Genomic DNA, 72,089 nt, shown 5'->3' with positions numbered 1-72,089 from the left:
AATTTCATAATAAATCCAAATACTACGGATTAGGTGATAAAAAGAGAATAATCTTACATCTTCATCATGAATGTGATACCTAAATCAAAAGAATTAGATCACCTAACACTGTTAATGGTGTATTCTAGTAAATTAAATTAGTATTCGTAGTAACTTGTACAGTATTCCTAGAACTCTCATTGAGTATAAAATAGAAATTAGCTAACACTTGGCACATTATGAGGCTGCTGCAATGAGTTCTTGGAGTAATATACTAATTAAGTACGTAATATTGATTAATTGAGTATATTATACATACTATCTTCATTTAAAAATGGTATGTAACATTACTTTGTCGTGCAATTATAAAAAGTTAATACATACATGCCGATCAAGAAACTTGATTTGAACAAAATCATACAAAGTACTCCGTAGTTGACTATGTTTACTCCTATACTAAAAATGTCACTAATACGATAATACCAGTATGAATTTATAAACAATACGTGTTTTAAAAGTTTGATCATTTAAAAGAAAAATAGCATCATTATTTCATACTCCAATCCGTATTATATAACGGAGGTAGTAGTAAATTTATAAACCCGTCTCGCCTTTAAATACTGAAATGGATAGATAGATAGATAAAAATACAAAAATTGAATCTGGATCATAAAATTGTTTGATAGTTGTGGATAGACAGAAATGTGAGTTAGTAGGAGTTAAGAGCAGCCCATGTTATAGTGATTGCATCAGAAAGATAAAACTGATAAAGTAAAGAGGATAATACATATTTGTACCAAGTAACATGAATAAAAGGTTAGAATCAAAGTATAAGTATTTTTTTCCCTGAGCCTTGGGATTTTGTAGAATCCTGGAGATAAGGAACCATGTGGCTTATTTCCTAATGCAAAAACCAACTTTATTTTTATTCTATTTTTTTTTTTTATAATTTTTATTCTGTTTTATTCATTTTATCTATTAATAATTCATTTTTAAAAATTTTATTCTATGATATTCTAGTCCGTATTTTATTATATTATCTCTGTTACAGTGTTACGCTAGCTAGTGTCATAAAATTTGGTAGTTTTCTGAAAGTATGTATTTCAGTTTCATAAATAATCATTCCTCCAATAATAGGTTACAAAATCGTAGCTGGCTCTTAATTATTTTTGTTTCTGTAAAGGTTTAACTTTCAGCTAATAAATAATGTGGTTATGCAAATAACAGCTGATATTTTAACCGTTACTAAGATTTAGGGTAATATAATTTTTAAGTTACGCTTTTTATGGATATGTTGCAAGTTGTGAGTAAATGAATATTATTAGGTGAACCTATTTTTTTGAAGGAGATTTTATATTTACCAACTTTAATTTGAGTGCTAGACGCCTACACCATTAGGATTAGCAATAATAATAAAAAATTGTATAACGTTATTAAGAACTTTATATAGGGTAGATGACTAGATGATTGTAAAGGAGTAAAAGAAAGTAGATGGTGCATGGTGGTGGTAGACCAATTGTTGAGGTTGGAAAGGGTAGGAAAACTCTAAAATTAATTGAGATTATATTTGATTTATCATCGCTTACATTTACAATCTACTATAAATTATGTTAATGAATTATTGAGAATGAATTTAAGGAAATTTGATTATTTAAGCAAAGTTACATCCCTCCTCAATGTGTTGTGTTTAATTAATAATGCAACAGTTTCATCCAAAACGTGTGTTTTTCTGTATAAATGTCCAAAATCACTTAATAAATAATCAATACCACCCCAATTCATAATTATTGAAATTTTGTGATATTTTCATCATCACAATTTATTATCACTAACTAAACATATCATCATAAAGTCTTAAAAATGAACGTAAATCTCTTATATATTCTCGTTCAACCACCAATCGGAGCCCAAGCGCTAGTGTCCCACCACCGGTCCAATACTTCCACCACGTCCCTTCTCTTTATATTGTCGTTTTACCTTTTTTTTTTTTTTTTGAACGGATATTGTCGTTTTACCTTATTGGTGGCTTCGTAGCTTGTTATTTACCCCCATTTATTGACAAAATGTCAAAATTAGGTTATCACCCTTAGAACAAAAAAGCAGTGCACTTGACAAGAAAAAGAGGAGAGAAAGCTCCTTTAATTTGTTATTATTCCTCCTTTGCTATGATGACATTGATTAGGTCATATATATACTTTATATTATATCACCAAAAGAAATGAAGAAAAAATGTAGGTCGATCGATTACCTTTTTATGTAACTTTAATTTGCAAATTGTTCATGTGGGGTGTTTAGTTGCGAATGATTAGACCGTCTACTTTACTACTCTCTAGATCAACACATCTTTACTAATCTTGTATAGTGGAGTTTTAGAGAGTCCATCACAATCAATACTTGTCTCTTGCAACAGAAATAAAAATACGATTTATAAAACAGTAAACAATTTTTTAAACGGCAGAGGATTTATTGAAATTTATATGGAGTATTATTGAATTATTATTATTATTATTATTATTTATATTATTGAAAATGTTCATTATGTTCTCATACGGTCACGCCTACTCATGCAACTCTTTATGATTCCTTTGTTGCCACTCTTAAGGGTCTGTTTACATTTATTGAACTGAGCTGATCTGAACTAAACTAAACTAAACTAAATTAAAGTGAACTGAACCAATTGGAGCTGAACTGAACTGAACTTAATATTTTTTTATGAAAGAAGAAAATTAGGATCGAACTGAACTGACCTAAACTAAACTGAATTGAACTGAAATTAAGCTGAAGTGAACAAACCCTTAATTCTCAACACTGATCCAAAGTCGAACTGAACTTTAAAAATCAAGTTTAAATCGGAATAAATTTATTTTTTTTTATAATTTTTGGGTCTATAAATAAATAAATAATCTTCCGATTTAAGATTAGTTTTTAAATAAGACGATATAGAATAAGGTCACATATTTGTGAAGATTCACGAAAGTGGTGATTATAAGACGGTATTACACAAATATTATTACCAATTTAATTGTTTCAAAATTTTAAGCTTGTGCACAACACTGTTGGTAAGTTGTGACGCATCAGTCAAGTGTGAGTGTTAGTTTTTGCTAGAAGTAGGCTTTTTCTACCAAAGAAAGAAATAAAGGCAAGAAAAAAAAGAAAATACTCGTATTTGGATTCTTTGATCAGAAGGGGTTGAGTTGGCTAGGCCTAATTTGCAACACATAAAATTAGTTACTTATACGGAATTGTAATTTTAAAGTCCCTTGCATATTTTTTCTTCCTTACTTTATCGACCACAATTAAAAACATATGATCGCAAATTATATATAATATAATATATAAACATATTTTATTGATTAATTTGCGGAGTTGACTTTTATATAAATGAAAACGACTAAGTATTTACCCAATTCTATACTCGTATATGTATACATCCGATGTATACAAGAGTATTATGTTTGGGTTGTTAGAGAGCGATAGGGCAAATGATTACATGATTAGACAATCTACTTAATTAATTAACATTATTAATTTAGTGATTTAGGCAGCATCATCATATTGGGGGGAGACATCAATTGGAGTAGAGTAGAGTGGCGCCTTCACAGTCGTTGAAATATGCCCATGCTGGTCAATAATAATATAATTATACGAACATGAACGAACAAAACTACATGACGCTTTATTTATAAAATTCATTTTAGTTTAAGGCTTGTTTTTATAAGATGCATTATCACCATTAATTATGTACATTCAAAGTCAAGATTGTGATGATATTAGGACAATTAGGTGCTTACTGTCTCCAATGTTATTGATATAGGACAGCTTGCCTTTTATTTTTATTTTTTATCGGGACACCTTGCCTTATTTTTAAATAAAATATTAAGTCGGATTGTCATTTAAAACCAAGATTCAAAAAGGTGATAATATTTTGAGGGAATAGTTTATATAAAACAATTTCGTGATTAACCTTAGTATTTTAACTTCTCTGAGATGGACTATAATATTACCTACTTCTTTAACGTGTATAATTTGAATTGAAAAAATGGTAAGAGGAGAAAAAAGAATAGGGGAGAGAAAGAGTGAAAGACAATGGAAAGAAAGAAGAAGAAAGAATTGAGATGCCTTGAATCTTCCTCACTATTTCGAAATCATTAAATGTTGCATATAAGTCTTTATCTCATTCCTTTTTTAGTGGGTGATTTGATAAAATATCTCCCTATACTAATAATACATTAATACTACATAAGTCATGGAACAAGTCGGCCAACATCATATGCTACTAAGAATATTATTTAGAAATTAATTTAATATCATAATAAGTTAAAACAAGTCGGCCAATAGTTTTTGGGAAATTGGCAAAAAAAAACTTTATTTTTACCCATGTGTGTAAAATAATCCCAACTATTTTATAAAATTACAAAAAGTAGTCTATTCATAATATGTACTAGATCAATTTCTTGGTAATGATATTACTTTGTGACGATAGAAGGGTCCACTTAAGCTACTCATGATAATATCTTCTTGATTAGTTTAGGGGTTTAGCTAAGTCTGTTTTAAGTTTATTTTATTTTTTTAGGATATTCATCGACTACATCCGGATCCGATCCGAGTTGCACACCTGGTTTAAGGTGGGTGAATCTTCCCAACAAGAGTTTCTGCATACGATAAGGCTCGAATCCGAGGCGTTTAGCTAAGCAACATCAAGTTGATTTTGATATTCACTTGTTTTTTGGGTTGGAAAAATAAGATCAGCCCTGCTTGGAGATGAATTTACTAACTATCGATCATTCGATTTCCTGTGCCTTGGATGTACATCTTCATTAGCGAAAAGGATCCTAGGGACCGAAAGTTGTCCACAGCACCATTCCCTATCTGAAGCTCATATGACAGCTTCAAGCTCGGCTTGATGGCTTCTATGCTGGTTGCCACCTCTTTGAACAAGGGTCAGCCTGCGCAAGTCGTTCTTCTGCATGATCTAAACATAATTTGCACCACTAGGGTGCTTGAGACTGTCTACTTCAAATGAAGCTGTTGAGTAAAAGATATCAGGCTTATCGCATCAGGAACATGTTTGTGGCTTGGGCTTGGCCTTGGCCTAATGATTAAGTTGGTGAATGCTTAGGAAAAATGAATAATAGTGAAAGAATAATGAAAGCCCAAATGATGAATCAGACAATCAATTACAAGATTTCATAGAACTATGACAGTCAAAAAATCTACAAATTTCTGTAGTGATGCACAGAAAAAATGCACTACTCAGAAAGTGATATACTTGCTCGATGAAGAAGAAACAATACTCGGAGTACCAAGATATTAGTATCTAATGTTTTTGGCAACCTCAAAGAAATGAGCGACATTCTCTTCCGGTGTACCTACAACAATCCCATGACCAAGATTTAAAATGTGCTTTCTGTTCCCGGCTTTTTTCACTGTATCCATTATCCGACTTGTTATAAATTCTTTTGAGCCAAAAAGCACACCGGGATCCACATTGCCTTGCACTGCAATATCAGATCCCAACCGCCTCCTACCTTCTGCCATGTCGACTGTCCAATCCAAGCTCACAACATCAACGCCTGTTAGGGGAAGCCGCTCTAGCAACCCACCAGAGCCACTAGCATAAAGTATGATAGGCAGATTTGGATGGGTCAGTTTCACAGAATCAACTATCTGCTTCAAGTATGGTAAACTGAACTCTTCAAAGTCTACTGGGCTGAGTTCAGTTGCCCAAGAATCAAAGATCTGAACAGCTTGTGCACCATGATCAGCTTGATACTTGACATACTTTGCCATAGATGTTGCAAACTTTTGAAGGAGAGCATGCAAAACCTATAGCAGCAACATTTAATGGTCAGGCAAAACAGAGATTTTATGCCTCCTGCACACTTAAACAGCAAGCTAATTTGGAAAGCATATTACCTTAGGCTGAGAAAAAGCCAGTCTCTTAATTTTGCTGAAGTGTTTTGATGAACCACCTTCAACACAATACGATGCCAGAGTAAAAGGAGCCCCAACAAAGCCGAGAACAGCAGCCTCGTTGCCCACCTGAGGAAGAGCACTTACAAATAAATATGCTGAAAATGGTAGATACATATTGATGGCGTGTAATTAGAATGCCAAGTTACGTCACATTTATTCAAAACAAAACATTCGTTCAACAAGTCTGCCGATACTTAAAAAGAAAATCACTAAGTCAGAAATTAATTGTGACTTCAATTTAGCTTCCTGAATCTCTAGCCTATTTGCCCACTACTAACTATTCCCTTCATTCAATGGGCTAGAAAATGCAGCTTGCTCAATGAGGTCAATAGTCAATACATGTTTCATTTTGCTTGATTCACAATTTCACAACTACATCCAAGCCATAATGGTTTCTGAATCTCAGCTGCCAGGAGGGTGGAGTTGATCAGAGATGTGAACTGTGAAGAGATCGAGAGAGGTACGTTGTCCATAAAGGTTTACTACTAAGTACTACTCTGTCCGGATATTGATAGTTCAAATTAAGGTATCATAGTGAGTGATTTCCAAACAGAAAGCAATGATGATGAGTATAGATGGGACAGAGTATGGCACTATAGTATCACATCGTTGACAGCCAAAGGTGCACTCACAAACAAAGGAGATAGATGCCAGGAGTCTGACACTAGCATACAATTTGCACTTACAAGTTTAATGAAAGATAGTTAAAACTGCCAAACGGAAAATGGGACATCTTAGAGAGGAGCAGAGGACAATAACTACAACATACCTTTTATATGACTAAAGGCAGCTAAAGCCCCTTCCCTAATGCTCAAAGAAAATACAAAAAAGCATGTATGCTACTCATTTCACAGCAGTTCCATCCGCAAAATTACAGACAATATTCTAAATATTTTGGCTTCCTTGTGTCTACAAAAAGGTTATATCATCATGAGTTGCCATATGCCCATTAGCCCATACGAAGGGTTTACTAGAGTACTAGACTACAATGCTTATGGTTAGAGCGTAAATGATATGCGATTAACTATATAATGAACATAGGAGCAGTGAGGAACATGCAATACCTCCTTCCGCAAGATGGTTAAGGCTTCCCCAACATACGGAACTGACTCCTCAGGAATAAACTCTCTAACTACATCAACATCTTGCTGAGTGCTAAGAGGATCGAATATGACTGGACCCTTTCCTTTCACAATGTCAAAAGGTATATTCATTCCTGCTAGTGGGGTCAAAATGTCTGAAAACAATATAACCTGCCAACACAGAACAATAGTCATCAGTAATTCAGTATACAAGCAAAAGCACATCAGGTACATACTGTCCAGACAAAGGTCTTAGAAAGTGGCAGAGATGTCTGTCTGTAGAAGTTGGACACTAATATTAGCAGGAACTTACTCCATCAGGCTTGAAAACTTTCCATGGTTGCAAGGATATTTCTACAACTAGATCAACATTTTCTGATCTTTCACGAAATGAAGGATGCTTCTCACATATAGCTTGGTAGCTCTGAAAACACAAAATAAGAAAACTGGTCATATATTAATTATACATCAGATTATTCAGCAAAACAGTCCAAATCACATAGCATGAGGAGCTTAAGAAAACATAATTCAATCCTAGTAAATAGATTCTCTTCTGATGATAGTTCTTTTTAGGCCATACAACCTTTAAATTACCTAGGGCCTGTTGTGATTTACTGAGCTGAGCTGAGCTAAGCTGAGCTGAATTGAATATTTTATGAGAGAAGAAAATTAGGAACTGAATTGAAGTGAAAATAAGCTGAAGAGAACAGGCCCCTAGTATACAATTTTAAATAACAAGATATTACTTTCCAGAAGAGCCTAAAACCACTTATGAGGAACATAGCCTAGAACTTTTTGTTCAGTAAAAAAAGGGTGAAGAGAACAGCCAAAATTGAAGAGTTGGAAGAAAAAACCTAGTTTTTAATGACATGGTTGACACATGACAGTGATATACAAAGTACTACATAACCCAAAGCAATCACAATGTCAGTATATTTGCCTGAAATCCATATTTTATTTACGGAGTATATTTTACAGCAGTAAGACATTTTTTCAATTGAGGATTATACAGAAAACAATGATCTGAAGCCACCATATTTTTTACAGTTTCCTACTCCTAACTGAAGGCTCAACTGCCATTGACCTTCCTAAGAGGTGGATCTTATCATGCTTGAGATCACTAAAAAGATATCAAAATTAGTGGCTTCTCCTACCTATCTGTTACACCTTATCAATTTTACATCGCTGACATCACTAACTTAAATCAATATCTATTCCTCTTAACTTTCACACCATGTCGTTTATAGATGAATGACATGTTAGCATTATGTAGTATACATGTTACCTACAAGTATTACAAACTTAAGACAGCATTAGACTATTAGAGGTTTGCATCATCTGCTCAAGTAGGATGTCAAATTTATAATACACTCAGATGTCGAAATTATATGATTGTGATGCTAGGAATCATGAATCCCATGATAACTTCTTTCGAATGCATATGCACAACTATATAAACAAATTTTCAGGCATTAAACTCTGATGTAGCTACATTCCCGCGATCCAAACAATTGGATACCTAACTAATAAGAATTTTGACAGCACAAGAAAGATGATGATCCAGATTCAATAAAACAAAAAGACATCCAACAAAATAAAGGCATGGTAATAAACCTGCCTTCATGTATCTCCCAGCTTGCCTCATCAACCAAACTGGGGGCCTTTCAACATCCAACCCTTTCACAGCATTTAGCAACAAGGGTTCAGCTGTAATTACCCCCTTTGATTCGGCTACCAAACCTAAACAGCACAATAACAACGACAACAACAATAATGTCAAAGCCTTAATCTCAATATGACAGTCCGCTGCACGAACCAAGAATCTATCTCTAGTGTCCATCAACAAAGATCCACTAAACCTAAATATATACAATATCACTAAACAATGAACAACCAAATCATGCCAAAATTCAGTAAATTACCCACTGTAAACTAGAAGCGTAATTCAGCAAATGTAAATACTACGTATACAAACTCACAGATTCTAAAATCCACAAAAGGAAAAAAAAAATTGATCTTTTACTGAAATTTGGAAGCATAATTAACCCAAATGAGAAATCAACAATCACCCAAAATCCCAAAAAGTCAAAATTTCCGATTTAACAACAAAAAATTAATACCCATATAAAAATTTGCCTGAATTATATCAAATGTAATCAATTGAAGCATGATATTTAAGGAAATTACCTCCAGCAGAGCATTGAATCGAAGAGGGTTTGGAAATTGATGAAGATTGAAGTCTTGATTGGGAGATTGAATGAGCAGAGAAGGAAGATACAGAACAGCTGCCACCATATATGCACGACATTTTAGAATTCTGGAATGAATAATTTAGCAATAAAATTCCAGAATTTTTCTGGGCGTGAAGCTTCAGTTCATCACAATTATGTTGGGAAATCTCCCTCTTGTTGGTTTGAAGGGAAAATCAATCCGGAAAGATAAGGTAAAACAAATAGCTGGATTGTTACCATATCGGTATAGATAATGAATAGTTACATCAAGCTTTTTGGCTTGAATCCATAAGTGGAAGATCCAGACCCGTTAAGAAATATGGGTCGGGTTTAGCTATGAAATCTAACACGTGGGGGTAGGAGTGAACACGGGTCTGGTTTGGTGCGGTTTGAGTCCAAACCAAACCAAACCATAAAATACAATTTGGTCAATTTTTTAAACCAAATCACACCATATTAGTATTGAAACCGGACCAAACCAAACCATACGGTACCATTTACGAACACAAAGTTTTTCAGCATTTAATCCTTATTAATTGAGTATCAACATTGATATTGTAAGGTTATGACTTAATTAATTGAATGTTAAAATTATTGAGATTACAATCTCATACAAAGTAGTATTTTTTATGTGCACGAATCTCATACTTAAACCACGTCTTAAATAATTGGATGTTGAAATTGAAATTATCGTGGTTAAAGTTATTTATTCTCCTTTAATGAGCAATAGTTAATGTAAGTATGTAACAAATTGGTGCAAGTTACTGTATTTCTCTCACAATGAGCATCAAAGTTGTTGTATCTTAGATTTTGAGTTAAATCTGGTGTTATCATAGCTATAAATTCAGTTCAATGGTACAAAAGCAATAGAACTTGGATCTGCCAATGTTAGTACTATAATGATGCTATGATTCTTAACAGCAAATCTCATCTTATCCAATTACAAGGTTTTTCATTGGATGTCACAATTACTCTTTATCAAACTACCCTACACCCCATCACACAAACAACACATATCAGTAACCCCACTCAAAGTCTCTTAACTAATTCTAGATGTCCACAAATTGACAAAATAAAATTTCAACCTTCACTGAAAAATTAAAACTTGAAAACTTTGTCCCTAAATGGATCAGCTAGTAGGTTATGGTAAGTCAATTTTAAAATCGAATCGATTTCGTGTTAATCTTCGTCATAAAAAATTTAGCTAGTTAATCAGAGTTTTAGGCCAAAGAATCGTGTTAAAAATCCTTAATTTTTTATCTTGTCAAGTCTGCTTGAAGTGATTTCCCCAATCCTCATTTAAAACCAGATCTCAAGCGAGAAAATGCTAAATTCTTGTATCAAATTTTGAAGCTGGCCGAGAACAGAACAATAGATTATGGAACATCGCATTTAAACGAGACTACATTGCTAAAACTTGTAATGTACATTGAACAACAAAGTATATACATGCATTCTACAACATACAAGACTTGAATGAGAGAAGGATGGGAAGAGACTATGCTTCTTAAAAGACTACAGAAGATTTAACAGAATGAGACAGGTGAATTCTCAAAAAATGGTATCAGTAGTAAGCTTCCTTTTTGGAGGACTTTTCTCTATAATCTGTTTCTGTAAATCCATGAAATCCGAACCCTTGTGTGCAAATAATCTCCGCAGATTTATGACCGAGAGCTCACTGAAGTTGGCTACTGCAAGATCAGCCTGCACCAAGTCATACCTGCAAACACCAATGTTAGTCACTGAATTCATTCTCCAAGCAAGTACATCTAACTCCAACTCTCCAATAAACCTTCCCATGCCTGTGTTGGACACGTATTTACCACTTTAAAGGGATATGGTAACTCAGATACTCATAGTCTGATTTATGTGAGGAGTCCAAGTAACATAGTAGTCCATAACGGCATGGCCTCCAAATCAATAATTTATGACTAATACATAGTGGAGATTTATGCAAAATGCCGAGAAGTGTCAATTACTTATGTTCATTTGAAGACTAGACAGTAGACACCCACAGCTGAATAATCATAGAACTACTACTCTGACCAAATTTAGTGTATACGTTCTATAGAATCTTTCATGATACTTACGCAGGGTGAGCACCAATAAGAGCTACAGCCATCATCGTACAGTTATGAGCAGCTGTCACACCTCTTGGGTCATCCTCAAAGACGACACATTTCGAAGGTTTCCTATCCAACTGCAAGAAAAATTATTAGCAGGATGAATCAACAGACACTGAATATATAGCAATTGCAGAAAAAGAAATTTCATTGTGCAATTGGCTAAACTAATCATAAACTTGTATCTTGTCATAAAATTACTTATGAAAGGAAGTGCTAGTAAAAGTTGAAAAATCTCAAAAGATAAAATAATTCATTCAATGAGAGCAAATAAGTTGTATTCAGTCCTGTAGACTGGGTATCTATGAGCTAGAAGTAGAGAAAAACCAGGTAATTGTATGGTAACCTCACCACAATAAAGGTCAAGATTTCAATTGCAGTCATCAACAAGATTTGAAAAAGTAAAGCAGACAGGATTTCAACAGAGTTCCTCTGTACAGAGAGTTCCTACCTTTACAGCCGCAGAGAGAAATCTATGGGCCATTGCCTCCATGCCATCTTCTTCACTCACTATGGCCTGCAAGGTGAAAATAGATCAGTTGGAAGACAACTTCCATAAACAAGCGCAACGGCAGAAGGTCCAGAATATTATATGAGAGAAATACAACTCATCACTGGGACAAGTTCAATACGCACTCCCAAAATTTCAACTTTATCCCAGCAGGCCTCACTTGGAAGGATGAGTAACACTACTACCTTCATTTTTCTCGTTCTTCTTGCCCTGTGCTCCCCTCTCGTTGAAGAAAATACAGTAAGAAGACTAAGAACCATCACCACTCACCACACTGTTGCTTTTCATTATTACAGTACAATAATCACTGACACAAACAAAATCAACCAAGTACCTGAAAGTATTTCTTGATTCCCATCCTATCTAGAGCTTCAACCATGATTCTTCTGTCAAGATTTGAAACAATTGCACAAGGTATACGAGCTGTTGACACTGCCTCCAGCCATTCTTCAACACCTTCCAAAGGTCTATCAAGCTGAGAAGATGGTAAAAAAAAAATGAATATCTAGATTAGAGAAAAATTCCTCCTCACCACCCCCCCTTCCCCCTCAAAAAAAAACCCTCACCTTGAGAAGATTCTCATAATACAAATGTGAAAGTCGCATCTTTAGCAAATCTACATCAGTTTCTGATTTCTCCCACTGTAAAACCTGAAAGGTTTGAGAAGGTTAGTGTTTTATGCATCAGTTGGACTCTGAGCATTCTCCAAAAAAAACATAGAAATAACTTGTATCTTCTCCTCCTAACTCAGGTAAGTAAACAAATGGCACGAGTGTGGTTTGAACATTGACAAGACAGCACGATAGTATCTTTATACAAAATTAAGTTTCCTTTAGTCTAAGCTTGTCTTTAAAGAGTGTTGCAAAATAAGCATTTAATATGTCATACACAACAAAAAAAACAATCAAGCAGTACTAAATAAAGGCCAAAGAACTGAAAGGAGTACATAAACAAAACACCACAGGAGACTGAGACGTGCATGTGTGTATGAGGAAGACTCGTGTTTCAAAATGTTGTGACAACCTCAGTTTTGAGATGTTTCAAAGAATGGAACTTTTAAATTTTCAGGGAGGTATTTTTTTTCCAATTCCCAAAAATCAGAACATGGAAATGCCTGTCTATACATATCAATTAATCAATGACAAAACCAGTAGGATCCTCCAAGGTCAACTAGAAGATTGACATGCTGTCTGCAAAAAGTCAAAAGACAGAACTAGTCACCCACTCACTCATAAACAAGTTAATTAGCTTTATTTTGAAATTAATTGTCAGGCAAGTTTTCTGGTCATATCCTATCTCCTTTCAAAGGGAAAAAAATGTTCCACAAAAATAAGCATAACTTTGTCACTGGCTTTTCTTATTCAGTAATTAACTTGAAATTAATAATCTTTGGACATTTGATAATTGATAAACAATATCATGCTCCATATAAGTGCATAATAATCACCATTTATATAGAAATTTTCAACTGTAAACCTCAGAGACTCAGACCTTATTAAGCACATGATCAGGACCTGAGTAAAGCATCAGCTTTTGAGTACCAGCATCCTCGGGAATTACCTTTCCTGCAAAGAAGAAAAACACAGAAAAAGAGACCAATAAGAATAGCACCAAATAAATGTAAGATCAGTGATAGAATTTATTTTCTTTCTCTACTTAAAGAATCTATTTTCTTTCTCTATTTTCTTTCTCTACTTAAACTCTTCAATAACTAATTGAATAAAAAATAACATTATGATATTTTTAATTCCTATGGAATCAATCTCCATAATAGGTGAAGCATAGATATACATTGTATTAAAACAAATCAGGCATTTTTTTTTTTTTTTTTAACCATGTATAATATTCAGCCCTCAGAAATTCTAGATTAACATCAAGCATACAAGTAACTGAAGTAAGGATTAGTCACATGAGATAATACATACCCTCTTCAGAGGCAAGCTGTTTCCAAGCATTCAACTTCAATGCTCGAGTATCTGCCTGTAACATAATGAATACACTTTAGTTTGGCAAAAAAATTGAATCAAGTTAGAATGTGATATGAAATTGTATCAACCACAATGTTATGAAATCGCAGAAAGGGGCAAATCAAGTGGGAAGAAGAAAGGAGATAAGATTTTACGGAGTAGATAATACAAGCATTTGAGAGGCTTGTTCTCTCCCAAAGTGTAAGACAAAATTAACAGAAACACTCAACCAAATTCTTCCTGATTTTTCTCTAACTGATCTCCTCTTTATATGGAATTTCTCTGCACTAGATAATACAAGCATTTGAGAGGGTAGTTCTCTGCCAAAGTGTAAACAAAAAATTAACAGAAACACTCAATAAAATTCTTCCTGAATTTTCTCTCACTGATCCCTTTATATATAATTTCTCCATGTAATTAATTGACTTCCTTTCTATTGAAGCTAATGCTAACAGTATACTTCATATTATGCATTGGTGCATTGCCTTCATTGCTCTTCCCCAGTACGGCAGTCTACTACGCATAACTTCATCCCAAGATGAATAGCCATATAGGTAGTGCTATAATTGAAATTAAATTTATCAGATATCTATTTGAAACTGAAAGTCTAAGAGCAACTAGGTCACTACATGTTTCAAGAAAGTTTTTCCTAAATTGGAACATATAGAAGGCAACAGAATGTTTCAGAGGCAATAGATTATCTCGGAAGTACAAAAGTAGACAACAATGAGATCCTTTTTCAAAAAAATATAGCTTAGAGGGTGGGATGAGCATGAAATAAATAAATAAATAAAATAAAGTAGAATTTCTATTTAAAAAAAAAAAAAAAAACTTCATACGAAACAATAAGAGAGTATGGAGCTATATTACACTGCGTTAATTGTCAAGGCAAGCTTTCTAGCCATATCTTATCTCCTTTCACAGGTAAATAAAATGTTCCACAAGAATAAGCAAATATCAATCACATTTTTCGTTCCTAAACTAAATTCCGCCTTTTTGTTGGATAAAGGAAGATTTGCAAGCATAACTTGTGAACAAAAGTGATTAACACAAAAAACAAACTAATGAAAAGGGAATATACCACAACATTGTCCCAAGAAAAAATAAGTCCAAAAGCTTCATCGGGTTTCATGGCATATCGTATTCTTTGAAGAAATCCCTCTTGCAACTTGTCATTCAAAAAATCCTAACAACAATGGAAATAACATGAGCAATACATGATGCCATAGAAAAGAAAATTCGACAAAATCGAGTTTCACCGACGAACAAAAAAACTTAGTATTACACATATTAAAGAAGAAATTGTGTTTTCTTACCACATCAACTTTTAAGGGTCCATCAGGCCTGAATGTCTCAAAACCCTCTCCATATTCAGCTCCAATAGCCTGAATATCCAAAATTATTGCTTCAATTTTACACAAATTACATAATTCATACGAAGTATATGCACACATACTTACAAATCACGGGAATATAAAACAATTTAAAAATAATTAAAGTAACCCAATCAAATAGCAAAAAATACATTAAATTTCATAAACCCAGAAACCCCTTTTGAGATTTTTTACACTAAAGACTCAATAAACGTCAAATTTTCCAAATTCAATCAAAACCCACTTATAATTATAAACTAATTTCTCAAATTTAACTGAAAATTTAACATTCAACCAATATATTAACATCAAACCAAAAAAAAAAAAAAAAAAAAAAAAAAAAAAAGCATACCTCTTCCTTAAAATATTTTCCTGGGAGAAAAGGGAGCTCATTAGGATCAAAATTACAAGCGTTTCTAATCAACAGACGCTGCTTATTTGGGTTCTGACGCCTTAATCTCTGTTTTTCAAAAACAACAATGAAATTAAGCAATTTAAAGAAGATTAAATCATAGAAAAAAAAAAAGCAATAATTAAAAAAAATAAAATAAAATAATAGTTATAATATTACCGGTAATTTGAAGTTGGTGAGAAATTGGGAGTCAGAAAGAGCAGAAGAAGAGGGTCTCTGGGGAAGTAAAGCAGAACCTCTGATAATATTGGAGCACTCCATTTTTTTTAGCTACTCTATCAATTTCTGGAGTTTAAAGTTGTTTATTATTTTTTTATTTTTATTTTTTTAACAAATTTTTGACCTTTCCAGGATTTTAATTTTATTTTACTATAAAGATTTTATTTAATGGATATGGTGAGGACTAACGAGTCATTAAAAAACTTGGGCTATCTTGGACCTAATGTAATAATTATTGGACCTATTTACATTTTTTTTTGTATGGTCTTGTGGAGTATTGGCTAACCTAGCAACTAGCCAACTACTATGTTGACGGTGTTGCAAGTCATATGATCTCGAGTACTTTGTATTATGCTCTCGAACAGACTGTAATCGCCGCCGAGAAGAAACATGCTGTTCCGGATGACTGGAAGCCTCTGAGGTCAGCTGAACAGGCTGACAATCGGCGGAAGATGTTGAATATGATTTATAGCAGCGTGTGAATGTTTTATGTGTACCTACTTTGCCGGTTGACTTAATGTGTAATTGATATCATCTTATGTGTTATTATCATGTGGTAATACTCTATTAGTAGAAAAATATTTATTTATGAGACATGATGTGTTATAAATTGCCAATTAATTAACTTATATAATGGACATCAACATTCACATGCCTCATTTTAGTGTGATTGGTGCTCTTTGTGCTCTCGTAGTAATGATATAATTTGTGTGATGTAACTACTTCACTTCAGGCCCTCTTTTTGTTTAAATCTTTTTCATTCCCTTTGGTGGGAGATGCCATAAAAATGTTAGGTCAGCACAAAGTAATGCAATTTGGGACCAAGTGATTAAAATAGAGTAGTCTATAGAGTATAGACTCTAGACACCAAAATGACTTTAAAAGACCTTTCTAAAGAAATACCTAATGAAAATAATATTATGTTTGAGCTAGAGGTGTTGATTCGGATGTCTGGGTTGGATCAGGTCTAATTTCAAACTTGAGTGATACTAAATCTTTGTGTTCATGTGAGTAAAAATCTAAATAGAAAATTTTTCAGATCTATTTCGGATCAGATTTTAACCTTAAGTTCAAGCCACTAAATGTGTCTAAAAAAAAGTTTTTCTATTTATCCTAAACTACAATAAATTTTGGCAACCATTTGTACTAACAAGAAAAGGCTGGCCAATGTATATGCATAATGTTAGTTTTCAGCGAATGTCAAGTGTCAATCAATTTGGTAAAGTCTTGGGGTTCGAGTGCGAAATTTGAAATCAAATCCTATCTACATCATTACCCTATATGGCTTATTCTACTCTCAAAAAATTAAAATGCATGCTTTTATAATCGAAGTTGAGAAATAAATGACAAGGCAGTGTTGCTAATCAATAAACACCAACACACAACTAATAAAAATCTAAAGTACTCTCTTGTACAAAATGGAGTACTTAGCAAAACTTTACAGTGCTTGTAGCAAAATCCACCCACAAAATGGCCCAATTACTACTACTAATTACTAATTAGTACTCGTACTAAAGCATAGATGAAAAGCCAGGGAAACATATTAACAGCAAACCCTGTACATAACTTCCTAGAATATACAATAGCCAATAAGACTTGCCTTGGTGAAAGCAGGCTAGCCACCCCATAACAAAGAGCATAAGCTTCTCTTCATTTCGAATAAGCCGATCCTACATTGATCTAGAAATATATATTGTCGAAGCAGAAACAACTTAGTGCATTAGGGCACCTTTTGCAACTCCACACGTTAAAAGGTTCTTCTTCGTCTTCTGAGCAATAATCGTCGTAGTTGACATAGCCACCATTCTGCTAATGTCAAAGGGAACAGAAGATGTAAGAACAGAAACAGATGTACTTCAAAATTATGTGGTTTAAGTAGAGAAAATTGTATACCTTATTGCATTTTGCTGAATCTGCTTCATCATCACCTTCCTGCATAAATCATTATGTTTTTAATCAGAAAAGTATATACTGTTGTTAAGATTAGTACTCAGTCTGCAGAAAAGTTTCAGGGACGTAAGGATGAATCATGAATCGCAGCAATCTTAAGTGGTGCTAAAACTCTCTTTAAGTTGTTATACTCAATGCTTTCATGTTTCTGTTACAAACATTCGACGATTTCAGAAGGTTACAGAAGCCAGAATGTCAGGCTCAGACAACTTGAAGATTACAAGAATCAGATTTTGTACATATTTTAGTCTGTCTTCATATATTCACCTCAATAAACGTGAAAAATAACATTGATTGAGACCAAAGATCTATGCTAAATTCTTATAAGTTTACACGAACAAGAACGAGTTTTGAGTGAGACCATCTCACGCTTATTTATTACAAAGTATGTGACATTTAAAGACATCGCCTAAAAAAGTAACCAGTCACACTTAAAATTAAATTATTCACCATTAGAACGCCTCATACAAGATTTTATCGACTAGTGAAACCAATTGCCTCCATCTTTACCTCAGATGGAAAGGTTCACTTGACATCACTAGCAAAAAGCTCTTCTTTCAGCCAAATTGTGGTTCAAATTACACACAGCATATTATCTAGCTTAAAGAATATACTCTAGAATCTTCATTTTCCATACATTGCATTACAACAATTCATACAAAAATAGGTCCTACAAAAATGTTACTCTTTAGTCCAAGAATCATCCTACCCTCCTTATCTATCATGTTGTAAATGCTCTTTCTCACAAACCTCAAACCCACAATCCACTCTCGCTCGCCGCCTAATTAGGCCTCATGTTCTTCTACTTAATACACAAATCAATAGCTTAGAAAACTTACTTGAGACAGTTGAATTTCTTCTTGATGTATGACATTCAAATAAGCATTTTCCACTTTTCGAGACTCGCATACATACGGCCATTGCTCCTATACAATCAAATTAGGAAACATCTTAATTAACAGCCTAATATTTCACAATACAATTACTAACTAAAAACACTAAATCATCTGATAATCACATTTTCATTTTTAGAAATTCACATTATTAATTACTTCTTATACCTTAGTTGACATCTTCTTCCATTTCTCAAAAGCTTCTCGATTAATCTCAATCAAGGGTCGACCCTTGCAAGATTTTGCATAACTTTCCCTGAAAATACCCAAAGTTAAAATTTAAGTCTGTACTCCATTCGTCCGAAATTAATAGTCGCGTTTGTAACATAACTTAAATTAGTAACGTGACAACTAAATTGAGACGAATAGAATTAGTAATTACATGAAGAAGACAAAAGGTGATCCGGGTTGCTGAGAAATGTTGTTCGTTTTGGGAATTATTAAAGGCTTGGGATTTTCTTTCAATTTCTTTTTCACATTCTTCTTTACATTGCACTCATGCATGTCCATCAATGCTACTGGCACTGAACCTCCACAATCATCACTACAAAAATTAAAAATTTAAAAATAAAAAATTATAAACACAAAAAATGACTTAAAAAATAAAAATTAGAAATTTTTTTTAAAAAATAAAGGACTTCAGGGAACACAATTACCAATTCATGAAGGCGCTACCGTCGGCGGCGCGGCGAGGAGGGCGAACCCTTTTGCGAGATCTAAGAGGGTTTGGCATTGGAGCTGTAAAACAGAGAAGTTATGGAGTTGAGATTTGAGAATTGTTTGTATTTATTTTATTTATTCAATGAATATTGAAATGGTTAATTTTGTTTTTAAAAGAGTTAAAATATCTCAAGACTGAAGACTGGCAAATAAAATTGAGGGAGCCCCGGCAATTTTAAAATTTTAAAATTTCCCGGCAAAAGGGGTTTTAAAGATGCGCCAAAAGGGTGATTATAAAAAATAAAAAATGCTTATTTCATGGAAAATCGTGAAATAAAAATGGAAATGGAAAGCATGTAGGTTTTATGCGCGCACGTGTGGTCAGGTGAATGGGGTAAATTACTAACAGTATATATTTGGGTTTTAAATTTAACTTTAGGTTTTGGGCCGTTTTAATTTTATAGCTGGACCATTTTGGACTGAAATTATAATGGAGTAATTTATAGCTTGGACATGCAATTTATTAGCTGGTCTGGCATTCATTCAAACATCATACTTCTTCGGTTCTTCCATTAATGGTTAATTGCAACAAAGGAATATTTTATATCTTACAAATAATACCCCTTTGTTGCAATTAACCATTACCGGAGGAAGTAACTTGTTTCTATTAGTCTTGGAAAATCGTTTATATTTCTCTTTGTGAAATCTTCAATAAATGTGAGTTTTTATTTGATCAATATAATGAATCTGGAGTATATTTAACGGTATTTTTTGTCACATTTTTAGATGATCAATTTAGAGTTATTGATATTAGTGTATTGCTATTGAATTTGAGGTGATGAATCTGATTTGTATTTCAATTTTGCAACAATTTTGTTTTTAAATTTTGAACTTTCTCATTTCTTTACATAAAAAATGAGCATTTTTTTTAAAAGATTCACTCATAATACCTTTTCAAAGGTCAGTTATGTTTAAATTATTCAATAGTCACCACTTCAATTAAGTGACATAAGAAGAATAATAACGATTGAGCGATTAAAAAGAGTATTCAAGTTTTCTTTGGATTATAAAATCATGTCATATCTTTAATCATGAGATATTGAAACGCAACACAGCTAATTCTTAACAAAATAAACAGCTGACATTTGACTCGAGCAAAGGTTATACAGGCATAAATAACACAAGGCTGATATCAATTTTCACTCCAGATACAAGTACAAATCAGATATAGCAACCCCTTTACATACATAAGCATATAAGTAGCATGAACAAACACCACACAACCAATAAGGAACACAGTACAAACACAAGCTGATAAAGAATATGTCATTCAGAACAAGAAATACAACAACAATAATGTTGATCTATTCATCATCCCCTCGCCAAAAATTCAAACTCTGAATCTTATTTTTACTCTGCTTAGACATTGGAAGTGAAATATGCACAAACCCAAGAGCCTTTCTCTTGGAGAAGAAATTCTTCCCTTCATTACCATCTTTCTCTCTTCTCTTAGGAGGCGGTGTTGATTCACCTCTATGTCGTCGCAACATTTGATTCAATGACACCCTTTGCCTCCCTCCCCCGCCCCCTCCCCTGCCCTCACCAACACTTTCTTCCTGCCTGCCAACCTCTAAATCATCCCTCAGAACAAGTTTCCTGCTCAAAATGTCTCCTATTGAAGTCGTAGCAGGCCTAGCAGCCTGCTTACATTGATCATTTATATTTCTGGAATACTCGTAATCATTTGAATTGAGTAGCCTAGAATCCCTTCGAGGGCGTGCAGGTAAAGAGTTTCTGAATCCCATCTTACTTAGTCTCTCCTCAGATGCTTCTTCAATCCTTCTGAAGGCATCTATCTGTTCCCTTCTTTTAAACAGGTTTTCAGCTTTTTGAGCCTTGTCAGTTAATGCAGAATACTCTTCAACTGACAGACTTATTCTCTCTTGCTGATTATTGTAACTATCAAATGATATGCTTTCATTGCTCGATAAAGCCCTGATCTCAGCTAAAGCAAGAGATTCAGCCGCCTTAGCAGCATCCTCGAGTTTCTTGGCTACAACCCACCTCATTTCTATCACTTTAAGGCTTGTTTTCGTCTGCTCTACATCTGACATTGCCTTCAGAACTTCTGATCTTGCTGCTTCAGCTGTCTTCATAAATTGCTCGGCCTCATAATTCAACTCTCGTAGCTCTCTTGATATTGCTAACGGATTAAATGATCCACCCATATTATCCACCTCATTCTTGACCTTCATTTCCTGTCTTGCTTCATTGACAGTACGCGAATTTTGCAATACCACTGAGGCCTTTTCTTTCTCCATTTTCTTACTGAGAGCCTCAACAGAAGCGCGAAGTTCAGCAAGATCATTGGTGTTCTGATAAAGATTGTTTTTCGCTTGCTTTAATTCCATCATAATTAGTCCAGCAGCAGTTGATGGAAACAAGTTCAATTGCTCTTCATTCTTGACTGTTGGCTGTTCAGTGAAATCAACAGGATACTTGTTCACATACTCGTGATTCGGGGTGGATACTTGCCTTTCAAAACCCGAGCATGAGTTTGATGTGCATTGAACATGAGTTTCATCTTTTGGCACTTTCAACTTTAGCTCTTCTACAAGTCTTTTGGTTAACTCAAGTTCTTTCAAGATTTCATGTGTTTCTTGTTCTTTTCTTTGAAGATCTTTCAACATTGTTGCTGCTCTTTCATCAAGTTTATGCTGTCAATCAGAATATACTAATAAGAAGTGATTACAAGAAACTGAAAAAACATGCTCCATTTGACATGAAAATTTAGGTAGTCATGAATATACTTAAGGATAGCTTAATTATGTCCTAAATATATGTGATAACATTTTTGTTGTTATTAATTAAGAGTTTCATTAAGAGTTTCATACAAATGTTACTATGCAAGATAAATGACTAACTAAAATGTTAAAACCCCTTAAATTGGATGATTTTGCCAAATATTGTAACTTCTAAAGCCAAATAATTTGTCGAGTAGATGATGATCCTAATCTCCCCTTTATATCTAACCTTTATAAAATAAAAAATTTTGTCATCACGAGTTTCAAAAAAAAAAGTTTTTAAAAAAAAAAGGAAAAACATTGTTGAAATCTTCTAGTGAGAATCTAAGTGGGAAAAGTTACAAAAAAATGTCTCAATTATCAAATAACCAAATATTGCTTTATGTTATGTCTTCTTTTTTTTTCTTTTTGTTTTTTTTTTTCTTAAAGTTTCATAATAGTCTTACCAACCTCAAATTTGTGCTTGTTCCTTTTGTTTTTGGTCCATTTAAGCTTTATTACAAAAAATACAGTGTATTCCACTATAAGGATAACACGGATTCATTCTCTTTTGTTTTTTAGTCTTTTCACAAAATTGAATTTCTTCCTCCTCATCATTACCAGCCAAATTGACTTTAGACTTTAGTTATTCCACTCTTTATACTATACGATTTATTATTACACTGACGATATTAATATGTAATTTGAATTAATAATATGACAACTTAACTCGGATGGACTTTATTCCGAAAAAAAGACAATGGCTAGTGGTGTTATGTGATCCTCACATAGTGATAGTCCTCACTATGCAAGTATGAGTTATCCCTTCAAGTACTTACTGAACTCTAATTAATCAGGTAATTCTTACATAGTGTATCCTCATTGTTATTAACTTATTATCCCTTAATTAAAAGTTCACTTAAATAATTAAAATACGATTGAACATATCATTTTTAATCAGAGTTTTTTTTGTACATGCTCATCATAGCAAGGTTTTATATCATCTATATAATGCATCTAGGTACATTTATATGTACATACACTTTCTCACGTTATGTATTTTCCTACTCACATACTCTACTATAAGCATTAGAGCTTTTTTTTTTTTTTTTTGAATAAATAAGCATTAGAGCTTTTTTATGCGAAAAGGTGCACCTTATTCCTAGATAAATATATAAATTCTTATCAAGGTTTTAAGGTCATCATGAATGTGTCGTAAATTACCGAAAAAAGTCTTGGGATTACCTTAAAAAAAATTAAAAAAAAAAAAATTCGGATCAATACAACTAGATTGGTCCTTTATATTTGTCTTGACATCATAAATATTGCCTTAGCAAAATCTTCACCCAACAACTAATCAAAATGTATAAAAATAGTAAAAAATATCAACTTAAATGCAATTTAACTATAGAGTGTTTTCTTGCTTCCAAAAACTATAGAGATGTAATAGTAGAAACTGTCAAGATTTTAGAATATACTCCGTACCAAACTAGGATAAGGACAAAAGATAATATCCCCAGTCCAAAATATCTGTCCACATTGACTTTCAACAACATAAATTATTAGAGATTTAGAGCTCAGATCTTACTTCTAACTACTATTTAAAATTTCTCTTGATTTCATCACAAACATTATAATTAACTAATTAAGGGGTGTAATTAGCAAGTAAAAATAATAAATCTACTTAATTAGATATAAAAAAAAATTAAAAAAAAAAAAGAGGACAAAAAAAAGAACATAAACAAATAGCTAAGTAGCGCAGCTAGCTATTGCCTATTGGTAATGTGGTACGTATGGTAAAAGTTCAGTAAAATTTAGATCGAGTAAGAAACATAAAAATAAAATAATAGTCACGTTAAAAGTGTAACTTGATCTAATGATAAAAAGCAAACTTACAGAATTGTCATCAGTTGTAGCATTAGCAGCATCAACGGCAAGTAAAGGTTGGGGGATCCAAAACCCACGACCCCCGAACCGAATTACGGCTTCTTCAACGGACATGAAAGGCGGGGATGTATCCACCACAACCCGTGGACTCGACCCTCCTAGGTCATGCAGCGTGTACGACTCTTGGTCAGATTCGTAATCCAACGTTTGTGTTGCTGAGTCTACTGCATTTACCACCATTTTAACCTCCAAAACAAAAATATTTTCCTAGAGTAAATTTGAGAGAATGATTTAGCAAAAAAAGATGTAAAAAATGGTGGGAATTTAAAGAGAGTTTACACGTAGTAAAGTTTGTACTAGAGATGATCAAATGAATGAAGAGAGAGTGATTGTAGGGGAAATAAAAGGGGAATTATGAATTATATTGATGTGTGTGTGGTCATCATGATTGTTAGCGAAAGGTGATTTTTTGCGTTAAATGGGTCGGGTCCCCACTGACCCACTTTCAACCTCCTTTGTGTTTAAACAAAGAAATTTGTTATGTTATGGAATGGTATGGAACTATCAAAGTGGGTATTTTGGGAGCATGGACTCCTATTTTGGTGGCGTACACATTTAATGCCTACAATCACACCGCTAATTAATCTAATTTGATACGGAGTACCATTTGTGTTACATTTGGGTGTATAACTTTACGTTTATTGGTCTAACCCTCCAAGGGGAGAGGGGGGGATTATGTGCAAATCTTCTGCATTTAATTAATTAAGTTGACTGGGTCAATTAATAAGTAGCTCGATCTCTCCTTAATCCTTATTAGTTATAAATAATTACTTCCTACTTTGTATTAGGAGTACTCATTATGTTCAACAGATAATTAATCAAAGGTGCAGTCTTACTCAAATTGAGAAATTTAAGATCAGAGCAAGATAATAGATTAATAGTACTAAAACTAAAGTAGATTAACATTATGCTTGAAGAGATTAACATTATATTGCCCTAAAAAAAACATTATATCAAGATATACTGAATTTCAAAAAAGTACTTTACTTTTTAAGTATTATATTTAATAATTGCTAATACGTACTCATAGTTTGAACAATTAGGGAGAATCAAAATGTACGTAGGTGGAGATAGAAATACCTTTAATTATATGCTACATTTTATGCCAAAATAAAAGACAATCAAAATTCAAAAAGAATGCAAGTTGAACTTCCCCAAAAGAAAGATAAAATGGTGTGTGACTTAAAGTTTTTAATTTTAAAGCTCATTCTAGGAAAAAAAATAAAAAATCATTCTAATTTTGTTTTTCGGTAATGCATGCGGCCCTTAAGCATTTAAATCCTTCCTTTTTTTAGTATTAAGTTGAAAATTTATCGACAATTTACAAGTAAATCGGTGTAATAAATGTTTATTTATTGTCTATTCTTTTCACTTTTAGCTTTTTATATGCAGCACTAATCTTGTACGCGAACATACCTAGGGGGTGTACTCAAGAGATACGAGTATCTTATTTACACTGGTTTACTAGAACTCATAAGTAGCATCCGGATGGAGGTTCTCCTCCTCTTGTTGAACCATAAATCACCTTGAAGCATCTCCAATTGAAGACAAGCTAAAGAATACACATTTTTTGCAAAGGCAATATTTTTCCTTTAGTTTTAGAAAGGGTAATAAAGGACTAAAGGTTAGTTGCGTAACATTATCTTTATTGAGTTTAAATGATGGGGGCCGGAGCAAAAGCACAGTAAATAGGGGACCTCTAAAAGCGCGAGATAACCCTCTAATACATGCGTGATTTGTGGAACAAAGATTTTTTTTTTTTTTTTTTTTTTTTTTTTCTCCATATTCTTCACTTGCATTTAAAGTTTGTATTCAAACAAATGGAAAAAAATAAAAATAAAAGGTTGTGCTTTTATAACATGCATGCCAATAAGGCAATCAGCCTTGCCACCCACCCTTTGGTAAAGTAATGTTTTAGCCGTAACTTGGTGCAATATCATCTTATCTCGATCTATAGACTATATGTATAGTGAATTAGTGATTAGTGAGTCAACCTATGTCTATAGATATACTAGAACTTTAGAAGATAATGAAGTATACTGTAATTGTAATTGTAATTGTAATTGAAATAACACGGAATACTCATTTCATCCTTAAAATATTATCCCATTGTATTTTATGGGTCAAAACTTTAAAAGTTTTGATCTTGAATCTTCTCAATTATAATAAGTCATTATATAATCATGTGGACCTTAGCTTATTAAATTCATTTCAGTGCCTACTTTTAGAATTTCAAACTTTTAAATACATATGACCAGGAGTTAGAGAGTTTTGTCTTGTAAAACATTCTTAGAGGCTGTAAAAAGTCAAATAAAACAATCTTTAAGGGACAAATGGAGTACTTCGTAATTTATAAACACGACATCTTTAAGGACCTTGACTCGATGGTGATCATATTATTAGGTGGAACAGAGACATGGAGTAAAACAAATACCATTGCAATCAACATAATAGCATACATACATACGCAGTGGCGGATCCACGTTGACGCCCGGGGGGCACGTGCTACCCCCACGAAGGAAAAAAAAAAACTGGAAAAGCGTCCCTTATATCTGTATATATATTATAATTTGTAATAATGTTAAATGACTCTAGCATTGCTTCAGTGGTTAGGGAGTTGGATGAGTGAACAATATTTGTTTAAGAAGTTCAGGGTTCGAGACCCCATAGCATCATTTTTTTTTGCTTTAAACCCAATTGAATTTTCATTTATAATTTTTTTTTTCATTTTCACACTTTTTATAAACAGTCTTTGTTAATATGAAATACTCTCTCTGTTATATTCTTCTCATTTTCATTACATAATATTTATTGCATTTATTTGGCCATTATTAAATGTTATTTATAATCGTATGAAAATTTACACTGAAATAAATATAAAAAATCATACTCCAACTGTGTTTAAATAAATGAAACTTTTTGACTTTTTATATAATTTATCTAATTCAGTTTAGCTAATATTTTGTGATTTATACATAACAATAAATAAATTCATGTGGGTACTTGTTGGAATCGTCAAATTTATTACTTTAATATTCAATTATTATAAGATTAATTATTAAAGATATTTTCATTCAAAGTTTTACGTTAGCATATGTGCACAAGGAAAAATTTATACCAAAGTTTTCGTTATAAATTCATATGTAACTTTGACAAAATAAAAAATAAACAGGTAGAAAGTTTATAATATTATAATCGATATCCACAATATAATTGAACTTTTTTTTTTTTGACGAGACACAATATAATTGAACTTGTCAATATAAATGTCTAAATTTGATTGTTAATTATTATACGACTACATAACGCATTATATCCATGTTTGGCTGATTATATATTATGATACGTTACAACAATGTTATACTTTATTATTATTATTATTATTATTATTATTATTATTATTGTCTAGTGCTACCCCTATTTCAGATTCCTGGATCCGCCACTGTACATACGTCCATCATGCACCGGTACCCCATAACTATCGAGTCCTGATACATTACTCTAAATTAAACCAATAAACCAGCCAATAAACTTTAAAAGCACCAAACATTGCACCGTACCATTTCAATTAAAAGGATTAGTGATTGTGAAATATACCCTTCTTCGTGGAACCTAGTGAAAAATGAATAATAATGATAGCAATGCATGAAATGATGATAATGGTGGTTGAAAATGAAAAGATATGAAATCATGTGAATTTTTAGTTATGCGGTAACATCAGCAATTATGCTTCTTAGACATTGGAAATGAGTGCATGTAATGTCATTTAGGTGTATTTTCCTCACTTAACTTTATTTTTATGGTAGTTAAGACATTCGATCCAACTAATTACTACTCTGTACCTCCGTCTCTAGTTATTTGCCCCATATTATAGACATTTTTATTGAGTGCAATTAATGAGGGAGAAAAGTGATGAAACTAATAAATTTTGTAAGGGTAAAGTTTTTACCTGTATAGACATTTTTGGTATGTGACAATCTTTGGAGAGCGCCCTTAAAAAAGGCAAACAAATAGAGATAGCGGGAATAATTACTAGAATCTCCTATTCGATTTTTCGGGATTAGAGGGAATATTAAAATCCCTAAGTTATAAATTGGCAATCATAGAGAGTCTATGTATGAAGTAAAGAAAGAAAAAAAAAATGAAGGTAATTTGTACATTAGCAGAGATTAGCTCATGTACATTTGTAGAGCTATTAATTCCGGTAAAACGGATCGGGTTTGGGTCGGGTCAGTTCAATTCGGATTAATTCCATAACCTATGCGGGTCGGGTTTGGGTTGGGTCATGCTTAAGTCGGGTTATGTCGGGTCATACTTCTTATCGGGTTTGGGTCGGGTTTAGGTCAGGTTAATAACAGATCGGGTTACATTCGGGTTGGGTGAACAATAGGTCGAGTTTAATTCGGGTTTTCACTGGTTAAAACGGGTTAGGGTAATTCTCGAGTTCAAGTCGGGTTCGGTTCAAATCAATAATTTTCTGGTTAGAATCAGGTCGGGTCATTCTCGGGTTTGGTTCGGGTTCGGTTCAAGTCAACAATTTTCGGGTTATAATCAGGTCAGGTCATTCTCGGGTTCAAGTCGAGTTCGGTTCAAGTCAATAATTTGCGGGTTATAATCAGGTTGGGTCATTTCCAAGTCAGGTCATTCTCGAATTCAAGTCGGGTTATGTTCAAGTCAATAATTTACAGGTTACAATCAGGTCAGGTCATTTCCAGGCCAAGTCAGGTCATATTCGGGTTCAACTAACTATAAATAGATAATTATCATTTTTATCAAGCTAATTATTTCCTTTGACTTTAATATATATGACAGTATACTAGGGAGCTATAGTCTATAATTCAGGAAGATAATTATCTCCTTTGACCATACAACAAATATATATTATATTTAACTCTTAAATTTGAGGATGATGCTTCTTTCTTTTGCTGGCGTGGACCGACTTGGTCTCCCTAGACAAAATGCTTTGATCAACAATAATAAGGTGGTCTAAATTGCATTTAAGGTGATTTGAAATCGGGTCAGGAACAATTTGGGTTGAATTTAGGTCGGGTCAATAACAATTCGTGTTAATTTCGAGTCAAGTTAGTAACAGATCGGGTTGAAATTTTGGGTCGGGTAAGTAATAAGTCTAATAAAATTTGGATCGGGTCAATAACAAGTCGGGTTTAATTTGGGTTAGGTCAATAACAAGTCGGGTTGGGTTTGTAACAGGTTAGGTTAAATTCGGGTCGGGTTAGGAACGGGTCGGGTTGAATTCAGGTCAAGTTAGTAATAAGTTGGGTTTTGACGGGTTAAAACGGGTTTGGGTCAATTTCAGATCAAGTCGGGTTCAGTGCAAGTTAATTAAATTGGTCATTGTAAACCAGTAAATCGGTGCAAGTTGTAAACCGAAAAATTGGTCGTTTAAAGGCAAATTGGATGATTCCACCAACCCAATTTGACACCCGGAGGGTATTAGGGACCATGATTAACATTCCGACAACTTTTATTCCGAGCGAAAAGAAGTCAAAAAATTCCAAAATTGAAGACTAATGTCCACACTTTTTGGGAAATTTTGAGGTTTTAGGGCCCGGTGTCGCAAAGTCTTGAAATTTTAGGGAATACATCTGGGGGGTGATATAATGTCGTTTGGAACCATATTTGATAATTATATGTTGTCATAAATGTTCGTGGTAGGCTTGAGTTAATGAAATCGGTGCAAGTTAGTTGTAAACCGGTAAATTGGTCGTTTAAAGAAAAATTGGATGGTTCCACCCACCTAATTAGAATCTCATAAGGTATTAGGGACCATGGTAAACATTTCAGATTTTTTTTTTTTTACAGACGAAAAAAGTCAAAAAATGCCAAAATTTAAGAGTAATATCAACTCTTTTTGAGAAATTTTGGAGATTTCGAGGTCTGGTGTCGAAAATCTATCCTTTAAATTTTAGGGAATACATCTCGGGTCATATAATATTGTTTTGAAGCATATATGACCAATATATGTTGTCATAAATGTTCGTGGTAGGCTTAAATTAGTGAAATCGGTGCATGTTGTAAACCGGTAAATTGGTCGTTTAAAGGCAAATTGGATGGTTCCACCCAGAGAATTGAAATCCCAAAGGGTATTAGGGACCATGGTAAACATTTCAGTAATTTTTATTTACGGGCAAAAAAAAGTCAAAAAATTCAAAATTTGAAGGCTAATATCCACGCTTTTTGAGAAATTTTGGAGGTTTCGAGCCCCGGTGTCGAAAAGGCTTGAAATTCTAGTGGATATATCTTGGGGACATATAATGCCGTTTGGGACCATACATGATCATTATTTGTAATCATAAATGTTCGTGGTAGGCTTGAGTTAATGAATCGGTGCAAATTATAAACCGTTAAATTGGTCGTTTAAAGGCAAATTGGATAGTTCCACCCACCAAAATGGACTTCCGGAGGGTATTTGAAACCATGGTAAACATTTCGACAATTTTTATGAGCAGGCGAAAAAAAGTAAAAAAATTCAAAAAATGAAGGCTAATATCCACGGTTTTTGAGAAATTTTGGAGTTTTCGTGACCCGTTGTCGAAATGTCTTGAAATTCTAGGAAATACATTTCAGGGTCATATAATTTTGTTTGGAACCATATATGATCATTATTTGTCGTCATAAATGTTCGTGGTAGGCTTGATTTAATGAAATCGGTGCAAGTTGTAAACCGGTAAATTGGTCGTTTGATGGCAAATTGGATGGTTCCACCTACCCAATTGGACTCCCGTGGGTTATTAGGGACCATGGTAAACATTTCGGCAATTTTTATTTCCGTGCGAAAAAAAAGCAAAAAATTCCAAAATTGAAGGCTAATATCCCATGCTTTTTAAAAAAATTCGAAAGTTTCGGGGCCCGGGATCGGAAAGTAATGAGATTTTAGGGGATACGTCTCGGGGTCATATAATGCCATTTGGAACCATAAATGATCATTATATGTTTTCATAAATGTTCGTGGTAGACTTGAATTAATGAAATCGGTGTAGTTGTAAACTGGTAAATTCGCCATTTAAAGGAAAATTGGATGGTTTCAACCACCTAATCAGAATCTTGGAGGGTATTAGAGACCATGGGAAACATTTCGGCAATTTTTATTTACAAACAAAGAAAAGTCAAAAAATGCAAAATAAGGGTAATATCACCTCTTTTTGAGAAATTTTTGAGGTTTCGAGGTCCGGTGTCGAAAATTGATATTTGAAATTTTAGGGAATACATCTCAGAAATCATATAATGGTGTTTGGAACCATATATCACCATTATATGTTGTCATAAATGTTCGTGGTAGACTGGTAGTCTTGAGTTAATGAAATCGGTGCAAGTTGTAAACCACTAAATTGGTTGTTTAAAAGCAAATTGGATGGTTCCATCCAGCCAATTGAACTCCCGTAGGGTATTAGGGACCATGGTAAACATTTCAGCAATTTTTATTTACGGGCGAAAAAAAAGTTAAAAAAAATCCAAAATTAAAGGCTAATATCCACACTTTTTGAGAAATTTTGGAGGTTTCGAGGCCCAGTGTCAAAAAGTTTTGAAATTCAAAGAGATATATCTCGGGGTCATATAATGCCGTTTGGGACCGTACATGATCATTTATTTGTTGCCATAAATGTTCGTGGTAGGCTTGAGTAAATGAAATCAGTGCAAGATGTAAACCGGTAAATTGGTCGTTTAAACGCAATTTGGATGGTTCCACCCACCCAATTGGACTTCCGGAGGATATTAGGGACCATGGTAAACATTTCGGCAATTTTTATATTCGGGCGAAAATAAGTAAAAAAATTCCAAAATTGAAGGCTAATATCCACTTTTTTTGAGAAATTGGCCCAGTGTCGAAAAACATTAAGATTTTAGGGGATACATCTCGGGGTCATATAATGCCGTTTGGAACCATATATGATCATTATATGTTTTCATAAATGTTCGTGGTAGGCTTGAGTGAATGAAATCAGTGCAAGTTTTAAATTGGTCGTTTAAAGGCAAATGTGAATGTTCTACCCAACCAATTGGACTCCCAAAGGGTTTTAGAGACCATGGTAAACATTTTGACAATTTTTATTTTCGGGTGAAAAAAAAATCAAAAAATTCCAAAATTGAAGGCTAATATCCACGAGTTTTGAGAAATTTTAGAGGTTTCGACCACATTTGTACAAATGTACAATTTACTTAACCGGGCCACATTATAGGGCCAACAACAATGGAAATATGATTTGGAAATGCACAATAATAAGAGTCCAATTCAATGTATATTGGGGCCTTAAATAGCACAGCTCGATTTCTTACATTTGATAAGAGTCCAATTCAATGTGTTTTGGGCCTCAAATAGCACAACTCGATTGCCTAACCTCCTTAATAATAAAAATAAAATTAGAAATGGTGATTAGTGTCGTTAGTATTTTTTTTGAAAAAAATTCCTAATTTTTTTTGAAAAAAATTCCTAATTTTTTTTTAAAAAAATAAATAAAGAATAAAGATAGTGATTGGTGAGGAAGTGAAGAGGATAGAAGAGCTCAACAAAAAAGCATGTGATTGGTCTTTGACTACATTAAAAAGCATAAAACCAATCAACAATTAGAGAAAATTATGTACTTTTAGAGCCAAATTATATACGGAGTAGAGTGTGTTCAAACACCAAGAATCTATTATTCTTCATTTAGTATACTGCCCTAAGTTGGTAAACCACTGTTTTTTAGTACATTATATATTCATGCTTCAACTGATTTTAATTAATCATAATAGTACATATTTTTATATGAGAGTTTGTGTGTGGAGGTGGAGCGTAAGACAGTAATAATATTATAATGTAAAAGTAAATATTTGTCAAATCTTAGTATAATAATACGGAATATAAAAGTAGAACAGTGGCATATGAAATCTACAGTTTCGTATATGTTATAGTATAAAGACTATAAACTAGCTTAGGCCTTGTGCCATGCACGGTAATAAAAGTGTAGTTTTTTTATAAAAAAATAATTATATATAACAAATAAAAGTGATTCTTTAAGGCAGTGTTTGGAAACAATAATTTAATTTCAAATTCTATATTTCAATTCTGGAAATTTAAATCCTTGCTTTCAATTCCAAATTACTTGTTTGGGAAAACAATAATTTTAAATCTAGAATTTCAAATTATCCATTGTGTTTGGCAATACTTTAGAATTTTAATAACAAATTAATTAATTTTACTAATAACTAGTGTATAAAAATCCTCAATTTTTCAATAATCAAAACAATAACCTTCATCATCATCAATTCCGAAGATCTTCTACTCACTTCTTATCCAAAAAAATGGTTAATCATATCCAGACTTGAGATTTTGTAGCCCCCACCCATTGCTATACATAGGATCTGACGATTTCATTAACCCGTCGTCGAAGCCGCCGTCATTAAAGGCGAAGATGGTGGAGGAAAGATAGAGACTGCTCAATGGAGGAGAGAGAAAGAAAGTTGATGATAGTGCGATAAATGTTTGACGAACTTGACGAGCTTTTGACCAACATAAATATTTTCATCATCATGAAGGAAAGGATTTGATGAAAGGGATGAACTAGGATTAGGTATATACGATAGGTGTTTGAGTATTGGGGCTGGGTTAGGTTGGGAATTCCAAATGACATGTTTTGACTCATTATTTCAAATTGTTAGTTTTATGAAGTTTTCTTAAATATTTCAGAATTTTGGCTAAATTCAGATTTCAAATTCCAACTCATCCAAATACAATAATTAACCCAATTCCAGAATTTCAAATGAAATTCAGGAATCCAAACAGAGCATAAAGTAATTTCCTTCGTATCCATAACAAGAATCATTTTTATTATGGGGTATTACTTTTTTTGACAAAATCTAATATTAATCCGCTTATCGGATAATTAAAAAGGAGTTGTAATAATATTTAAGGTAAATATGTATAGATGAATTATGAACCACAAATGAAAAGGAATATTTTTGTCATAAAGATAATATTAAAGATTTGAAACGATATTATTATAATTGTACTCCCAAATATTTACAAAATAAAATTGGTTAAAAAGGCCAGGAAAGGGGAGTTTTGGAGGGAAAAAACAACTAACACCAGGATGTGACACGTGTCACTCTCGATGTTTGTTTTGGTATTAAGTTATTGATGTGAAAAATTGATCCACGAAGGGGGAAGAAAAATAATAATCGAAATTTCCTTATATGAAACGGCTGAAAGACAAGTGATGTAGTTATTTAAACAAGATGAGATATCCTTTCATAATTATGTCATTATGTTGAGTATTGCACCAAACTTTTTCCTTTCTTTATGTCATTGTGTTACATTACTTAAAAAAAAAAAGTGTTACTACAAAAAGGATAGGAAATGAAGGGGAAAAAGAAGGACTGAAGGAGAGAGTATTTGTACAATCTTTCAAAAGTACGAAAAAATTGATTAGGAGGAAAATAAGGGCTGATTTACTGAAGTAAGGAAGACAAGAAGCTGATTACGAGCATAGAAGAGCTCAACATGAAGAAGCATGTGATCCATGTACACTTGTTCCTTAATATTCGCATTATCATACGGTGGATTAGATTAAGATTACTTAAAGTGTCATCAATTGAAATTTGAAACCAAACCATGCCATCAGATTAATTAATTAATGGTTACTACTCTTACTAGATAGTCTATTGAAATCCTTGACAAATTTTAGTTTAGTTTAGTTAATTACAACTATGTTTAGTTATTTTTGATCCGCTACGCTCTTCTTTTTGTTGGTTACCGTTTCTTAAATCATTTCATAGTATATTTCAAAATTATAGACTTTTTTTAATGATAAAAGTTGATTCATTAATAAAAAAAATTAAATTATATCACATCTACGAAAACGATTTTCTACCCTTCTGGTTGATTTACTTTTTACAGGTTTCGATTCAATAAATAAAATTATACGGTGTAGTAATTTTAAATGAGTGTAGTTTTGTTATTTACACGTCTTTATAGTTAAAAGTTGTTTGCTATTAGTAGTCCATCATTCCCATATCGTGATATTTGTTGTTAATAAAGAACTATATATGAAATCACAACTACATTCAGAGAAGATTGATCTTCGAAAATGTCGTGTATTCCTACAATATGTGTTACTAATATCCTACAATAATGCTCTCATCTATTCATGTATACATAGTACGGAGTAGTTTTGATTATTGTGTAACTAATTAGATTTAATTGCTACTCATTAGTTGGATTCAAATTTCTTTCGTATATGCTACATGACGTTTTATCAATTAATAATTGAATTGCAATATATACATACAAATGTACGAGGCCAATTATATGCGGTTATACATTATATAATCAACGTGTAACAAAAAAAATAATTCTTTCCAAAACTAATGCAAGGAATTATTTGGCCAAGATGACTTAATTAATGTAGTTTTGTAGGTGAAATTTGCCAATTGTTAACATCAATCCCCGAGAGTGAGGGATAACTCAAGTTGTTAGAGCTCCCTTCCCGATTCCAGGAGATCCTGGGATCGATTCTCACCCCGCCCTTGTGGCTCTTTAAACAAAAAAAAAAAAAAACATCAATCCCCGTGCAATTTAGTAGGTAAAATTTGCTAATTGCACATTTCATTCCCTATTGATCCGCACACTCGCACAACCTTCCACGTATTGAAGTTCGTGAGTTATAGTGGTGGCATATATAGTAGCTTCGTACAATTATTGTTTTGACTAATGTACTAACCTAGCAATCATATTGCTACTTGGTACGACTATATGATTGAAGAAGAAACTATGCGTGTAGCTCTTTGGAGGGCTCAAATTTCCTTCTTGTTAATGGTATCATGCATTGATGCATATTGATGATGATGTACCGTTTTACTAATTTATGGTGGTTTAAACGATAATGATATGATGTTCGTAGGATAAGAGTGATGTGTAAACATTTAAATAGTACGTGCTACAACATTGAAGGATATAATATGGCTTTTTATAATTTCTCTTTTATCTGCCGGTTGTAGAAAAATATATATATATTTTTTTCAAATATGTTCTTCAACAAAATGTTCGAAATGTTTGTAAAAGTAAATACGTGTAATTCATAAATAGTAAATTGAAATTTAAACGAAAAAAATCTAATCATCCAAATACCGTAAACTAAAATGAAATTTAAACGAAAAAATCTAATCATCCAAATACCATAAACTAAAATGAAATTTGAACAAATTTAATCATCCAAATACCATACAAATTTCAACATGAAAGTGCTTGAAGCAATTGAAATTGTGGCTTCCATTATTTTCTACATGTATCAATTGGTACTAGACTACTAGTTATGAATAATGCACTGAAAGTTATGATGATTGAATAGAGATTTATAATTGGTATTTGAGGACAGATTGCGTGTTTTTGGTGGAAATAAAGAAAATTAATGCAAAATGAGATATTCAGAGTCAATAAATTATGGATTAGAATAAAAGATCGAGGAAAAGAAAAGAAATTGTTTCATTAGTGATTGTTTCGGTTGAAAACAATGGGACCTTGCCGAAGGTCCGCTGAAATGGAGAAGACTGGATTCGGTCCAAGTTGTGTTGGGCCGAAGGTTTCCTGCACAGTGAACACACGTAAACTAGCCTCGGGGGTGTTTCCGAGGAAGGCCCCTCCGATGCTAAAGTCAGTACAATGTGTAAAAGGAAGACACTATGCAAGAGAGTTTGTAGCTTGAGGCTTTTGTGTAATATTTCTGAATGCAAGAATGAGCATATGAATTGGAATATCCGTCGTTGTCTAAATTGTCCTTTGAATGTGTTAATATGATGGCTTTTATACCTCATCATACATGGAGAAGTTGGGCTTTAGCCCAATTGGCTTACTTTGTGGGCTGACCTTTGACTTTTGAGCAATTGGAGAGTTGAACCTTGACCTTGGGCTTTTAATTGGATCATTTAGTGCTCAGGCCCAATTTTGACTAAATTGGACCCAAACAACTTGCCCCCCAGACCCGATTTGGAAGGATGACGGGTCGGGTTTGATTTAACTCAGAAAAGGAGGGAAGTAAATGATTTAATTGATCCAAAAATTTGAATTTAAACCGTAATTAATGAGATAACAACGGTTAATGATTTGCGGAAGTTGGACGGATAATGGGCAGTTTAATCACAAGACATGTGTTTAATGGCTACTTAGTGGGTATTTAAGAGAAATTAAAGCACAGACTCTTCGTATCCCGTACCTGGAGATATAAACAGAGGCGCGTCATTCTCCTCACTTATTCACCAACACGAACCCAGAATTCTTCGAGAGAGAAACCAAGAACCCGCATCAAAACTTCGCAAATTCCCCGAGCATTGAGCTTAGAAACTGAGACTTGCCACTACGAACTCGTAAATCGGCAACTTTCGCTTCAGATTAAGGTAAATTCCTTTGATTTCAGTTTATTTTTCTTCGAATTCGAACTCCTTTCCCTTTTTTTTCGACTTTTCTCTTCGAAACAATCCATGGCAAGAGGAGTTAGAGGTAGAGCCCGTGCTCCAAGAAGAGCAAGGCTGATTCCCGATCCTAGGAACTGGATTGGGACCTGGAATGGTCAAAGGCCGGAGTCTGACCCTGCTGAAGGGATTAGGGCGACTCCCCTTTCCTCGGCTCCTCCTCAAAGAACGGATGAGCCGAGTGCTTCTGGACGGGATGATGAAATTCCCGCTGTCCTTTGGGATATCCTCCCTGGGTTTTCAGAGTGGGAGAATGCCGAAGTCGCTTCGGCCATGATAAAGAACCGCCCCTACTCATGGTGGGTAGAGAACGCCGATCAATATCGATTTGCCGAGCAGATTGAGTTGCACTACGGCATTTTTGAAGCTGATGGATATTGGTGCCGAATGCCCTCAGCATCCGATAGAATCCATCGTCCACCCCCGGGGTATGTGGGGGTGTACACGAGACAGCTTCAGTATGGGCTGAGGTTCCCTTTGGACGTTTTCGTCCGAGACTTGCTGATCCATTACAACATTTCCCTATGTCAGCTAACCCCCACCAGCATCCGAAGGGTGATGACATACTTATGGGTCTGCAAGTTCTTCAAATACGTGCCGAACCTGCACTGCTTCAGAAAGCTCCATCGGCTAGTGCCAAATATTCAGAGTGGGCACGGAAGCCATGGTTCTGGGTGGTATCGGATTGAGTCCCGGCCCCAATACTTGACCATGTGGCCAAATGACTCTTCAGACAAGGACTGGAGAGGTCAATGGATTTGGGTTAGGGCACCCACAGATCCGGGCCACCCTTGCGTCTTCAGCGCTCCCCGGTACTTAGCTGAGCCTGATCCCGAAATGGGAAGTCTAGGTCCCCCCGCAGATAACGGGGCGGATCCGAACCTGGATCAGCAACACATCTTCGGCAAGCTGCCGAACCCGGGGGGGAGTGGTCGAATGCAGCATATCCCGGAGACTTGGCTCCCCGATACGCATTACGTTTTCCAAGAGAATATGCTAGCAGCTGTTGGCCTCAGCCGAAAGTTTAAGGATGGTAAGCTTCTTCGGCTGGGGCCGAGGCTTTTAACTACCTCTTTTTCTTCTCTCGCTTTGCTTTTTTATGCTGTGCCAACATATCTGAGCTAAACTTTTTCCCTTTCCTTTTTTCAGAGCGGGACGAGACCAACGTTGGTATTAACTACGCTCGTCTTGGTGTTAACCGAGAGCGAGTTGTAACTGAACGGGCCCCGTCTATCACTGAGCCGAGGCATAGGGAAGTTCATCTGGATTCTTCCCTCTTCCAAATTGAGGCTGTTGCTCTGTATCAGAGGCAGAAGCCTTGGTGGAAGAAGAGAGACCCTTGGTTTCAGCTGCTGAACGAAGAAGCTGAAGCTGCCCGCACAGCCGAAGAGGTTGCACGGGTACTTGAGGCTTGCGAAGGAGGAGAGGGGTCCTCCAGAGCTGCTGAAGCCGAAGCTGCAGCTAGAGCAGCTGAAGAAGACGAGGCTTTGCTGAAAACCTCGGTGAGCTTTCAGAAAACTTTTCTTTTCTTTTTTTTTTTTTTTTTTTTTTTTTTTTACTCACACTCTTCTTCCCCCCTGTCTGTTACAGTCTGAAGAGAGTAACAGACACAGAGAAGGCAAAGCTCCTGTTCGTCCCGAAGATCAAATACAAGAGTCTTCAGACTCAGATATGGACGAGCAGCCCCTTCTGAAAAGGCGCCGAAGGATGGCCATCATCGGCCCTCATGACTTTCAGCAGAGGCCGATGACTATCGGCGTCGCAATAAGGGAACCTCAGGAAGGCAATGGATCGCCGAGGGTTCCCCAACCAACACCCCAATCTCCTCAAAAGACCCCTCCGCCACCTCCTGAGATGGAGGTGGATCAGAGAACTCCCGAACCTAAGGGAGGGGTCCAAGAAGAAATCAAAAAGAGTGCTGCTGAGCACGAAAATAAAGATGCCGTGATGTCCAGTGCTGAGGGCTTCACGGCAGATATCGCAAGAGAGGTTGAGGCTTTCGTCCTCACCCCTGAAGAAGAGGAGGTCATAGTAATTGACTCCTCTGAGAAGGACGATGCTGAGGCAACCAAAGCTAATCAAGCTCCATCGTCGTCCTTCCCTTCTTTCCAGACTCTGCATTCTGGAGAAATGGGTTTCTCGGCCCCCCGAATTCCAATCCCAGATCACATCTGGGACCTCATATGGGGTCAAAACCGAGAAGGAGCTGCAGCCTACTTCGGCAATTTTGCTGGCATGTCCGAAGTAGACAGGGCTAGGATCTGGTCGCTGAAGGCCACTGCTGGGATGGGCGAATCCAGCAGATCAGTTCCTGACCCAGCCAGGTCTAACCAACTGCTGATGATGCAGGTAATTTTCCTTCATTTCCTCCGAAATTCAGCTCTTCATATATATATATATATTTTTTTTTTTTATTTATTATATATTTTTTTTTTTTTGTCTTCCTGTTTTCAGTTCGTGCACAATCAGACTCTCACTGTAGAGCTGATTGATACCCTACAAGATAGGGTAGACGCTGCTGTGCACGAAAAGAAGGTGGCTGAAGAGGAAGTTAAGCTTGCTAAGCTGAAGCAAGCAGCAGCTGAAGAGAAGCAGCAGGAGGTTGAGGAGTACGGTAAAAAAGCTGCCGAAGCCCTGAAAACCTTCTGCGATGCTATGGAGAAGGAGGTTTTTCCCCCACTGATGGAAGGGGAAAAATTCCTCCAGGAGCATATGGGAGTGGACGTCTCCAAATTCAAGGCTGCTATTGAGAGCCGAATTCAAGAAGGAACTGCTGCACAAGCTGAAGTGCAGCAGCGTCTAGAGGCTCTTGAAACCAGCCGAATGGCTGCTGAAGAGTTGCTCCTGGCCAAAGACGTCCAACTCTCAGAGGCTGCTGCTGCTGCTGAAGCCCAAAGAGCTAAATTTCAAGAGGCCGAGGATCAACTGCTGATCCAGAAAGTTGAAGTGGCCCAGGCTCAGACAAAGGCTTTCCAAATTCAGCAAGAGCTGAATGAGCTGAAGGGTTCCTCCTCCAAAGTCGCTGATGAGCTGAAGAAATCCAAGGAAGACTTGGAGGAGACCCAGAAGAAGCTGGCTGATGCTGAGGCTTTACTCAAAGTCCGTGTTTACACCCAAGAGGAATATGAGATGGGTTTCAGAAACGGATTCCGAGTATGCCGAAGAGTCTGCCTTCATGCTGAGCCGAAACTGGACTGGTCTAAATGTGCTGAGTGGGTTCAGAATCCCGAAGACCCTCACATGAAGTATGCAACTCCAGCTGAAGCTGAAATTCTTAAGGCTGAGGAAGCCGAAGAGGAAGCTGAAAGACTGGAGTTGGAAGCTGAGCAGAGGGAAAGGGAGGCTCGGCAAAGTGCAAAGCCCGCTTCTTCTGCTGCTGGGGCTGAGGCCACCATGGGGCTCAACGCTGATCAGTTTGATCCTCCGGCTGAAGCATAGGAACTCGGGCAGTCGTCTTCAGAATCTTGCGGTTCATCATGCGCTTAACTTTAGACTTGCCGCTTTCTGAGTTTTTTGCCTTGTTTTTTGCTTCAGCTTGCCTTGTCGTACAACAGTTTTATTATTTTTTTTTGCTTATGTACGTATTTCGGCAGCTGTTATTTTCCGCTTGTGGGCGGCTGCCGATACTGAATTATTGAACTTGTAGCTCAATTTTTGAGAAATATTAATCTAATGCTCTTTTCTTCAGTTGCTTTATTTTTGAATGCTTTACTGTTTCTTTTCTTCAACTCTGCCGAACATAGTTGCACTGAGTGCTTCTTGCCCCCACAGAAATTGAAGTATGACTTCAGTTAAATAAGCAATTTCTGAACTTCTTCAAAATGGGTATCCGAAACACAGGGCCAACTGGAGGCAATGCTTCTGGGATACAAGTCTTACTGAAGATTGACTGTCTGAAAGCTGGATATCCGAAACACAGGGCCAACTGAAGGCAATGCTTGGGACATTAGCTTTCTGGGACTAACCTCTTTAGAACAAGTCTTACTGAAGTTTGACTTCAGCTGAAACACCACCGTTCTTAAAGAAGACGCGTATCCGAAACACAGGGCCAACTTAAGGCAATGTTTCGGATAATGGCTCTCTGGGATACAAGGCTCAGTTAAGGCAATACCCCAGAATTGTCCATGCTCATGTCTTTGGAGAACAGGTCTTACTGATGTTTGATTTCAGCTGAAAGACCAGTGTTCTTTAAAAAGACTGAGTTTTATAAGCCATCTGAAACCCAGTTACCCGAAGGCGAAGGTTTCAGACGAGGCTGATTTAAAAAGGCTGTTATCCTTGATTTTCTGTCTATCTTTGAAAAATGGATACCCGAAACACAGGGCCAACTTAAGGCAATGTTTCGGATAATGGCTCTCTGGGATACAAGGCTCAGTTAAGGCAATATCCCAGAATTGTCCATGGACTCATGTCTTTGGAGAACAGGTCTTACTGATTTTTGATTTCAGCTGAAAGACCAGTGTTCTTTAAAAAGACTGAGTTTTGTAAGCCATCTGAAACCCAGTTACCCGAAGGCGAAGGTTTCAGACGAGGCTGATTTAAAAATTTTCAACTGTTGCTGTTATCCTTGATTTTCTGTCTATCTTTGAAAAATGGATACCCGAAACACAGGGCCAACTTAAGGCAATGTTTCGGATAATGGCTCTCTGGGATACAAGGCTCAGTTAAGGCAATATCCCAGAATTGTCCATGGACTCATGTCTTTGGAGAACAAGTCTTACTGAAGTTTGACTTCAGCTGAAAGACCGGTGTTCTTTAAAAAGACAGGTTTTGTCAGCAATCTGAAACCCAGTTACCCGAAGGCGAAGGCTTCAGACGAGGCTGAATAAAAAACCCTTAAAGAGTAGATAGAACAAAGAAAATTTTGAAAGGATAAAAAGTTGTAAATATTTATATAAATGGCGGCTCCAAGGCCTTTCATTAGTTCAAAATGTACTTACAAAGATTGTTCTGCCCCGAAGGGTTTACACATGGTATCTTTTCAGTACATCAGCGTTCCAGTGATTTTTCAACTCAGTTCCATCCAACTGCCGAAGTCGGTATGTCCCTGGCTGAAGCTCATCATATATTTCGTAAGGTCCCTCCCATGTAGCTGAGAGCTTCCCATGGATTCGGCCTTTCTGAACTGCAGCAGCATTCCGAAGGACAAGATCTCCAATTTTGAGAGGCCTTGCATGGACCCTTCGGTTATGGGAGATGAGGTCTGAACTTATCCCGGGCATATCAGCTGCCGAGAAAGCAAACACATCTCTGTTATCCCGCAGGAGCTGAATAAGTTCACAACGGGTGTTAGGATCAAGGTCCATCCCGATTGTTACACATTTCTCAGCATCTCCTTCGGCCAACTCAACTGTTTCAGTCTGTTGGTCCATGTCCATTGCCGATGGACTGGACTCTTCAGAATCTGGTCTGCTGCCAATGTCAGCAGGTGTCCCAGTCTTTATGTTCTTCGGCTGGCTCTCTGAGTCTTTCGGCTCAGCTGAAGAGTCAACCTTTTCCCTTTCGGGACCTTTTTCTCTGGGCACGGATCCTTGGGCCGAAGCACTTAGGCCTTTCGGCTTTTTTGTGCTTGGCTCTCTTTCTTTTTCCTCCTCATCCCTGTCGTCATCTGGGCGACTACTGGATGGCTTGAGGTAGTTGCACCTTCGGGCGTCCTTTTGGTTGCCCTGTATCCTTTCGGGGAAGCCGGCGTCTGAGACGTAAATCATCAGCTGATGATAAGTTGAGACGACCCCTTGGATCTCGTGAATTATGGGTCTCCCCAAAATCACGTTGTACACTGAAGGAGCGTCGATGACCAAAAACTCAATCATGACGTTCCGGGCTGCCTCATCGCAACCGATGGTGACAGGAAGCGTCACCTTCCCATCTGGATAAGTTGAAGCCCCATTGAACCCGGATACCGGATAGGGTACCGGCGTAAGGTGCTTGGGCTTCAGCTTAATTTGGTTGTAGGCCTTTCGGAACAGAATGTTTGCTCCGCTGCCACCGTCAACAAGGACCTTACTGACGTCGTGGTTGGCCACCGTGGCGATGATCACCAACGGATCCTCGTGAGGGAACGTAATCCCCCGGCAGTCGGCGGCTGTGAACGTCATGTTCGGCACCGGCGACTGGGGAGATTGAATGTCAGCGTTGTTCACCTGGTGAGTCAAAGCTCTAAGGTGACGCTTGTGCTCCCTCCGAGAGTATATTCCTCCCGAGATAACATTGATCGGAGGGAATTTCCCCTCCTGTTTTTTACTGTTTTTCCGGGGGAAATCAAGGTCCTGCCGAGAGTCCTTTGCTAACCTCTCGGATTCTTTTTTCTCGCGGTGATCCGCGATGTATTTTTTCAAGTATCCCTTCCGGACCATGTCCTCTATCTGGTCCTTCAGCTGGATACACTCCTCAGTGTTGTGGCCCGAAGACTCGTGGAACTCACACCACTGATTTTTATTTTTTCGCTGATACCACTCTGGGAGTGGTCTCGGCTTTCGGTAACTCTGCTCCTCCTTCGTCACACTGTAAATTTTGGCGCGTGGAAGAGAGAGCGGAGTGTAGGACTCATATCTGCCTGTGTATGAGGCAAACCTGTCCTTCTTTGGGTCGCTGGCCGGAGATGGCTCCGGAGCCTTTGATTTTCCCTTTGCCTTATGGCCTTGGCCTTCAGACAAAGGTATTTGCCTCTGTTTCCCTCCCCCGGATTGAGGTTGGGTTTTTGCTTTATTCCATTCTTCGGCTCGGATGAACTTATCCGAAGCACTAAGAACTTCCTCCAAGGTCTGAGGGGTATGCATGACCATGAAGTCTAGGAATTTTCCTGGCTGAAGGCCATTCTGCATTGCAAAAACAGCTAGCCCCTGGTCCAGCTGAGAGACGCTTGATGACTCGTTACTGAAACGGGTCAGGTAGTCTCGGAGGCTTTCGGTTTCCCCCTGTTGCAGACCCATGAGCTCTGCGGTAGTCTTCTCTCGGCGGTTTGCCGTGGAAAACTTGCTCCTGAACTTGGAGGACAGATCATCCCAACCTGTTATGGAGCCTTGCCTTACTCCCTTGGAGATCCACGCTTGCGCGACCCCCTTGAGAGTGGTTGGGAAATATTTGCACCAAGTCGCCTCGGATCTGGGGCAAAGATGCATATGAGTCTCATACGAGGCCACGTGGTCCTTCGGATCCGTGGTCCCGTCATATGTGATATGCGACGGTATTTTAACCGTGGGTACGCGCTCTTCCAGTATCCATTGCTCGAATGGTGAACTAGCGGGAAGCATAATGGCCTTGCCCTTGTTCCTGGCCGAAGGGACCGCGCTCCGCCCTCTTAGAGAGGTAGGAGTGGTTTTCGTCCCTGGCTGGGAAGTCTGGGCCTCGGCTGCAGGGAACGAGAGGCGACTACGCACGCTCGGTTCCTGGCCGCCGAGTCGGTCAAGGACGCTTCTGCGAGCAGTCTCGGGTTCCCGGCGAGTAGATTTTGGCCGAGAAGCTGAGCTGCTGCTCTTATGCGCTGCTGGTCTTGAGGATGAGGATCCTTTAAATAATTGAGAGTTCTTTTTCCTCTGTTTTTCATTTTTCCAAGAATCCTCCTCCCACTCTTCCAGCTCCCGGAAGGAAGGAAGCTTCCCACCGTCATGGTCTAACTTCCTCCGCTGATGCCGGGTATGCGGAGGAGTTTGATCACGAGGCGGTGGCATATTCTGTGCCCTCATTGCCTCCATGAGTACTGCCAGCGCTCTTGCCACCTCTTCCGAACTGGGCCCCGTCAAAGGGGTCCCCGGCCGAGTGTGGTAATGAGGCCGTGCAGCCGATGGTTGGCTTTGGGACACTGAATATGTCCTATGATCAGACTGACCCCTGCTAGACCGAGAGTGGTCCGGCCTATATTGAGAGTCATGCATTATAGGAGATAGGGAATCCTCCTTGTGTGATCCTCCCCCCGAGCCGGCACCCTTGGGAGAGTTTCGGTCCGGCGAGGGCGATGGTGTAGGGGTTTTAGGCTTTTCGCCCGCTCCTTGACGGAGGCTTTTGCTCTTGCGGTTCTTAGCCATGGCTGCTAAGATAATTGCAAGATGATCTTGGTTAGGAATTTGGCTTAAAGATTTTTGAAAGTCTTCCCCACAGACGGCGCCAAATTGTTTCGGTTGAAAACAATGGGACCTTGCCGAAGGTCCGCTGAAATGGAGAAGACTGGATTCGGTCCAAGTTGTGTTGGGCCGAAGGTTTCCTGCACAGTGAACACACGTAAACTAGCCTCGGGGGTGTTTCCGAGGAAGGCCCCTCCGATGCTAAAGTCAGTACAATGTGTAAAAGGAAGACACTATGCAAGAGAGTTTGTAGCTTGAGGCTTTTGTGTAATATTTCTGAATGCAAGAATGAGCATATGAATTGGAATATCCGTCGTTGTCTAAATTGTCCTTTGAATGTGTTAATATGATGGCTTTTATACCTCATCATACATGGAGAAGTTGGGCTTTAGCCCAATTGGCTTACTTTGTGGGCTGACCTTTGACTTTTGAGCAATTGGAGAGTTGAACCTTGACCTTGGGCTTTTAATTGGATCATTTAGTGCTCAGGCCCAATTTTGACTAAATTGGACCCAAACAGTGATTTTTTAGATTCGATCTTAGTTTGCAATAAAGAGTCTTTGTTGATTGTTCATAACCACTTCAACGTCCAACACAATAAAATTTACTCATGAAATATTTATTTGTTGAAAATAACATCATGGTCCTGTAGTGACTAATGAGGACAAATGTTTAATGCTACCGACTATATATAATTAGTTTTTGAGTATATAGCACTAGCACTTTATATGTCACATTTGAAAATTATATGTATTATCTACTAAATGAAATTATCCAAGAAAATATATTGGATACATTAATTGTGGTAATAACTTAGGGCTTGTTCTTTTCAGCTTAATTTCAGTCCAGTTTCTAATTTTCTTTATTTTCTCATAAACAATTCATTTCAGCTCTATTCATTCAGTTCAGTTTTCAATTTCATTCTCTCATAAACAATTCATTTCAGCTCTATTCAGTTCAATTTAATTCAGTCAGCTCCAATCAATTCAGCTTAGTTCAGTAAATTAGAAAAGTCCCTTATACGTCACTTTTAATTATTTTGATATATATATAAAGGACATAAATATGTGCTAGGTAGTATGTTGCTAAATTTTCTTTTATTTTAATGATCCCCAGAATTACACAAAGGATATTATTTTGTACAATTGACAATTGATGACCCAGGAGTGAAGAATATGAAGATATATAACTATATTTATATGATTGTAAATTGTTAGGTTTCAATGCCACATTTAATAATCTAAATATATAGCTTAATTAAGTCTAAACCGGCCACTCTTTATAAATTTGGTCATTGGTCCATTTTATCTTGTATCAGTATTGTCTAATCTAATTTGGATGCATATTTTTTTTAAAAAAAATACTCGCTACTCAACCCATAGCATAATCAAATTTGTTTCCACCTTTGTGACTTGTTCAAAAAAGACATAACTAAAATTCTTATTACAAAACACTAAGCAATCTATACTTAGTATTTAAAAAAGAAAACCAAAAAGACATATGTCATTATTTTATTACACTTTCCTATCATCTTCTTCAACTCAATGTGTCACATGTCGTTTTATATTTTTTATTTTTAATTATACAATTCTTCTTAACTCTTTCATTAAACACTTTATCTTCATCTTCCCTCTTTAATTCAACCTTTTTATTTTCTCTCTTTGATTTTAGTCCCTCCATCTTCTTTCTATTAAGTCTCATTTTAAATTAAAGTCCCAAATTTTTTATTTCTTTAATTATGTTTTCAGTTACATATTAAACTCATAATTATTTATTGGTATTTCCTCACTCATCTCTCAATACAATTTTTTATGAACAAGCCGTGCATTGCACGGGCCAGAAGGCTAGTTAGATTAAAGTATTCACCATATTATTCTAATAAACTATCTCATCCTTCCAAAAACAAACATGCTATTTGACATACAATAGGTTCTAACCATACAAAAAAAAAAAGTTAGTTGACATACAATATGGTCTAACCATATAATAAATTAATGAATTGGAATTAGTTTTTTTAAAAGGGAAAACGTTACACCATCTTTTTCAAAAACTTATTATTATGCCCTAAAAATCTAAAATAAATTACATGTACGTACAAATATGGTAAACAGTGGCTATCAATAGGATTAATATTTGTAGGGCCAGAAACTTCAACTGAGGTCCATAATCCATTGAGATTGGTGAGGTTGTTGGACATTATTATTATTGATAGCCTCATGAACTGCATGCAAATTTTATTTTGGTAAGTTTAATTAAATAAACCTAATTTTTTGTCACAATTATTTTATTTTATTTTATTTTGGTTTTTTAAAAATTTTGTTGCTGTTGTTGTTTATTGACGCCTGCAATAGTACTTACTTGAAATTTAAATGCATAGGTGCCGTGAGAGCGTTTTTCCTTAAGGAACACATTCATGATTCAAGACAAGAGACTTTGAAAATGGCAGTTTATTTGCTATTTATTGAGCTTAAGAATGACTCTTCTAAGCATCTTATCAGTGAGGAAAGTCCAGAAATTTTGTTATTCTATTGCAATCATTCATATGAACTGCCTAAGTTGCGTTAGTTAAGCTAGGAACTACTCGTATTGTATAGGGGTGACGCGTCACACTTTCAGCCAATGGTTAATGCACACAACCGATATAAGATTATTGAACTTTCACATATTGATACAAATGTGATAAACTAAATACTCAACAATGCGTGTATCAAGTTACTGATGAGAAATTAGACTAAGGGTCTGTTCTGATTGACAGAACTAAGTTGAACTGAACTAAATTAAACTGAATTGAACATATTACAGCTGAACTGAACTGAACTAAACTAAATTGAATATTTTATGAGAGAAGGAAATTAAAATAAAAACTGAACTGAATTGAAAATAAGCTGAAGAGAACAAGCCCTAACTGGACATTTGAATTAAAAAACAAATTAGGCTTTGTTTGGTTCAACTTATTTTGTATGAAATTACATTATCTGAATTATTTAAACTTTTATTATCATCTATATATATTAATATAAGACCGTTTTGTTCTATTTTGGTTTGATAATATGCATGCACAATAAGCCCATCGTCATTAGGTCTAAAAGAAACAAGAAATATCAAATTGGACACAAACTCGCATCACGAATACATCACGAAATTACAACCGAAAATGCAAGAATTTAATAGCAGTGAATTTCAGGTTAAACTATGATCATAAAAACCAAAGGATAGATCCATAAGAAAAGGAAAACGGATGAGAATAGTTGCCGAAATCTGCAAAAAACTGCATACACGCATGTGCATGTGGGAATTATACAACTGCAGACCGTTTATAGATTAGTTTATGCATCATCAAATGCTTTTATGCCTAGCTACTTTAGTACTTGTATAATTACTTCCTCCATATTGGATAAAAAGATTATCACTTTCTCTTCTACTCTCTCCGTCCTTAATTGTTTGCTCCACTTTCCTTTGTAAGGTGTCCCCAAAAGATTGCCCCATACTACTTTTAACATGTTTTTTCACTTGCACTCTCTTTATCTCTCTCCTCATTGATATTTGTGTCAACTCATGTGCACCATTTTTTGCCCAAAGCCTTAATAAAGTAGATTTATAGTCTAGAGCAAACAATTGGGGACAGAGGGAGTAGTTCATAAATTCTCTCCATCTCTTTAATATCACATGAGCCCTGTTGAACCCATTGTAGCCCACTTGTGAGTGTCCCACATCAGAGAAAGAGGAAAGGTGGTTCCACTTTATAAGGTAGAGGAGTTACTCCTACTATTGCCAATCGGTTTTAATTTAACATGGTATCACAGCACAGGTTTGTTGGGCCGTTTAAAAACTGGGTATTTGTTAAGCCGCTGGTTAAGGGGCCTCTATTGGAGGTTCATTCCCAATGAGGATTATATTGTACCTTATGGTGTGCTCTAAGTTCTACGGACACTCTAAAGTGAGGGGGAGTGTTGAAACTCATTATACCCCACTTGTGAGTGTCCCACATCGGAGAAAGAGGAGAAGTGGTTGCACTTTATAAGGTAGAGGAGTTACTCCTATTATTGTCAATTGATTTTAGTGTGGAAGATCCAAAGCCTAGTTTGTGGACCAATTTCTCCTCCTCCTAGTTCGGGTTGCCCAGACCCATTTCATATTCTTTCGAAATTTAACAAGCCCTCTTTATTTTGTTTCTCTTATCTCTCTCTACTTCAAAAATAGACTAGTCCGTAATTTTAAAAATGATGCATCTAATGGAGGAAATATTTTGTGATCCAACAATTTTTATATATTTATATTTTTGTCATTTATTGTAACCACAATACCAACAACCATTAACCGCTTAGCCCCATCTTCTCACCATAACACCTTCATCAATTTAGTTCAGATAACCCCCACGTCATCTGTTTCGGTACCTTCGTTACGTTCAACATAACTAATCTTGTGCTAGACGTGCTACCTTCCTATGTTGTCACTATGGCCGTGCATTGTAAGTCGAGTTAAATTTAACAAGTTTTAAGTGAGATCGAGTTAAGATATCGTTTTCTAACTTTGTGAATGTAACATGAAACGTAAAATAGTATTGTCATGTTAACTATGGCAAGTTAGAAATTTAGAGTTGTGATGGACTTATACAAATGGTGATACGTACTCCGTAATGCATGATACTTGAATCACAAATTCTATAGTACTAATTTGGTAAAATGTATTTGTATATTATTGTTTGTTCCTTAAACTATACAAATTCTTATTTACATGTACCTAAAACATTTTTTGGAGCCACGTGCTCAGTACAATACTAGGTACTCAAAATTCACGATACACACACATTAGTACATTATTCCTAGTTTAAGTGTTTAACCATGTACGAACAACTGAAAATATGATTTATAATAAGCGACAATAAAACCTAATAACTTATTATAATTAGCAACTAAAATTTTTAAAATTGTTCAAAAATTATTTTCTATAATACGTCCAAAACTTTAAAAAAAAAAAAATTCACAACAAAAATTCACTACATATCTAAAACTAAATTTGGACCAAAATAATATATACACATATCTAAAATTAAAGGATTTAAATAAATGCATAAATGGACCAGTGCCTATTTATTCCGAGCCAAATAATTAATGCAATAAAGCCTCACATACATTTATTAATATATATATATATTTTTTTATATATATAAACCTACTTCCATGTGTTAGGCCCTTGAAGGTAGGCTCCAATCTTCTATTTAAAACCCTTCAAAAATAAACTCCACTATTTCATTCAAATCCAAGATTCAGATCTAGAGAGAGAAAGAGAGTAGAGAGAGTTTAGAAAATAAGCAAAGTTTAGAAACAATGGCAAGGGTATTTCCGTCCAAAGAAAATAAGCAAAGTTTAGAAACAACAGGTGAAACTTCTTTTAGGGTATATTATGGTGCAACAGGTGCAACTATACCTTTTATGTGGGAATCACAACCAGGTACTCCTAAACATCCTATTTTTAGCAAAAATGACAATATTGTCCCTCCCTTAACACCCCCACCTTCGTACTCGTTACGAGGGTCGTCTTGTAATGAAAAAAGCACGAAATATAACAAAATATTTCGTGCTTTTATTTCCTCGTTTAGTCGTAGTAGTAGTAGGAGTCGCTCCTCTCATATTACTCCTACATCATCGTTGTCATTATCATCCTGTAACTCTTACTCGAGCCCCTTATCGTGGTCTACCTCGTCTACGAGCTCATCGTCCCCACGGTCATCGCCTCGAGGAAAGTGTTACAACAAGTCTCATAGGAGAAGCTTCTCATTTGGCAACCCTAGAGAAAAGTCTCCGTTTTTTGGTGAAGAAGAGGAGGAACGAAATGTGGGAATTATGTGCTTTGGGTTTAAGAAGCAACAAGCTAATAAGGGTGTTACTTTATGCAATAAATTTATGGTTTAATTAAGGGGTTTATTTGGGAGATGAAATATAATATTTGTACATCATCATAATATTGAGTGTTTTTAATTAATTACTCCCAATTTAGCTTTGATTAATAGCTTAGCTTGTTTTTTGGCTGAGTTTTTAATTTAGTAAAGGGTTTGTTTGGGTAGTTTTCTTGCTACCATATACCCTAATTTACTTGAGATTATGGAATGTATTACTCTTTATGGTGCTCATTAAACCTTACAAGTAATGTGTTAATGAATGTTCCCATAGATCATACTCCTTTAATTTCCCTTTTCCCCTTCTAATACAATCGTGCTATTCATGTAGTCAAAATTTAAAAGTTTTAATTGTAATTTGTAGCTTGTACACTGTGTGTGAAAATATATACAAAGTACGGAGTATATCATGTGTGATTTTATCAAGTTGTTTTCAAAGTAATGTATAATTCACAAATATTTTCACTAAATATATTAATGGTCAAAGACGTAAAATGGATCAAATAGAGTTCATTAAAGCATTTCTTTTTATTTCTTACCCCTAGTCTCTAGGTATGCTAAATTGCTAATTAATGATTAATTAATAGTCTAATATCTAGTCCGTAAGACTATAATCATCAACTTAAGAAACTTCCGATGTATTGGATCTAGATATTTGCATAGTAAAACTGAATCTAGATAGTTAAAGAAAAGACAGCTTCTTGTCAAGTTGTCAATGAAGTCATATTTTACTGTTTATTACTCCGTAAGTGTTTTTTAAAGAATATATTAAAAAAAAAAAGAAGAAGAAGAAGAAGAAGGTGTTTTTAAAGAATAAATTTTTAGGCTCGTTAAGTCAAGTGTTCATATATGCTTTAGTTCAACAGCATGTAGAATAGTTGCTCTGTTTCTTTACTCTCACCACAATCTCATGACATATAATTTGAGAAAGATTAGATAATTATATTATGTAAATAGATGAAATAATCAAAATAATAATTTATACATACTTACAATTTGATAAAGTTCTTATCTGCCTTTTATAACCATCTCTTATAAAGTTATAATACATAACAAAGGAAGTAATTTATATTGTTGAATCATTTGTGAATTGTTAAGTACATACGTATGTACATACTGCTAAAGATTGGTGTAATTGGTTCAAATCTCACTTCATAACATTGATGATGTGAGGTCAAATTATCTTGACTTAAGGTTCTTAAGGTTGATGATTCCTTAACTATTATCGTCGCTTTTAAATGCACGGTCCACAAATTTGACTCAAAGAGCATAAGAGTTGTGTTTTCATTTAGAATCATGCTGGTCTCCTCCATATTGTTATTATTATTATTTTTTTTACTAACGTTTCATTTGTTGGATGGACGCTATTTCCTTAATAACTGCAAAGCATAAACCTAAAAATTTTAGGTATATAAATAGATATTCTATATTAATTTAACATCTCAATATAGAAAAATATGAAATTTCAATTCAAAATTAATAATAAGACAATAATTAAGAATTTTAAAATATATGCAAGAGACCATTATGCTAAAATTAGTACAACTTTAAGGCAACTTAAATTTGAACATGAATGAAGTGCCGTGCAAGGTTGTTTGAGTAAATTAATTGGTACTGAACTTCAAAGCATATTAATATGTATGGTTGGACCATTATAAAAAATTATGAAAGTTATTGATTATTATTGAGAAATTACTTCTTGTGCCTAGGGTGCTAGTACAAAAACAGATTCCGAGTTGGTGTACGCATAAATTGCATATCTTTTTTTATCGATCTTCTTCAACTACTCATTGGCTAAGGTGTTGTGCATTGAAGAATATGAAGATAGGGTTGGTTTCTTCACTAAACTATATACGTTACAACAACAAGAAAAAAAAATGTGTATGACGAATTGATATACGTATACAAGTACAAAGTAGTATATCATTTTAAAGCGTTAGTATATGTTGGATCGTATCAATATCATTCAATCGTATAATCGTATAATTAAGAACCTAGCTAGCTAACCACCACTTTTAATTTTCATCTAGACAGATTCATAAGATCCTATAAAACTAAAATCACACTGTATTTAAAACCACACCTATAAAAATGATTATACGGAGTGCTTCATAAAGTTTTCTCCTTCTAATTAAACATTTACACATAACGATTTAACTAATTGAACAAAGAACTTTGAACATCAATATAATTAAACACCTAACCAATGATAAAATTGCTATTTTCAACTTATTCAATAAACTAGCTTGAATTATACTACGTATATGAATAAGGTAAGGTCATTAGATAAGTATAATATATAGTCCGTATATTATATACCCGAGTACATAAAATTAAGCCAATGCAGCAAAATCGAAAAAAAAAAAACTTAAATACAGCCCAATTATTAGTGATACATGCATTGACTGGTGTAATTAGCCAGTTATTAGGTGAGAGAATTGGGCATGACTGCTTGAGCCTCCAAGACCGTTCAAACTCTTAAAGCCCAATTTATACCGACTGGATTGGCCCAAAAATAGGCCTAGGTCATGAGCCCAACTATTGGCCTATATTTAAGCTTACGCATGTTTCAAAGCCCAATCTGAATCCATCATGCAAATTGCAAATTTCATATACTAGTAGCAGGGTTTGAAATACTTGTCTACTTAAAATTGAATTTAACACAGAAGTTAGCTAACAATTGGCAACATTTTATTGATTGAACAACAATATAACTAATCAACAGTAAATACAATAATTATGAAGTAATTAAAACGTGTAACAACATGAGGTGACTAATCGAATATATATAAATAAAGTAGGCATTTTTCGGGAGCATTTGACGCGCCACATAAGAAAAGGTATTATTTTGTCCAATGAAAAATTAGATTAATAATTTATTTTAGAATTAAAAAATTTACTCGCCACCTAAGCAAAAGTGACGAATAAAATTTAAGAATTTTGACACATGGGTAAAAACAACGAATAGTGAATAATTAAAATTTAAATTACTTTTAAAAACCAATAGTTATCTTCTCTAAAAAAACAATAAAAAAATTAAGTAATAATTATCTTTTTTACATATATGGATGCAAATTTTTAATCTCAAATATCTTTAATCTCTCCCTAGAAAATGTTGTAAAAGTCTGATTTTAATAATGTACTCATCGAGTCGAATAAAACTAAATCTCATATGACTAATTTCCCATAATATTTTATAGTTAAACGATTATAAATGAGACTAACATTTTAAACAGAACGAGTATATTAAATAAACGCATAGGCAAAAGACTTATTTTGATTTATTAAAAAACGATATTTGTCATTTCAGTTTTGAATTAAAAATTTAAATTGTCACATAAGCAAAATTAGTGAATAAGGTTTGGCATTTTAAATTCAAGCGTCAGTGTGTCACATAAAATAAATAAAACAACAAAAGATAACTTTAGGATATTAAGAATTTTATCTATATAACTAATGAATGATCTTCATAAATATACACAATTTTAAATTAAATAAAATAATTACTAGAACCGTGCATCGCACGGGCTTACATCTAGTACATAATTAAGACAAGATATGATAATCAATACTTAAGGACCGGAATGATTTGAAGAGGCTTAGTCTTTTGTAAAGCAATCCCAAATTTCTCGTCCATGTCCAAATCTTTTGGATCCACACCTTCTTCAAGCTTCCAATTGAAAAATTGAAGTAGAGTCGCTAACATCAAAGTTAACATTCTAATAGCCAGATTCATTCCGGGGCATATCCTCCTTCCAGCTCCAAAAGGTATCAGACCGAAATCTCTTCCTTTAACATCAATCTCGGAACCCATAAACCTCTCTGGTGAAAATACGTCAGGGTTCTCCCATGCTTGAGGATCTCTTCCGATAGCCCATAAATTAACAAGTATTTGTGCATTCTTTGGCACAACATAACCAAATAGTTCAACATCACAATTAGCTTTACGAGGCAAGAGAAATACAGTTGGTGGGTGTAGTCGTAATGTTTCTTTGATAATTGCCTGTAAGTAAGGTAACTTAATAATGTCTGATTCTTGAATTTGTCTATCCTTGCCCAAGACTTGCTCTATTTCTTTTTGAGCTTTGTCCATCATTTTAGAATTCCGTATTAACTCTGCCATTGCCCATTCAAAAGTACTTGATGTAGTGTCAGTCCCGGCATCAAATATGTCCTGCAATTCATAAATTATACTTATTTTGATGAAACAAGTTGGCAGTTAATTTAACAGCTTTATAACTTATTTTACCAATTATTATAGAATACAATATAACCTAATCAATGGATTTTCTTTAATTAATTTTTTGTAGATATTTGTAGGGTCTAATCATTTGCACCCTTGACCTATTGTAGAAAATGTGAGGTCTAACACTCTCCCAATCACAGACATCGCTTTTGTAAGTTATTATATTTGTATTTGCCACTTTTAGCTAGAATGTATTTTTCTATTTTGTACTATCTATTAAACAATGTATACTTTCTTTATCTTATAAAATAATGTTCTTATCAATCAATCTATCATTTGATTGTTCTTAACGGAATTTTCTTGTTTTATTGTGCATGCACCCAGGGGCGGAGCTAGAAGGGGACGAGTGGGGACACTTGTCCCCCCATTTTCAAAAAAAAAAATTAAAAAAAAATTTAAAAAAAAAAACAAAAAAACGCAATTACAGAGTGCTCTGTGCGACATTTGCAGCCAAACCCTAAGTCTTTCAATTTTTAATTTCTCTCTCTTCGATTCGCCCTCACCTCGCCAGAGTCGCCTGACGCTGTCCACCGTTCTCCGGCAGTTCGCAGCAGTGAGGCCAATGACGAGGTTCGACAGACGACAGCGCACAGCGGACAGCGGACAGCCTTCAATTCGTGTGAATCGTGTCTTCGTGAGTTCGTGTTTGCTGTTTGCAGCAGCAGCCCAGCAGGCCAGCAGCCCAGCACCGCGCCACCGCAGCACAGCCAGCAGTTTGGACGTTTGGTGTTCAAGTGTAAAGTGTTTGCAGCAGCAGTTCGCAAGTCGGCAACTTCGCATTTACAGATTTACTGTAAGGAGTAAATCTGAATTTCAATGGAGGTATGATTAATTGATTATGTAATTATGTAAATCTGAATTAAGTGAATTTCATTACTTGTTTAAATGTTTAATTGTTTTATAATTTATATTTTTATTGTGAATTTGTCATTTGTGGCCTTGTGGGTATTGATTATTGATTTATATTTGTTTGATTGTTTGAATGTTTCCCCTGTTTGAGTGTTTGGCTGTTTTTGTGAAATGTGAATTTAAATTATTAATTATTGTAAATTATTGAAATGTGTAGTTGAATTAGAAATTTAAAATCTTAGGTTTTGTTATTATGTAATGATGTGAATTGTGGTCTTGTGGAAATTGATATATAATTTTCAATTTAACTAGGAAATATCAAAAGATTCACCAAATTCAAACAAATCCAAGGCAACTAAACAACCCGATCTTCAACAATTCTTGTTTAAAAGAACGAGACTCAATGAAAATGAGTCCAATAACTCACCTTCAGTTAGCTCCCCTCAAAGTCAAGAAAATAGTATGGAAATGGGTGGTTCAAGTAATAGTAATGTACCATTAGAGGAAGATTTGGTGTATGATGTTGAACTTCTTCCTCATGATCCGGGAAAAAGAATAAACATTATGGATTACCTCGCAAATGAACGAAATGCTGTTAGGAGGGGTTATATTCTTAAAAAACCTTGCCAACCAAAAACTCATGACTTCCCTACAAGACAAGTGTCTGGTTTGCGTCGCTTTAGTGTTCATTGGTTCAACAAATGGGATTGGCTTGAATATAGTATTGAAAAAGATGCTGCATTTTGTTTTGTATGTTACTTGTTCAAGAATGAAGTTGGTATTAAACCGGGGGGTGATGCATTTGTTGATGGAGGGTTTAGGGCATGGAATAAACCGGAAAGATTTGAGAAGCATGTTGGTGGAATTAAAAGTGCTCATAATCTTGCTTATGAGAAATATGTGAATTTAAGAGATGAAAAAAAGAAATCAATCTTGAATGTGATTGACAATGCAAGTGATGTGATTAAAAGTGAATATTTTATCCGCTTGAAAGCATCTTTATCTTGTTTAAGATTTCTTTTGGGGCAAGGTTTGGCATTTCGTGGACATGATGAAAGTGGGGAGTCATATAATAGGGGTAATTTCCTTGAGCTTTTGAAGTGGTTAGGAGAAAAGGTTGAGGAAGTAAGGATACATACTCTTGAAAATGCACCTAAAAATTGTCAAATGACTTCCCCTCCTATGCAAAAGGACATTATTAACTGTTGTGCCAAAGAAACAACTAGGTGCATAATAGAAGAAGTTGGTGATGATTACTTTGCTATATTGGCCGATGAGTCAAGTGATGTGTCCCAAAAAGAACAACTAGCTCTTGTTTTGCGTTTTGTTGATAGAGATAGTGGAAAGGTAATGGAGCGATTTTTAGGCATTGTTCATGTTGCTAATACTACCGCTTTAACTCTTAAAGATGCAATCATGTCTTTACTTGTTGAACATTCATTGAGCCCATCTATGATAAGAGGGCAAGGGTATGATGGAGCTAGCAACATGAAGGGTGAAATAAATGGCCTTAAGACTTTGATTATGAATGATACTCCAAGTGCCTACTATATACATTGTTTTGCTCATCAACTTCAACTAACATTAGTTGCCGTTGCTAAAAAGAATGATAGTTGTGGTTGGCTTTTCGAGATACTTGGAAATTTGTTGAATGTGGTTGGAGTTTCTTGCAAGAGAAGATAAATGATTCGTCAAGATCAAGCTCAAGAAGTTGCTCGAGCCTTGGATGTTGGGGATATTGTGAGTGGATCGGGTTTAAATCAAGAACTTGGTTTGAGTAGGCCCGGGGATACTCGTTGGAGTTCTCATTACAAGTCACTTTTAAATGCCATCCTCTTATTTCCTACAATTATTAAGGTGCTTGTACAAATTGGGAAGCATGGTGCATCGGAAGATAAGTTCAAAGCTCAAATTGTTTTAGGACAATTAGAGTCATTTGACTTTATTTTTGTTGCTCACTTGATGTTGACTATTTTTGGATACACTAATGATTTGTGTGTTGCTTTGCAAAGAAAGGAGCAAGATATTGTAAATGTCATGGAACTTGTCACTAATACAAAAACGGTGTTGCAAAAAATGAGGGAGCGAGGATGGGATACTCTCTTAAACAAGGTAACTTCATTTTGCACTAAACATGGTGTTGTTATTCCCACTATGGATTCTCTTTATGTTCCTCATGGAAGATCAAGACGTTTTGTTGAAGAAGCAACAAATGAACATCATTTTCGGGTTGGAATTTTCTTAAGACTAATTGATTTGCATCTTCAAGAACTTGATGAACGATTTAATGAGAGGAATATGGAGTTACTATTATGTATGGCTTGTTTAAGTCCTAAAGATAACTTCTCATCCTTTGATAAAGATAAGGTACTTAAACTTGCCTCTTTTTATCCCGAAGAATTTTCAAGCTTTGATTTGATGGCTCTTGAATATCAACTTGATGTATTCATGGAGAATATGCTAAATGATGAAAGATTTCAAGGTTTAAATGACCTTAATTCTCTTTCTATGATGCTTGTTAAAACCAATAAGCATAAGACTTTTCCTCTTATTCATTTGCTTATCAAGTTGATGTTGATTCTTCCCGTTGCCACGGCAAGTGTTGAAAGAGTGTTTTCTGCAATGACATGTGTCAAAAACAAGTTGCGAAATAGCATGGGTGATCAACTTATGAATGATTGTTTGGTCACTTTTATTGAGAAGGATGTCTTCTTACGAGTTTCCGACGAAAATATTATTGATCGATTTCAAAGTATGAAGACTCGAAGAATGAACTTGTAATTTTAATGTAATGTTTATGTAATTTTTTTCATCATTTTGAATTGTATGACTAAGTATATATTTGTATTTTGAAATTTTAATATTAAGTATTAACCAATTTGTGTGTGAGTTTTTTTTTGTTTTTTATTTTTGTTAAGCTTTTCGTAAGTTAAGCATTTTGTCCCCCCAAGTTGAAAATCCTGGCTCCGCCACTGCATGCACCGATTGCGCTCTATTCTCTCTTACTATTTCGCTTTTTTCATTCAAATACATCAAAATATTACTCTTTCAATTGTATAATATATATTAGGGGTGAGCATGAGACGGGTACCCGTACCGTTAGTACTAACGGTTCGGGTACCCGATAACCAATATCACTAAAAGTGATATCCATAACCCGAACCGATAAGTTCGGGTACCCGGACTTCGGGTACCCGAATTTTCGGAACGGTTATCGGGTACCCTATAAAGTATCCAATAGTAATAATTAAACTTAAAAAATTAGTTATTATGATATTTTTTTAACACTAATTAACAACAATACCACATGATCTTGACCAAATTATTAATAACATTACTAATTATTGATATTTATAGTGATTATGAAGTAATGTAAGAGTTTAAATATTGAAAAGATAGATTTAAGTAGGAAAAAAAACAAAATAATTGCTTATCGGAACGGAACGGGTACCCGTTAATTTTAAAATGATACCCAAAAACCATATCCGATAACAAATTATCGGAACGGGTACCCGAACCGTTATGGTTATCGGTTCGGGTACCCTAATTTTTGGAACGGTAACTGAACGGGTTTTCGAGTTTTCGGTTTTTGGGTTTTCGGTTTTCGGGTAGTTTTGCTCGGTCCTAATATATATATATATATATTTTATTTATTTACTATTTCCTATATTTGTTGCAAATCATTGTAGTATAGTAAGAGTGTAAGACAATTAGATGGAAAGAGTTATAACAACTAACAAGTATACTTTAATTAAAAACTGATTGGACATCAACCATCAGTTTAAGCTTTTGGTTGAGTTGGTCCTTTAACATGGTATCGGAGCCAACAACGTGACACAAAGGTCACAGGTTCGAATCTCATCCGCCCCTCCTTCAAAGTGGAATTAATTCGCACCAGGTATGGATGGGCCCGATGAGAGTTTAATGAGGTCCAAATAAATGTGGTTTATGTATTTGTTACATATCCCATCAATGAATCGTTATCATGTAAATTGTGTTTCTTGAAAAATCACGTCATGTCATTGCATGCACAAGCTCATTATTGCTAGAGTAAAAAACATTACGAATTAGTTAATGCTAGCTTGATAATTAGCTTATTTTTTTTAAATCTTTGGTGTGAATCTAAGAACTAATATGATATTCTATCTACATAAATAAAAAAAAAAAATTTCATATTGCACGGTAATTGATGGACAAATAAAATGAACTTACGACTAGAAGATGGTTAATCTCGCCCATGCTAAGCTCCTTCTGTTTGTAGAGGTTGAGAAGAGCGTCAAGCACATCATTTGTCTTTGTTGTTGTACTACCAAGCCTTTGAGTGATTATACTTTGAAAAACAGCAATTAGCTTGTCAAAACTAGACGCTAATCGCCGTCGAATACCCGAAGGATCGACACATCCTAAGATTGGAAAGTAATCAGCATAGTTAGGCTTGCCAATATCTTCCATAATATTCCATATAAGTTCTTTGAATTGTTGAGATGTATGGGATTTATGATGGGCTAATTCGACCAAAAAGAATAGTTTTGATAACAAATTGAGGGATGTAGTAAATGCAGCCTTGCCAATATCAACGGCTTGCCCTTTTTGTGCACATTCTTGTACATATTGAAAAAGTTGTTGTACCTTGGCATGCCTAAGGCTTTGGCAACTATCAAGTCTTTGAGGAGAAAGTAAATGAACGGCCGTGATCTTTCTAAAATTCCTCCACTTTGGGGAGACAAGCAACCACGTTTGTGGTGGTCACCAACAGTAACAGAATTAGGAACAGTACGGTTAGAAAGAGGGTAGTCTTTTTTTAAGAACATTTCTTTGGCTACTTCAGCTGATGATACAACAATAGTTGTGACACTGCCTAGATGTAGGGATATTAGAGGGCCATGAATCTTGGCGAGATTAGCAAATGACTAGTGAGGTTTGTCATCAACTTCAAGAATGTTGCCGATAATTGGAAGTGGTTTAGGACCTGGAGGAAGAAGTTTGTAAGTTTGGCTAGTAAATAATATTTTAATGAAATGAAAAGCAATGAACCAAATTGCAAGTATAATTGCTAGGCTTGTGTTATCCATGATTTGTTCTCCTCCAAAAGAAGTATTAAAAAAAATATTGTAAAAGAAGTTGGTTAGTTTTTGCTATGTTGTGCATACTTACGTAAATGTCTAGCATCTTCTATTTATAATGATTATATCAGTACATCCGAGAAGGAATCACATACTATGAAAAGTATAAACAAATTTTCAGACTTTTAACAAGGTGATTAAGCCTCTCCCCCCCCCCCCCCCCCCCCCTCCCCTACTAAAGATTATTGTAAATGGGGTCAAACCTCACCGGTCATTTGCTTATAAATCACTCTAGTTTAAAATATCACATTTTTGAATACCTAAAACAATAAGATTCAATATTTTATTTTTTTAAAAAAAAAAACAAAACAAAAACTAAAGATTTTTTCTTTAACCCGGCGTAAATAAAGACAATGAACTCAATTAAATTGCACGACTTATTAATAATGATTTAACATATAGCTGTAAGAAATAGCATAGATATTCATTATTATTATTATTATTATTATTTTTGATATTCATTATTATTATTATTATTATTATTATTATTATTATTATCTCAAAAACAAAAGTCATACAACCTACAATAAATTAGTGGGAAGCCGAGATACAATCTGGGCCCCCACTCCTCTAACTATTGCAAATCCTACCCTAGTGAAGATATGAGCTGCAGCACGAGCCCCAATGTCTTGCGTCGTCGAGAACCTCTGAATCCGCTTCAGTAACGCAACAACCTCTTTCTCTAATTCCCCAAGCGAAGAAAAGGAGAAGGGAATGAAACCATATCCAATCGCCTGACATCGAGCTTCATACTTAACCCGCTTCCAATGAGCTGCATCAGCCACAACCCGCCCAGGAATGAAGTCAGATAGCCCTGACTGTGTCAAAGGAGAAGACCCTGTCAAATCAACACAGACATCGCGACCACGATCCCATGAATAAAGTAACACATCCGCGGGTCTGAGGGCCTCGTCGTTCCCTCCGGCCAACCCAATGTCAACCTCTTTTCTCGCTGAAATCCCAGAACGATAGCAAACATCAACAAGGGTATCCCGAACAACATTATGCCGATGTTTAATACCCACAATACCAGCACAAGACACCGCGTGATCACCGAAAATATCTCCAACAAAAACCCTTGAACAAGCAGAGCACAACGTCGAGATAGAGAACAATGGAACACCCAACCGATAGGACAACACACAGCGATAAGTCTTGGCGTTCATCGTCTGACCCAACCCTGAAATAGGAACCGCCCGAAGCCAAGCAGAGGTGTGATCACCCTGCTGTGATTTCCATAATGTTGATTGTCGAGGAGTTAAAGAATAAGCAGATTCTGCAGAAGCGGTAACCTTTGTGAAATATATATCTGCCAATTTCTTCATGAGTTTAGGGGCAGCGACCTCACTAGGATTACTCAAAATGTCAGACTCCACTGTTCCATTAAACAGACTCAACACAGTCCAACATTATTATTATTATTATTATTATTATTATTATTATTATTATTATTATTATTATTTATATTTTTTTAATTTTTTTTTTGTGAGATAAAGATATTCATAAGTCTAAACCATTCGTTTATGCATTAGAGCTTTTTTCTTGCTTTGTAGTTTGTACTACTTACTTCGAAATATTTTTCCACCAATGTCAAATTTCATAAGTTGGAATTTAAAATTAGAAAAGTCATATGGTGGGTTCGATACATGTTAACGCGATTTTGATTTATAGTTCATATGAACTTTTCTAATTAATTTAGTACTCCGTACATAGATCTTATTTTTTTGTAGAAATTATTTTTTCTATTTTTTTTACACATTTACTATTTTTTTTATTTTTTATTTTAGCTTATTAACTCTAATTTAATTTCTCCCCTCCCCCCCTAAAAGTGAAGATAATGTGTACATACATGAATTATGACAAAGCCTTATAATTCAGAGACTTTATATGCACTTTATTTGGAAAATAAATTTACTATTAATCCCATTTTAATCCAAACAAACACGAGTACATTCAATCTAAATCATCTACAAGCTAATTTCTTGAACTGAAATGTAGAATTTTCTTTCCCTAATTATTTTTTTCTTAAAAAAAACAAAAAACTCATTGAAAATCAATTTAACATTTTCAGACTGTTGTTCCCAGCTGGGAGGGAAGCTGCCCATCGACTCACGCGGGAGATTAGTCCACTTGCTAAAGGCGGTGGGAACTCCTCGTAGTAGTACCAGAACAAATAATATATGTAATCATTCTTTAATAGTTAGTAAAGTTAAGTAATAACTTTAAAATAGAAAATAAAGAAGCAAATCAGTGAATTGTAAAAATAACTTTTGATCAGTAAATATTAATTTTATAAATCATAAATTATTATTATTGTAAAATAATATGCACATGCAAATGGGGTATTAAAACTAATAATCGAATCTTTAAACATAGATCCGTATTTGTGTAATTGTGTGTCATTGTTATGTTAGGGCAAAGGAGGGCATGTCCCAACCTAACATTTGGGCCTAAAATATAATTTTAACGTATGATAACCCTAGAAAGGGATAGATTAATATAGATGAAACTATACGAAAGTGATGTAGTTATGAAACCCAATTGGCAATTATACTATTTTTTGGTGTTTTACCCGGTTCACCTTTTGGGTTAATCCGGATTTGAAGATCAATTATGGCCTTATGGGTGGTTAGGTTCTATTCCCTTTCTAATTGCCGTTGTGGGGATCGGACACACTACCAAGTGTACTCTCAATCACCGCTGCACCAACAACCAATTGATATTGGCAAATATGCTTTACTTTACTTTCTTTTTTTCTACTTTATACATTTTTATTTGTTGAAAAAGCTTTGGCATTAACTCTCAAGTAAGACAATTAGTCAATTACGTAGTATTTATTACCCAATGGGATACACAGTCCATCATGTTTATTTTTGGATGGGCCTATATTGCCTCACTTTTTTGGCCAGTTGATTGATGAAGATGAAAGTGTGATCAATAAAAAAGAAACGGTTAAATTATACTAGTATAAACAAAAATAAGTAATTACTCCGTACGGTAAAAGCAATATGTAATACGGAGTACTATTTCTTTGCTGTAACACTCGGATATTCACAATAAAAAAAAAATTATTTTTATAAATTACTATAAATTTAAGAAGTATCTATTTATGTTATTAAATTATTATAGATTAGATACAGTAATGTAGACTAAGCTACTTATATCTATTTTTAGTTTCCTGACATCTTATGAATTTAAAATTGAGTTCATTTTATACATTAACGATTAAAAATTCAAGGAAATATACAAAAAAATATTTTATTTATTTAAGTTGTTATTATTGCTCTATTTTTTAGGTCGCAATTTTTTTTTATAATGTTATTAAATTTTATGAACAAACAAGAGGAAAAAAAAAGTTTTTGACGGGAATTTTCTTTAATATAAACGCGACACGTGTACTTTAGGGATAAGGCTGGGGATTACTTTAGTATATTAGTAAAGTATTGATTATTAAGTTATTAACAAAGGAAATATTCGTAGCTTAATTTGATATAAATAGAAAAAACGTGTAAAAGAACGAAGGGAAGTGAAAAGCGTAACAAACTCCTGAAGGTATATCATCAATTTAAATTAAAGGCTCATGTATTCCATTTCACATGTTAAACTTAAAATAAATTTAAGGAGATTTTAGAGTATTGAACATTAGTCCTTATATAGTTATATAGTGTTTAATTTACATATTTATTTTTCTAAAATTAAACCAAATTAAGGGAATTTTAGCGTGATAAGTTGGGTAGCCTGTGAAAAATTGATAGTGATAATGATACATAATTTGTTTTTATTTATGAAAGCTCAAGCTACCCAACTTAATTGGTTACGAAACATTAATTTTGCCTTGTTGGAGCGACAAAAGCCCCTAATTATTTTTCACAAAAGATTAGGGCTTTTTTGAAAAAAAAAATTAATTGAATATTCAATAGAAAATTATACTCCGTACAACATTTGCGGTTAAATCTAATTAAAGTTGGGGTTTTATTTTAGTACTCCATATTAAAAAAAATGTTAGGGTAGTTTTGTTAAGACTTGTTCTTCTAAGACTATCAATTGGATACAAGATATTATTTAATTACTCAATTAGTTATTGGTCCGGACGATGCCCTGGGTTATTATAAATTTATTATTTTAATCGAACTATATATATTTTGGTTTGTTTGTTATTTAGGGCTCAAGTGATTTTTATTTTATTTTATTTTTTTAAGATGATAGCTTAAGTAGTTTGTTGCTTGCATGAGTTAGTTTGACTATATGAATAATTTATTGCATTAAAATCCATCCGTTGAAAAAAAAAATTGATAAATCAAATCATTATAAGTCTGATGTCAAAATATATACTACTCAATAACGCACAAAAATCTTTTACTCTATAATTACAATTTTATGAATTAACGCACAAAATAAAAATAAAGTAATGTTTAATTTCTTACAAACTTTATTATTGTTTAATTATTAAGGAATTACATTCCAAGAGAAATTTAAATAGGGTGTTATTTATATGAACTATGAAGAGTTTATCAATTAAAGTAAACAATAATACATGGATATTAATGCATGAAGTTTTTCAACCATAAATATATATAGACATAGATATAGATTTATTGGCATATAGTAAGTGAAACAATGCATAAAATCTTAGAGTTCATGGATTAAAAGTTTAAAACATCTTTTTCATTTATTGTTTACTCATATGGTTTATTAAATTAAGAATCATCTATACCATTCTTCTATCCTTACTAACCTTGTATTTATTACGATAGACACTTATGTGGTGCTTCCAATAGGTTCATAATTCAAATGGAGTATAATATTTAGATATTCATTATTTTATTATATTCCATGAATTTTGATATCCTAATATTTGACTATTTTTAATATGAGTACGTACTATCTAATCTGTATTATTAGAAGAAGACAATTAATTATTGGTATAATTCAACAGTAATCGATCTCGCGCTGAGGGGTATTGTTAGGAATATAGGAAAATATATTATTCTGATATATTTTCCATATAGATCTCATAATATTATATTTAGGATAATAATATATCTTAGTGATATTCTAAGATAGATTTATGGAAGTTTATATGATAGAGTTTATATTGTGTAGGTTATCTTTTGTAGGCTATAAATAATAGCCAAGATCATCAATACAATTCAAGCTATTCTCTCATAAATAATTTGTGATGGTATCAAGAGCAGGTTAAATCTTGGGACCGTTCACACAAATACTCCCCTGCCGGTGGGTTAGAATATTAAACCCACAGGTGGGATTCATAAATTTGCTTCCGCTATGCAATAGTATTGCTCTTTGAAATTTCTATTTTTTGTATTTAATCTTTTTTTTTTTTTTTTTGGAATAACCATGTGATACGTGGGTTATTATTGGTGTATGTGATCAATATGAATGATCATATGTGATTTAGTTAGGTTGTAGTGTTTGAGTGTGCTTCCTCCATTATTGCATCTCCATGGAGATGAAGAAAAGCCACGTTTGGCGTATTATTTATTATTTAAAAAAAATGCAAAAGACCACGGACACCAGCGAAGGGCCTGGCAAAGAAGATCACGGACACCAGCAAAGGGCCGTGGCAAAGAAGATTACGGACACCAGCAAAGGGTCGTGGCAAAGAAGACCACAGACACCAGCAAAGGGCCGTGACAAAAGACCACGGACACCAGCAAAGGGCCGTGAAAGAAGACCATGGACACCAGCAAAGGGCCGTGGTAGCAAAAGTTTGTTTTTTTTTTAAATAAAAAAAACTTGAAGGCGACATCAACATAGTAGTGCAACTCAATCTGTTTTGGGTGTTTTTGTCCCTCGGGAGAGTTACAACACGAAGACTGATCCGGGGTGAGCTGTACCTACAAAACAAACGGAGACGCCAGATGGGTGGTGCTCCGCCTCCGACGCACAAGTTAGAAACTTGAAGGGAGAAAAAGGTGCGGAAATTTAGGTAGGGATCTGCTCGGTTTCCAAGCTCAGGATGTCTCTATCAAAGAGTAAATGTGTAATAAATGATCAAAACGTGCCCCAAAAAGAGGGCCATCTCCCTATTTATAGGGTCTTTGGGATTTGTGCCCCTGATTAGGTCACTGTACCCTAATCAGTGGTGGGCTGCGCCGCTTTACGACTTTCTCGGGATTTGGGTCTGAAGGCCGCCCTTTTTTCCCTTATTTTCTGGAGTGACATGTGTCAAGCAGAGATTGGTCCACTTTGGGCCATCCTGAGGTTGACACGTGTCGTCCTCTGATTGGACCACGTGGCGGGGTAAAATTACCCTAAACATTTGCCACTCACAGATGTGACGTGGCACACCATGTAGCATCTGTGACATGTGTCACGCTCCGATTGGCGGTAATTTTACCATTAAAGAGTAACCGTTCACCTTCCGGGTAAATTACGGAAATGCCCCCGTTTTTACCCTCTATATATAGCCATTTACCCTCATAATTTTGGTACGTTTACAAAAAATTTTCTACAGAGAACTTTGAGAGAGCAGAAGTCATCTGTTTGAGTCAGGCGCAAGCAAGAAAGCTCGTCTTCCAGAGACCCCGCCGGACCCGCCTAGTTTCAGATATCTCTTCAAAAGGTACCGTCTCTACCTCTCTCAGTTCTTTTTCTTTTTTCACCGCTTGTACATATTTCTTGCAATAAATGGATGCATCACCAACACACACGGCACAGCCTAGGTTAAAGTCCAGCCGGTCACCAGGGACGGCTGAGTCTAGGACTGGGAGTGCCGTCTCGGGGTGTTGGGACCACCCTTTGCCTCAGATTCCGACCAGTTACGTGTCTGTGCAGGACACAATGGCTCGGATAAAGCAGACAACGACTGATCCAGATTACAAGAGCGAAGGCTCAGGCGTCCAAACTTCTGAGGGAGAAACGTCCGGTCAGGGTGACCAGACGGCTCTGGAGAGATCCCCTCCACGTGCCCCTTCAACCCCTGCTGACTCTTTCTTGGAAGAGTGCGACCAAGGCGGTGACGAGGCCGTCTCTGCCCCCTTAGGTCAAAGTGAGGAGGAGACGGAGAGCGACAGCTCCGCCTCTACCTCCGAGAGTAGTGACGATTTACCCCCGCTTCCGGATAGCGAGGAGGAAGAAAGGAAAAAGTGGAACGAGAAGGATGATCCCTTCAACATCCACGTCTCCTCCAAGGACCGGATCCAAATGGAGGAAAACTTGAAGAATTTTACTAAAATGCACCCGCTTGGAGACGGGTACAGGATCCGGGTGCCGCCTGAGAATGGCACCGTCGCCTGGGAGGACGATCAGGAGAACGCCAACAGCTATTTCGGCTGTTATGAGGCGGCGTTCAACGCTGGTCTCCACTTCCCCCTTCACCAGGCGGTGAAGGCAATTTTAAGAGGCTACGGCCTTGGAGTCTGGCAACTTACCCCCAACTCTTGGACAAACATTTTGGGGTATGTTGCCGCTTGCGAGTTTCAGGGGCTTAACCCCGGCTGGGAGGCTTTTGCTAGTATGCACTATCTTAGCAGAAGCCCAGGCGGCTGGAGGGCGTGGTACACTCTAACCACACAACCTCAATATATGATGACCTTGGACAAGGTCTCAAAGTTCGATGGCTGGAAGCACAGATTCTACCTGATGTCAGCCCCAACCAGACGGGAAAATTATGAATTCCGTCTGTACTATAAGAAGCCCGACTTGTTGAGCAGGAAGTGCGCTCTTCCCCGGATCCCAGAGGAAGATTTTGACAAGATAATTGAGGCAGACTTTTTCGGCCTCACAGACGCAACTCTGTCAACCGGGGAAACAATAGAAGTCCCCAAGAACTGGATTCCCAAGAGCGCCTGGCTCAGAGAAGAGTGTTTCCTAGCCGCCTGCGGACTAGGGCACATGTTTATCAAACGTATGCGCCTGAGTTTATATCCGTCTGTAGTATTTTTCTATCGGAATGGATTTATAATATTGACCAATTTCTTTCTTTTTGCAGAAGAAGCATTAAACATGTTGCAGTCAGAGAAAACTCCCAAGCGGTCTTCTGCAACCATCCGCAAAGATCTTGCGGAGAAAGCTGCGGCTGAGGTCAAAGCCAAGGTAACAAACGCCTGACCCTTTCATAAGTTGATCCTTTAAAATCATTTTTCCCGGATGCTAAGCTTTGGTTATTTTTGCAGGGAGGAGAGGTTGGAAAGTCGTTTGAGAAGCAACTCAAACGGGCTAGGGAGGAGAACCATGTCGTTCTCAACAAAATCAAAAAATCCACCTCTGCATCAACTCCTGGTGCCTCAGCCGGGCATCAGCAGATGCGGATAGCGGGGCGACTCGAGAAGATAGGCGACATCGTGTGCCTTGATCTTGTCAACCCCTTATCAGCAGCCGCGGGGTTTACCACGCCTGCAAGCGGTTCCCGCTTGGCTGGCTCTGAAGGTAAGAACCCTTTTGAATCCCCGCTTGAGCTGGGGTGGCCTTTGCGGGTGAAATCCCACTCTCAACAGACGTCATCTTCAGACGGCCGGCAACAAATAGGTGCTTCCTTAGTTTCGCACTCATCACGTATTGATTGTGGTGCAGATCAATCTCCCCGCTGGCCAGACGTCCAGAAGCATGCCAAGGCCATGCTGGAAGCCGTTCGAAAGAGGGATAAGGACAATATCCCTGGGATAGAGACGTTCAATCTTGAACGCATTCTATCCCTTCTGGCTGAGGTAAGAAACTTGTCAATTCAATTTTATTTTTTCCAAGTGTTTTATCCCGCCTGCAATACTTATACCGCCTGACTTTTTGCAGGCCATGCTACGGGTGGACGGGCTCAAACGTCCTTATTCCCGCAAACGGGAAGAGGTAAAAAGGGCCAAGAAGTCCGCCATAAACGCTGATAATATTGATTTACACTCGACTATCGTAAATGAACTTGAAACTAAAGCAATAATTATGACACAGGCATCTAGAATCCAGCAGCTGGAGTCAGATCTAAAGACGGCCAATCAGCGGGCGACGGATGCTGAGACGGCTAAGAAGGAGGCGGAGGAGGCCCAGAAGAAGGCGGATGAGAGCGCCAAAAAGGCTGATGAGGCGCTCAAGAAGGCCCAGACGGACCTTGGCACACTTAAAGGTGTTTCCGAAGAGAAAACCAAACTGAAGACCAAGGTTCATAGGCTGGAGAAGGAGGCTGCTCAGGCTCAGATAAACTTTGCAGCAACCCTGGAGGCGGAGCAAAACCGCCTTGTTGCTAAAAGTGACGCTGACAATGACGCCCGGATGAAGATCGCCTGGGCTGCCCTGTACCCGGACGCGGATTATGGCGTCTGGGCACTGGCTCACAGGTACGCCGAGGACGTGGTGTACTTGAGAGAACAAGGTGAGCCAGAGCCTGCCTCTTTCGAAGCCTAGGTCAACTCCAACAACGAGCCGTCTGTGCTTGAGCTCCCTGGTCCTAGTGAAGCACAGGAGATACCCTCAGATGATGAGGAGAAGGAGGAGGACCAGGAGGCACCGTTTGCAGGCCAAAAGTGACCATTCAGCGGCAGTATGCCAATCTCTGCTTTTTTGTTTTTTTCTTTTATTCAGCGGCTGTATGCCAAAACTTGCTTTTTCCGGCCTGCGTGCCGAGTATATTTGTATTTACCGGCTAAGGAGCCGGGTTAATTAACAATTTCTCTTTCTCCCGGACAAGGTCCGGTTAACATTTGATCCATCATAACCGTTTAGTTGGGTGGTCTTTATGAAATGCACCGACTGAGTCGGTTTTGATCATTTTTCATTTGAATTTTTAATTTTTAATTTTTCATTTTTGCCCAACTTATCAAAAGCATGCGGCGATTTTTCATTTTTTCCTAACTAATCAATAGTCCGGCTGTCCTTGCCTCTGGACGACTTTGTGGTTGGTTTCAAGTGGAGTTGGTTGATTGACTTGAAAACGTCTGATGCTGTAAAGAGCATGATATGTTTGCAAGTCAATCAATCACAATAGTGATTGCCCCAAACCAATTGCACAGCCGTACACAAACAGACATTCCAGTTACTACCCAGACGGTGCTTATCCGTCTTGGTAGAGATTTCATAGCCATTGCACGACTTCTTTGCCCCAATTGAGGTAGGAATTGCAATTTTGGAATAAATAACCAAGTGAGATCTTCAGCTGGTGACCGACTGATGCCCCAAGGCATTCGGTATTCGGCAACTTGATCATTCTTCACCGATCATTTTGGTCAGACGGCTATGAGTTGACCAATTTGATCGTTCAATTTTTGTCGTCTGCATGGGTACGTAGAACCGACAAATAGTCTGTTCTCTGCGACGATTGCACCTGGAGGGGTGTCGCCCGAAGCCTTTGTCCATGTTGGGACAGGCGATTTTATAAAATGAGCAACCATCCGGCCATTTT

General features: G+C 35.8%; 5 protein-coding genes and 1 pseudogene across 6 annotated transcripts; 1 reads left to right on the top strand and 5 right to left on the bottom strand.

Annotated features, from left to right (window-relative positions):
- Positions 1-5,114: 5,114 nt before the first annotated feature.
- On the bottom strand, positions 5,115-9,496 carry LOC110733554 (uroporphyrinogen decarboxylase). Its single transcript, XM_021913617.1, has 6 exons — positions 9,225-9,496; positions 8,656-8,777; positions 7,351-7,461; positions 7,020-7,208; positions 5,896-6,021; positions 5,115-5,805 (listed from the first exon to the last, which is right to left on the bottom strand). Exons 1-6 carry the CDS (start codon positions 9,343-9,345, stop codon positions 5,290-5,292), a joined length of 1,185 nt encoding a protein of 394 aa, XP_021769309.1. The 5' UTR covers positions 9,346-9,496; the 3' UTR covers positions 5,115-5,289.
- Positions 9,497-10,640: 1,144 nt separating this feature from the next.
- On the bottom strand, positions 10,641-16,412 carry LOC110733553 (5-amino-6-(5-phospho-D-ribitylamino)uracil phosphatase, chloroplastic-like). Its single transcript, XM_021913616.1, has 11 exons — positions 15,814-16,412; positions 15,595-15,702; positions 15,186-15,254; positions 14,951-15,055; positions 13,828-13,882; positions 13,394-13,467; positions 12,469-12,552; positions 12,237-12,377; positions 11,843-11,908; positions 11,359-11,468; positions 10,641-10,988 (listed from the first exon to the last, which is right to left on the bottom strand). Exons 1-11 carry the CDS (start codon positions 15,913-15,915, stop codon positions 10,820-10,822), a joined length of 1,083 nt encoding a protein of 360 aa, XP_021769308.1. The 5' UTR covers positions 15,916-16,412; the 3' UTR covers positions 10,641-10,819.
- An 818-nt stretch (positions 16,413-17,230) lies between these two features.
- On the bottom strand, positions 17,231-19,588 carry LOC110733268 (high mobility group B protein 7-like). 2 transcript variants are annotated; one of them, XM_021913283.1, is made up of 6 exons: positions 19,373-19,588; positions 19,099-19,260; positions 18,885-18,972; positions 18,663-18,749; positions 17,767-17,805; positions 17,231-17,682 (listed from the first exon to the last, which is right to left on the bottom strand). In XM_021913283.1, the coding sequence occupies exons 1-6, from the start codon at positions 19,447-19,449 to the stop codon at positions 17,554-17,556; spliced, it is 582 nt and encodes a 193-aa protein (XP_021768975.1). In that variant the 5' UTR covers positions 19,450-19,588; the 3' UTR covers positions 17,231-17,553. The 2 variants fall into 2 exon arrangements, with proteins under 2 accessions (XP_021768975.1, XP_021768976.1); XM_021913284.1 differs by having other exon boundaries at positions 17,231-17,679.
- Positions 19,589-20,526: 938 nt separating this feature from the next.
- LOC110733552 (WEB family protein At3g51720-like) lies at positions 20,527-24,454 on the bottom strand. Its single transcript, XM_021913615.1, has 2 exons — positions 24,056-24,454; positions 20,527-22,093 (listed from the first exon to the last, which is right to left on the bottom strand). Exons 1-2 carry the CDS (start codon positions 24,284-24,286, stop codon positions 20,741-20,743), a joined length of 1,584 nt encoding a protein of 527 aa, XP_021769307.1. The 5' UTR covers positions 24,287-24,454; the 3' UTR covers positions 20,527-20,740.
- A 30,619-nt stretch (positions 24,455-55,073) lies between these two features.
- On the bottom strand, positions 55,074-61,720 carry LOC110733549 (annotated as a pseudogene).
- Positions 55,904-58,308, top strand: LOC110733550 (zinc finger MYM-type protein 1-like). The gene is made up of 3 exons (XM_021913613.1): positions 55,904-55,920; positions 56,094-56,591; positions 56,931-58,308. The coding sequence occupies exons 2-3, from the start codon at positions 56,586-56,588 to the stop codon at positions 58,299-58,301; spliced, it is 1,377 nt and encodes a 458-aa protein (XP_021769305.1). The 5' UTR covers positions 55,904-55,920; positions 56,094-56,585; the 3' UTR covers positions 58,302-58,308.
- Positions 61,721-72,089: the final 10,369 nt, after the last annotated feature.

This window comes from Chenopodium quinoa, unplaced genomic scaffold (genome assembly GCF_001683475.1).
Source record: "Chenopodium quinoa cultivar QQ74 unplaced genomic scaffold, ASM168347v1, whole genome shotgun sequence".
Lineage (NCBI taxonomy): Eukaryota > Viridiplantae > Streptophyta > Magnoliopsida > Caryophyllales > Amaranthaceae > Chenopodium > Chenopodium quinoa.
This window is presented reverse-complemented; position numbering and strand designations above follow the sequence as displayed.

What these genes read in the sequence shown, in the direction of transcription:
- LOC110733554 (XM_021913617.1), bottom strand. Translation starts at nt 9,345, where the DNA reads ATGTCGTGCATATATGGTGGCAGCTGTTCTGTATCTTCCTTCTCTGCT. An exon ending in AAGCTGGGAGATACATGAAG is followed by an intron (nt 7,462 to 8,655) that starts GCAGGTTTATTA and finishes TTGTGTTTTCAG; the next exon opens with AGCTACCAAGCTATATGTGA. An exon ending in TAACCATCTTGCGGAAGGAG is followed by an intron (nt 6,022 to 7,019) that starts GTATTGCATGTT and finishes GCTCTTCCTCAG; the next exon opens with GTGGGCAACGAGGCTGCTGT.
- LOC110733553 (XM_021913616.1), bottom strand. Translation starts at nt 15,915, where the DNA reads ATGGAGTGCTCCAATATTATCAGAGGTTCTGCTTTACTTCCCCAGAGA. An exon ending in ACAGCTTGCCTCTGAAGAGG is followed by an intron (nt 13,468 to 13,827) that starts GTATGTATTATC and finishes TCTTCTTTGCAG; the next exon opens with GAAAGGTAATTCCCGAGGAT. An exon ending in GAATCAAGAAATACTTTCAG is followed by an intron (nt 11,909 to 12,236) that starts GTACTTGGTTGA and finishes TTCACCTTGCAG; the next exon opens with GCCATAGTGAGTGAAGAAGA.
- LOC110733268 (XM_021913283.1), bottom strand. Translation starts at nt 19,449, where the DNA reads ATGCCAAACCCTCTTAGATCTCGCAAAAGGGTTCGCCCTCCTCGCCGC. An exon ending in TCACCTTTTGTCTTCTTCAT is followed by an intron (nt 18,973 to 19,098) that starts GTAATTACTAAT and finishes GGGTATTTTCAG; the next exon opens with GGAAAGTTATGCAAAATCTT. An exon ending in GGAAGAAGATGTCAACTAAG is followed by an intron (nt 18,750 to 18,884) that starts GTATAAGAAGTA and finishes TTGATTGTATAG; the next exon opens with GAGCAATGGCCGTATGTATG.
- LOC110733552 (XM_021913615.1), bottom strand. Translation starts at nt 24,286, where the DNA reads ATGGTGGTAAATGCAGTAGACTCAGCAACACAAACGTTGGATTACGAA. An exon ending in CTACAACTGATGACAATTCT is followed by an intron (nt 22,094 to 24,055) that starts GTAAGTTTGCTT and finishes TCTGATTGACAG; the next exon opens with CATAAACTTGATGAAAGAGC.